This window comes from Salmo salar, chromosome ssa09, assembly GCF_905237065.1.
Source record: "Salmo salar chromosome ssa09, Ssal_v3.1, whole genome shotgun sequence".
NCBI classification, from domain to species: domain Eukaryota; kingdom Metazoa; phylum Chordata; class Actinopteri; order Salmoniformes; family Salmonidae; genus Salmo; species Salmo salar.
Window position 1 is genome coordinate 124770881 of NC_059450.1, and position 60948 is coordinate 124831828.

Here is a 60948-nt window from a genome sequence, read left to right on the forward strand (position 1 = left end):
TTCTATTTCTATGTGTATATCTAGTTTTCTATTTCTATGTTGGGTTTTTGGCAATGACCTCCAATTAGAGGCAGCTGGTTGTCGTTGTCTCTAATTGGAGGCCATATTTAGTTGGGTTTGTTTTCACTTGTGTTTTGTAGGTGGTTATTTTCTGTATAGCCTGTGAGCCTTATGGAACTGTTTTCGTCATCTGTTTATTTTGTTTAAGTGTTTTCTTTAATAAATTAAGAAGATGAGCACTTTACCCGCTGCGCCTTGGTCCAATCCTTACGACGCCTATGACACCACTCTAGAGTTCTTACATAGTTGTATTATTAATGTGCTTGCTGAAGGCTAGACCACTCTAGAGTTCTTACATAGTTGTATTATTAATGTGCTTGCTGATGGCAAGACCACTCTAGAGTTCTTACATAGTCTTATTATTAATTGATTTCTTTAGCCCGCTCTAAACCTTAAACAATTTAACCTATGAATATGAAACCAACTTAAAAACATTCCGATGGTCAAAAACAACAACATTGATAGCATTTCAACTTTTAGAACCAAAATATATTTTTTCATGATCTCCAATGCATTTCAGTGGCAATAAAGGGGGTCATACAGTGCGTTTACACTAGGAAGTGGCATCGCACAGTGAAATATTTTTACTTTTTTTGCACAGTGAAACATCGAAAGCTATTCACGTTTATTGGAAGGAAAGCTAGAGAAGCAGAGTGGGCGGGGGGACCATTGAGCGAGGCGAGCATGGGTGAGTGAGCTGAACAAGGTGGGACTAAAGTTGGGGAAAGCTCAACTTGATTTAAATCCTCTGCAATATCGTGACGCGAGTAGCCAATCAAAGCTCACGATAGCTTCCAATCCTTACTGGATTGGCTGACAATTGCTGTTAAATAGTAGCACTACCTAGCTTGCTTGATTGTTTGTTAGCGCCCACATGAAAGTAAAGCTAGCGTGGCTAGGCAAGTGCCAATTCTATAGGGAAATGCTCTAACAGACTACAATGGTAAATAAAATCTCTTTCACCGTTTACGCTATCAACTCCAAATCAATGTTGAGATGTTCAGATTCACACAGCTTTTGATACTATATATGCTTTTAGAAATATAACAATTTTAAAACGGGTTTGAATGAGACCCAACTAAAATAAAATCACATTTTATTTGTCACATGCGCCGTGAAATGCTTGCTTTACTGTGAAATGCTTGCTTACGAGCCCTTCCCAACAATGAAGAGTTAAAAAAATATATACAATAACACAAGAGGAATAAAATAAAATACACAAGAATGGAGGTACAGTATATACACAGTGTACCAGTACCAGATCAATGTGCAGAGGTACGAGGTATTTGAGGTAGATACAGTATGTACATGAAGGCAGGGTAAAGTGACTAGGCATCAGGATAGATAATAATAAGATCGTAGGAATAAAGTAGTAGCTATTCAAAATGGTCTTGCTCCTTAGCCAATTAAGCTACAAGACCAATTTAAAAACATTCAGGCTATCCTAAATTCTCTAAAACCTTTATAAACTATTACATTTTTGTTGTTGCATAAATTAGCATAAAATGTACTGGATTAAATGCCAGCCATAAGAACACAGTGGTAGACACTTTGAATGTTACTGCTCTTTTACCATTTCAGCTACAAACATTAAAATAACTTTAACATTTTAGAAACTTTATAATTTATGTTTGTTTAAATATGCACAAATTAGCATAAAATAACGCACCAACAGTAATAGTAACTCACGAGCCGTTCTAGCTAGAGGCACCAAATCAACTTTCACATGTTCAGGCTATCCTATCATAGCAATCAATCAATCAAACAAACATTCCATCTATCTATAGTTTTCAACAATAACCATTATAAAGAGCATTTAAAATTCACATACCCCCAGGTGGTAAGGGTAGGCAACATCACATCTGCCACGCTGATCCTCAACACGGTGACCCTTAGGGGTGTGTGCTTAGTCCTACCCTGCACTCCCTGTTCACCCACGACTGCGTGGCCACGTACACCATCATTAAGTTTGCCGACGACACAATGGTGGTAGGCCTGATCACCAACATTGATGAGACAGCGTATAGGTAGGAGGTCAGAGACCTGGCAGTGTGGTGCCAGGACAACAACCTCTCCCTCAACGTGAGCAAGACAAAGGAGCTGATCGTGGACTAAAGGAAAAGGAAGGCCGAACACGCCCCCATTCATATTGACGGGACTGTAGTGGAGCGGGTCGAGAGCTTTAAGTCCCTTGGTGTTCACATTACTAAGAAACTATCATGGTCCAAACACACCAAGACAGTCATGAAGAAGGCACGACAACGCCTATTCCCCCTCAGAAGTCTGAAAAGATTTGGCATGGGTCCTCAGATCCACAAAAAGTTCTACAGGTGCACCATCAAGAGCATCCTGACTGGTTTCATCACTGTTTGGATTGGCAACTGCTCGGGCTCTGACCGCAAGGCGTTACAGAGGGTAATGCGTAGGGCCCAGTACATCATTGGGGCCAAGCTTCCTGCCATCCAGGACCTCTATACCAGGTGGTGTCAGAGGAAGGACCTAAAAATTGTCAAAGACCCCAGCCACCCAAGTCATATACTGTTCTCTCTGCTACCGCACGGCAAACAGTACCGGAGAGCCAAGTCTAGGTCCAAAAGGCTCCTTAACAGCTTCTACCAACAAGCCATAAGACTGCTAAACAGTTAATCAAATGGCTACCTGGACTAATGACATTGACCCCATTTTTTATGTTGCTGTTACTCTCTTTTTATTATCTATGCATAGTCACTTTACCAGTGGCGGTCAGTGCCGTTTATGGTGAGGGAAGATACTTTTTTTATCATGGGCATGGCCTTATTTCTATTACAGCATGTTGGATGACTGTCATTCATATTCCATTCATCCAGTTCAATGTAACATTGATAGGTTTAGGCTACTACATGATACAAAAAATGTCCTTATACCCATCATGAGCTTGCTACAACCTAGCCTATAAATGAAGGTTTACAACGTAGGTGCACACAGGTCGAGAGAAATATTTGTGTCACGATCGTTGTAATGGACAGACCAAGGCGCAGCGTGAGTTGAGTTCCACATCTTTTATTTAAAGTGAAACATCAAAAAACAATAAACAGACAACGAACGTGATAGAAATATAAATCTAGAATACCCCCAAATCATGCCCTGACCTAAAGGACCATAGAGAACCCGAGGGCTCTCCATGGTCAGGGTATGACAGTACCCCCCCCCCCCCCAAAGGTGCGGTCTCTGGCCGCAAAACCTGAAACCAAATGGGGAGGGTTGGGGGGGGATGACTAGCATTGGTGGCGGCTCCGGTGCGGGTCTTAGCACCCGCCCAGACCACGGATCCGGCCATGGAGCGGGACTGAACGCCGCGCCTAGGCACCGGCGCAGAGGAAGGCTCCGGCCATGGAGCGGGACTGAACGCCGCGCCTGGACTAGGCACCGGCGCAGAGGAAGGCTCCGGCCATGGAGCGGACCTGGACGTGGACCATCGCTGGAAGCTCCGGACTGTGAACCATCGCTGGAAGCGCTGGACTGTGAACCGTCGCTGGAGTTTCCGGGCTGTAGAGGCGCACTGCAGGTCTAGTGCGTGGAGCCGGCACAGGACGTACCGGGCTGTGGAGGTGCACTGGAGGCCTGGTGCGTGGAGCCGGCACAGGTGGCACCGGACTGGTGACACGCACTTCAGGGTGAGTGTGGGGAGCAGGCACAGGATGTACAGGACTGGGGAGGCGCACTGGAGGCCTGATGCGTGGTGCCGGCACAGGTGGCACCAGACTGGTGATACGCACTTCAGGGAGGGTGCAGGGAGCTAGCCCAGGACTCACCAGACTGCTGACAGGATTCTCAGGTCGAATGCCGTGCAGAACACACTTACATATCATTTCTCTCCTCTCTCTCTCTCTCCCAACTTCTCCATCGCCTCCCTGACGGTCTCTGGCTCTTCAGAGCGAGTGCGGGGAGCTAGCACAGATGGCACCGGACTGGTGTCACACTCTTCAGCACACCTGCGCTGGGAAATGGGCCGATAAACCGGGGGTAGAGTTTGCGGGATTCCACCTGGAGGGGCAGATCCTGCCCGAGTAACTGGAGGTGGTCTTGAGGAGGGCCGACCGGGCACTCCTCCAGGTACGACGACAGTGGCGGGCAAACATCTGGGCAGAAGGTACGCCGACCTCTTCCTCCTGCTCGTGGAAGAGCGGGGGCTGATACCCCAGGGAACAATCAAACGGACATAGTCCCGTGGCAGAGCAGGGAAGGGTGTTGCAGGCGTATTCGATCCAGACCAGCTGCTGGCTACAGGAGGTGGGGTTGGCAGAGACCAGGCAGCGCAGACTAGTCTCAAGATCCTGGTTGGCTCGCTCTGACTGGCCATTGGACTGGGGGTGGAAACCAGAAGACAGGCTGGCCGACGACCCACTGAGGGCGCAGAATGCCTTCCAGAACCAGGACTAGAACTGAGGCCCCGGTCAGGGACCATGTCCACGGGCAGTACATGGATCCGGAAGACGTGCTACACCATGAGCTGGGCCGTCTCCTTGGCAGAGGGTAGTTTGAGGAGAGGAATGAAGTGAGCGGCCTTGGAAAACCGGTCGACCACCGTAAGGATGGCAGTGTTGCCCTCAGACAGGGGGGAGACCCATGATGAAATCCAGGGATATGTGGGACCAGGGACGGTGTGGGACAGGCAGTGGTTGCCGAAGACCAGCCGGAGCTTGCCAAGGAGTCTTATTCTGAGCACAGACCGTGCAGGCGGAGACAAACGCGGCGACAGCCGGAACCATCGTAGGCCATCAAAAGTGTTGTTGCACGAAGGCCAGGGTCCAACGGGAGCCCGGGTGGCAGGCAAGCCTAAAGAAATGGGCCCACTCCAGGACCGCAGAGCGGACAGCATCAGGCACAAACTTCTGATTATCAGGGCCCTCCCAGGGTTCGGGTGGGACCACTGCGCCTCCTGGACCTGTTTCCCTATACACCAGTTGAGTGCCGTCACCAGGCACGAGGTGGGAAGGATGGTCTCGGGCTCCGGGGTGGTACCCATGGGGCTATAGTGGCGGGACAGTGCATCCAGCTTGACATTCTTGGATCCTGGCCAGTACGAGAGGGAAGTTGAACCATGTGAAGAGTAGGGCCCATCTGGCTTGCCTGGAGTTGAGGCGCTTGGCGGTGTGGAGATACTCCAGGTTCTTGTGGTCGGTCCACACCATGGATGGATGTTCCGCCCCCTCCAGCCAGTGCCTCCATTCCTCCAACGCCATCTTTACAGCGAGAAGCTCACAATTCCCCACATCGTAGTTATTTTCCGTGGCGTTGAGGTGGTGAGAGAAGAAGGCGCAGAGATGTAGCTTGAGGTCCGGGGGAGAACACTGGGACAGCACCGCCCCCACTCCAACATCCGAAGCATCTGCCTCCACCATGAGCTGACGGGAAGGGACAGGATGAACAAAGATGGGAGCTGTGGTGAAACGATGTTTGAGGTCCCGGAACACCCGGTCAGCAGCTGGAGACCACATGAACGGAACCTTGAGCGAGGTGAGTGCGGACAGGGTGGAAGCCAGGGTGCTGTAACCCCGGATAAAGCAGCGATAGAAGTTGGCAAACCCCAGGAAGCGTTTTAGCTGCAGCCTGGAAGTAGGCTGGGGCCAATCCACCACCGCTTTCACCTTCCCTGGATCCATTTGCACACTCCCTGCGGCGATGAGGAAACCCAGAAAAGGGATGGTGGAATGATGGAACTCACACTTCTCTGCTTTTACAAACAGCTGGTTCTCCAGGAGGCATTGGAGAAACTGTCAGACGTGGAGCACATGTTATTGGGTGGACTCGGAGAAGATGAGGATGTCATCTAGGTAGACAAAGACGAACCGGTTCAACATGTCGCGGAAACATCATTGACCAGAGCCTGGAAAACAGCAGGGGTAAGGCCAAATGGCATGACCAGATACTCGTAGTGACCACTGGCCGTGTTGAAGGCGGTCTTCCACTTGTCCCCTTCCCGTATCCGCACCTGGTGGTAGGCATTCCATAGATCCAGCTTGGAAAACATGGTGGCGTCCTGGAGCGGCTTGAAGGCTGAGGAGATGAGTGGTAGTGGGTAGAGGTCTTTCACCATTATGTCGTTGAGAACCCGGTAGCCAATGCACGGGCACAGGGTCTTGTCCTTCTTCTCCACAAAGAAGAACATTGCACCGGCAGGAGAAGAAGAATGACGGATGAATCCTGCAGCAAGGGAGTCCCCAATGTAGGTCTCCATCGCCTTGATCTCTGGTCCTGACAGAGAATACAGTCACCCCCCTGGTGGAGTTGTGCTAGGGAAAAGGTCAATCCCGCAGTCATAAATTCAGTGCGGCGGAAGTGGCCCGGGCCTTGCTGAACACCTCCTGGAGGTCCAGGTACTCCGCAGGAAGGGCGGAGAGGTCCGTGGCACACTCCCGAGCCCCCAGGAAGACGTTCCGGGGCAGGTTGTGCTGACTTCAGGCAATGGGCGTGGCAGAATGGGCTCCAGCCCATGATAGCACCAGTAGACTAGTTAATGAGGGGATTGTGTCATTGGAGCCTGGAGAATCCCAATACCATGGGAATCTGAGGGGACTTGATGAGCAGGAACTGGATAGCCTCGCTGTGGTTCCCTGACACACATAGGTTGATGGGAGTGGTGTTGTGGGTGACTCGGCCTATAGAGCGCCCGCCCAGCAATCTAACGTCCATGTGAATGGAGAGGGGATGAGTGGGGATGTTCAGCTTGGACGCAAGGGTAGGGTCCAAAAAGCTCTCGTCGGCCACAGAGTCAAAGAGAACCCAGAGAGATTTGGGCTGGTCTCCCCACAACAGAATGGCATGAAAAGGGGTGTGAGCAAGGGAAGCAGGAACGTTCTCCATATGGCCCACCAGAGTACTCGCTCCTAACAGTGAGCCTGTTTTTTTTTAAAGGACAAGAGGACACGAAATGACCAAGAGTCCCACAATACAGACAACTCTTCGTGTCGATCCTGTATTGCCTTTCCGCTAGCGACAGCTCAGCTCTGCCTACTGGCATAGGCTCAGGAAGCGGTGACGCGGCTGTATTCGACAGCCCTCGGGGCAGGTCGGGAAGCCTTGGGTTCTCTCAGAAATTAAATTCTATCGAGCTCCATAGGTAACTCCCGGGCTGCAAGTTCGTCCTTGACCTCCTCCGAGACGCCGTGCAGGAACATCTCTACCCTGCCAACATGCAAAAATCCACTGCATAATCAGCTACACTGTGGGAGTCCTGCCGAAGCTGGATTAGCTTCCCAGAGAATGGGGCATCAAAAACCTTCCTCACTTCTCCCACAAACCCCTCCAGACTTGCGCATATGGCCGGCTGTTGTTCCCACATGGCAGTAGCCCAGGCGAGAGCCCTCCCGGCCATCAGCGTGATGAGGTAGGCTATCTTGGAGTGATCCAAGGGGAAGGAGGGCTGAAGCTCGAAGACGAGGGCACACTGACCTAGGAACACCCGACAGGTGTTCCGGAGGAGGTAAGCGAGGCTCCCGAGAAGTTGGATTGACCGATGAGATGGTGCTGCTAGCAGCTGTGGGGTTACCACATTGGTAGGCGGCCTCCCAGACAACCCGTGGAATTGCTCCTGCAAACTGTCCAACGCCGGGTCATGGCGTTCAGCCAACGTTTGGACCCCCTCCACAAAGCCACGAAGCAATGCTTATCGATGGTGGTTCCTTGGGTGGAGATGGCGTTGCACAGCTGGCCCGGGTCTGCTGGGTCAGTCATGGCCAGTTCATACTATCCGGAATCAAGGTAAGACCCAGATGCAGACTGTCGAAGTAACAATGTATATTATAGCAACAGGGGCCGGCAACAACAGGTCAAGGCAGGCAGGCAGGGGTCAATAATCCAGAGTATACGGGCAAAGGTACAGGACGGCAGGCAGGCTCAGGGTCAGGTCAGGTTGAGGTCGATAATCCAGAGGTGGAGCAAAGGTACAGGACGGCAGGCGAGCTCAGGGTCAGGACAGGCAGAGTAGTCGGCAGGCGGACTCAGAGACAGGACAGGCAAGGGTCAAAACCGGAGGGGCGAGAAAAGGAGAGACTGGGAAAAAGCAGAAGCTGAGAAAAAATGCTGGTTGACTCAACAACCAAGATGAACTGGCAACAGACAAAAAGAGAACACAGGTATAAATACACAGGGGATAATGGGGAAGATGGGTGGCACCTGGAGGGGGGTGGAGACAATCACAAGGACAGGTGAAACAGATCAGGGTGTGACAGGGTATGATGCTACAAGCTTGGCACACCTGTATTTGGGGAGTTTCTCCCATTCTTCTCAACAGATCCTCTCAAGCTATGTCTCGTTGGATGGGGAGCATTGCTGGACAGCTATTTTCAGGTCTCTCCAGAGATGTTCGATTGAGTTCAAGTCCTGGCTCTGGCTGGGCCACTCAAAGCTACTCCTGCGTTGTGCCTCGACACAATCCTGTCTCGAAGCTCTGCGGACAATTCCTTCAACCTGGTTTTTGCTCTGACGTGCACTGTCAACTGTGGGACACCTGTCGACCTTATATCGACAGGTGTATGCCTTTCCAAATCATGTCCAATCAATTGAATTTACCACAGGTGAACCCAATCAAGGATGATCAATGGAAACAGGATGCACCTGAGCTCAATTTCGAGTCTCATCCCAAAGGGACTGAATACTTATTTAAGTAAGGAATTTTCTTTTTAATAAAACAATCTAAAAAACAGTTTTTGCTTTGTCATTATGGGGTATTGTGTGTAGATTGATGAGGATTTGTTTTTATTTAATCTATTTTAGAATAAGGCTGTAACGTAACATAATGTCAAGGGGTCTGAATACTTTCCGAATGCACCTTATGTTCTCAAATAAGCAGGTATTGTGGGTGGGAAGCGGGGGGGGGGGGGATAAGTGTGTATCTGTGTAATGTCTGTTGATTTGTGTTTTTCTATCCTGTCAACCCAGAAATGATAAAAACTTGATTAAAAAAATGTCTTCTTCATAAATCATTAATATCCCAGCAAACAACAATAGCAACTCTTGAACCATTCAAGTTAAAGACACCAAACTAACTTTCACAAGTTCAGGCTATCCTATCAATCAATCAATCAATCAATTGTCCCATCTATCTACTTTTTCAACTATAACCAGTCACTACCATAAAATCCTCTTAGGCCTCACTCCCCACTGTCTGAGATATCTACTGCAGCCGTCATCCTTCACATACAACACCCGTTCTGCCAGTCACATTCTGTTAAAGGTCCCCAAAGCACACACATCATTGGGTTGCTCGTCTTTTCAGTTCGCTGCAGCTAGCGACTGGAATGAGCTGCAACAACTACTCAAACTGGACAGTTTTATCGCAATCACTTCATTCAAAGACTCAATCATGGACACTCTTACTGACAGTTGTGGCTGCTTTGCGTGATGTATTGTTGTCTCTACCTTCTTGCCCTTTGTGCTGTTGTCTGTGCCCAATAATGTTTGTACCCTGTTTTGTGCTGCTGCCATGTTGTGCTGCTGCCATGTTTAATTATATATATTTTTTTATCCCAGCCCCCGTCCCCACAGGAGGTCTTTTGGTAGGCCGTCATTGTAAATAAGAATTTGTTCTTAACTGACTTGCCTAGTTAAATAAAGGTTAAATAAATAAATAAAATAAAAAGAAATACCATCCCTATTGCAGTGACTATCACTGATATAACTTATGTCACAACCATAAATACTTTAAGACAACCTAGCAAGCACAAACATTTTCTGTAGGTTTCTATACTGAACAAAAATATAAACGCAACATGCAACAATTTCAACTATTTTACTCAGTTACAGCTCATATAAGGAAATCAGTCAATTGAAATAAATTAATTAAGCTCTAATCTATGGATTTCACGTGACTGAGCAGGGGCGGGCCAAGCAAATCAGGACAAGTTTTTCCCCACAAAAGAGATTTTTTACAGACAGATATACTCCTCAGTTTCATCAGCTGTGTGGGTGGCTGGTCTCAGATGATCCCGCAGGTTAAGAAGTCGGATGTGGAGGTCCTGAGCTGGCGTTGTTACACGTGGTCTGCGGTTGTGAGGCCAGTTGGACGTACTGACAAAGTTCTCTAAAGCAACGTTGGAAGCAGCTTATGGTAGAGAAATTAACATAAAATTCTCTGGGATCAGTTCTGGTTGACATTGCTGCAGTCAGCATGCCAATTGCACGCTCCCTCAAAACTTGGGACATCTGTGGCATTTTACTGTGTGACAAAACTGCACATTTTAGAGTGGCCTTTTATTGTCACCAGCACAGTATTGATCATGCTGTTTAATCAGCTTCTTGATATGCCACACATGTCAGGTGGAAGGATTATCTTGGCAAGGGATAAATATTCACTAACCGAGATGTAAACAAATTTGTGCACAAAATTGGAGAGAAATAAGCTTTTTGTGTGTATGGAACATTTCTGGGATATTTTATTTCAGCTCATGAAACATGGGGCCAACACTTTACATGTTGCGTTTATATTTTTGTTCAGTATAGTTATTATGATTTGCCTTCTGCTGGAACCTCTAGCGCAAAAAAAAGCTAATGCTACCGAGGCTAAAGCAACTTTAAAAGGTGCAGACTGTCTTCAAGTTGCTTGAAAAAAACGTTTTGATACTACTTATACTTTTCACACTACAAATACATTTGCATGAATCCCAATGCATTTCAATGGCCATAAACTTCAATGGGAAATGTTTTGATCACAACTAGTCTTCCACCTTTTAAGATAGAAATGCCATTCAAACTTTAAAATGTGCAGACCGGTCTGGAATAGGTTGATTGTATACAGCTTTTTGATACCATTTTTGATACCATTGCACACCCTTTAGTTTGTCCATTTTCATCTCACTTGATTTTACATTCATTTTTCAAAATGTAAAACTTCAATAGTTCCTTGGTCATGTGACCTACTGGACTCAAACAAACTTTAGAATGTCCACGGACCAGCATTATATATTGCACACTCTTATTTGTGTACTGTAAAATCACGCGGTGTACCATACATTTTTCATATTTTTACATTTCAATAGCTCCTTGGTCATGTCAATTACACACCTAAGAAGCTTGCAGTGGATATACACCCATATTGCATGACCTCTAGTCATGTATCTTCTATATTGTTGTTCATTAATATTAGTTTGACATTTAGTGGGTTCAGTCCAGTATTGTGTTTACCCTTTTCTTTAATATTCATCTATAATAATTGGTAATTCTAAGTACTTATTTTCCCTGTTTTTATTTCTCCACAGTATTTAACAGCTGTACACAATAGGAGAGCGACAGATAATATCTCCTTTCATCATTAATATCAACCATAAAGGAAAAGGGTAAAGTACGAGAGTCATGTTATTAATTGTCCAAAGCAGAGATGGAGAGTGAGCTAGTGAGGTAGGCTGCAGTGGGTTTGCTGGTTAATACATATACTGAACATGTAACCACAGTAATGGTGGCCAGAAAATCTATGAATAAAAATGGAATATTGGCAAATTAAACAGAAATTGTAGACCTTTAATATTTCCAACATGTCAACAGACACTTTTCTTCAAATAAGTCCAAAACATTTCACAGTGTTAACTTTCTCTTTATCCCTGGTTGATGTACATCTCAGAGCCTCTTCAGTGTGGATTTTCAACAACAAAGACAGCACTTCCAGTTTGTGAATGCTGTTTTCCTTTTCCCTACAATCTAGTAGAGGTCATTTCCTTTATGCCCCATTCTACACACAGCCTAAATTATAGGCACTGAACCATTTACAGGACAATAATAAAAGTAGCATATAGGATCCAACCCTATCACAGAGTGAATAAATGTAGAGAGTTTGTAGACTTTAAGAAAAAAATATTATGTGACAGTTTTATCAGTATGTGCTTAAAGAAAGTCATATCACAAAGATCACAGATGACAGTGCCCACCAAGTCTATGACAATAGAGAATGAATTGTAAGCACCAAAGTGTCTTAAGGTGTGTTTGTCTTAATAATATCTGAAAATGTCAGTTGTTGAACATAATACTTCTATTTGCAATAGCAATTCATGATATATGCAGTTGAGGAATATTCCATGTACCAACACTACATGTAGGACGGACATTCCCACATACAGTATACACATACATAGAGGCATTTTTTAGCTATGATTTTACCACTCAGAATCCAGAATGGATATGACAATGGTGCCAGCACAGGATGTAATACACGCTTACAACAATCTACTTTTTGATCCGCTTGACTTCTTAGCTGGTAAACTGCTACTGTGTGTCAAGAAAAGAGCCCAAATTAGAGGTTAGTGTACTCCAGTAAAAAAGGGCTGGTTTAGATTAAAAACTATTGCCCTGTGTCCCCGTTCATAGGGGCATGAGAGACTAGTCAGTGGTAGAATTGAGTTGGCACTTTATTGACCCAAACACCCACAAGGTTGAGGTTACTCATAGACAGTAATTAGTCATTTTTTAGTTTTTTTTATTGAAGCATTGTGTCATCTAACTGTGAAAGAATAGGATCCAAAGTGTTAGGAAATATTTGTTCCCATAAATACAAAGGAGGATGTCTCTCCTCATACCTCCGCACTTTAGTCAGACTGCCAGACTGTGTAAAAACTTGATGATGGGGCCGGCAACAGAGTTCCCATTGACTAAGCACCACAGAGCCAATCAGGAGAGAATACATACAGGTCAAGGGTGGCAATTGAAAGTCAAGGGGTGTGTCTGTGCCTTTTGGATTACTCTCTCTTTACAGAGAACCCCTGTGGTTCAAGTCAAGAGCTACCCTTCCCCTTTCAGTCTGCTCTGCGCATGTCTGAAAGTGACAGAGCCAGCAGCCAAGAGAGTTTTTCACAGTATGTCATAAAAAAATATTACCCTTATGAATGTACAGTTGAAGTCAGAAGTTTACATACACTTAGGTTGCAGTCATTAAAACTCGTTTTTCAACCACTCCACAATGTCTTGTTAACAAACTATAGTTTTGGCAAGTCGGTTAGGACATCTACTTTGTGCACGACACAAGTAATTTTTCCAACAATTGTTTACAGACAAATTATTTCACTTATAATTCACTGTATCATAATTCCAGTGGATCAGAAGTTTACATACACTAAGTTGACTGTGCCTTTAAACAGCTTGGAAAATTCCAGAAAATTATGTTATTGCTTTAGAAGCTTCTGATAGGCTAATTGACATAATTTGAGTCAATTGGGGGCAAACTACCTGCCCTCCAGGACACCTATACCACCCGATGTCACAGGAAGGCCAAAAAGATAATCAAGGACAACAACCACCCGAGCCACTGCCTGTTCACCCCACTATCATCCAGAAGGCGAGGTCAGTACAGGTGCATCAAAGCTGGGACCGAGAGACTGAAAAATAGTTTATATCTCAAGGCCATCAGACTGTTAAACAGCCATCACTAACTGCTGCTAGCTGCTGCCAACATACTGACTCAAATCTCTAGCCACTTTAATAATTAAAAATTGGATGTAATGATGTATCACTAGTCACTTTAAACAATGCCACTTTCTATAATGTTTACATACCCTACATTACTCATCTCATATGTATATACTGTACTCTATACCATCTACTGCATCTTGCCAATACCGTTCGGCCATCGCTCATCCATATATTTATATGTACATATTCTTATTCATTCCTTTACACTTGTGTGTAAAAGGTAGTTGTTGTGAAATTGTTAGATTACTTGTTAGATATTACTGCATGGACGGAACTAGAAGCACAAGCATTTCGCTACACTCGCATTAACATCTGCTAACCACGTGTATGTGACCAATAACATTTGATTTGATTTGAAGGTGTAGCTGTGGATGTATTTCAAGGCCTACCTTTAAACTCAGTGCCCATTTGCTTGACATCATGGCGAAAACAAAAGAAAGACCTCAGAAAAAAAACTGTAGACCTCCACAAGTCTGGTTCATCCTTAGAAGCAATTTCCAAACGCCTGAAGGTACCACGTTCATCTGTACAAACAATAGCACGCAAGTATAAACACCATGGGACCACGCAGCCGTCATACTGCTCAGGAGGGAGACGCGTTCTGTCTCTTAGAGATGAACATACTTTGGTGCGAAAAGTGAAAATCAACCCAGAACAACAGCAAAGGACCTTGTGAAGATGCTGGAGGAAACAGGCACAAAAGTATCTATATCCACAGTAAAACGAGTCCTATATCGACATAACCTGAAAGGCTGCTCAGCAAGGAAGAAGCCACTGCTCCAAAACCGCCATAAAAAAGACAGACTACGGTTTGCAATTGCACATGGGGACAAAGATCATACTTTTTGGAGAAATGTCCTCTGGTCTGATGAAACAAAAATATTGTTTTTGTTTCAATATTTTCAAAAATGTTGCCAACTGTTTGGCCATAATGACCATCATTATATTTGGAGGAAAAAGGGGGAGGCTTGCAAGCTGAAGAACACCATCCCAACCATGAAGCACGGGGTGGCAGCATCATGTTGTGGGGGTGCTTTGCTGCAGGAGGGACTGGTGCACTAAACAAAATAGATGGCATCATGAGGAAGAACAATTATGTGGATATATTGAAGCAACATCTCAAGACATCAGTCAGGAAGTTAAAGCTTGGTCGCAAATGGGTCTTCCAAATGGACAATGACCCCAAGCATACTTCCAAAGTTGTGGCAAAATGGCTTACGGACAACAAAGTCAAGGTATTGGAGTGGCCATCCCAAAGCCCTGACCTCCATCCTATAGAAAACGTGTGGGCAGAACTGAAAAAGTGTGTGTGAGCAAGGAGACCTACAAACCTGATTCAGTTACACAGGAGGAATGGGCCAAAATTCACCCAACTTATTGTGGGAATCTTGTGGAAGGTTACCTGAAACGTTTGACCCAAGTTAAACAATTTAAAGGCAATGCTACCAAATACTAATTGAATGTATGTAAACTTCTGACCCACTGGGAATGTGATGAAAGAAATAAAAGCTGAAATAAATCATTCTCTCAACGATTATTCTGACATTTCACATTCTTAAAAAAAAGTGGTGATCCTAACTGTCCTAAGACAGGGAATTTTTACTAGGATTAAATGTCAGTAATTGTGAAAAACGGAATTTAAATGTATTTGGCTAAGGTGTATGCAAACTTCTGACTTCAACTGTATGTAAAATGCTAAAATGTATTAGATCCAGTACAATGGAATAATTAAGACCTGAATTTGAATGCAGCATGTTCCGATTCCTCGTTCTCTTTCTTTCCAGCAGGGTCAACCAAAAACACTTGGCCTGATGGTTCATGCAGATACTGGGGAAGCAATATAGAAATGTATTGATCCCTTAAATGATTTTACTATTAAATCACCCATATCACAACCCTCATACCGCTTCACAAAAATGTACCTAAATCAATTTTGGGAAAAGGATTGTTACTCACAATGAACTTCCAGTGTTTCTGGTTCACATTCAAGAAACTTTTGACAGCATTGTAGTTAAAAAAGTTCACCTGAAATAAATAATTTCACATGCTTGCCACTAAGCCCAACATTTTTTATCAATAGTTAATCCTTTAAAATTCCACTAACAGATTGTATTAGTACCTTGGGCAGACTTTGCTTGCGCACTAAACTTCTTTCTCCATTTAGAATGACTTGGACTGAGTAGTGATTTGGGGTGTAAATCTTTGTCCCGTGACCACAGCTTTTTGTGGTTGCTTGAAAGTACCATTTGATTGTCTGTATAAGAAGAGAAAGTAAAACCACAAATGCTTTGAATGTGAAGAACATTATACAAATAATTAAGCATAAACTAAAATACATAGACATTTCAGAGAATATCAGTTAGTTAGAAGGATTGTTTATCGAGATTTAAAACAAACGTAATTACATTTGCATTTGTTTTTATTTGTCTAATATATTCTGGCTAGATGCAATTTAATGGGTCATTGTCACATAAGTCAGCAACAACAACAAAAAACGTCCTCTCACTGTCAACTGAGTTTATTTTCAGCAAACTTAACATGTGTAAATATTTGTATGAACATAACAAGATTCAACAACTAAGACATAAACTGATCAAGTTCCACAGACATGTGACTAACAGAAATTGAATATTGTGTCCCTGAACAAAGGGGGGGGGGGGTCAAAATCAAAAGTAACAGTCAGTATCTGGTGTGGCCACCAGCTGCATTAAGTACTGCAGTGCATCTCCTCCTCATGGACTGCACCAGATTTGCCAGTTCTTGCTGTGAGATGTTACCCCACTCTTCCACCAAGGCACCTGCAAGTTCCCGGACATTTCTGGGGGAATGGCCCCAGCCCTTACCCTCCGATCCAACAGGTCCCAGACGTGCTCAATGGGATTGAGATCCGGGCTCTTCACTGGCCATGGCAGAACACTGACATTCCTGTCTTGCAGGAAATCACGCACAGAACGAGCAGTATGGCTGGTGGCATTGTCATGCTGGAGGGTCATGTCAGGATGAGCCTGCAGGAAGGCTACCACATGAGGGAGGAGGATGTCTTCCCTGTAACGCACAGCGTTGAGATTGCCTGCAATGAAAACAAGCTCAGTCCGATGATGCTGTGACACACCGCCCCAGACCATAATGGACCCTCCACCTCCAAATCGATCCCACTCCAGAGTACAGGCCTCGGTGTAACGCTCATTCCTTCGACGATAAACGCGAATCCAACCATCACCCCTGGTGGGACAGAACCGCGACTCGTCAGTGAAGAGCACTTTTTGCCAGTCCTGTCTGGTCCAGCAACGGTGGGTTTGTGTCCATAGGCGATGTTGTTGCCGGTGATGTCTGGTGAGGACCTGCTTTACAACAGGCCTACAAGCCCTCAGTCCAGCCTCTCTCAGCCTATTGCGGACAGTCTGAGCACTGATGGAGGGATTGTGCGTTCCTGGTGTAACTCAGGCAGTTGTTGTTGCCATCCTGTACCTGTCCCGCAGGTGTGATGTTCGGATGTACCGATCCTGTGCTGGTGTTGTTACACGTGGTCTGCCACTGCGAGGACGATCAGCTGTCTGTCCTGTCTCCCTGTAGCGCTGTCTTAGTGTTATGAGAATTTTGTTCCCAATGTTCATAAACTGAACTTCAATTAAACTACTCAGTCTGCACCCCAGAGTTTGTAAGGTTCTGGTTAAATGACACAGACGGAGGCCCAGCCTACAATAGTCAACCAAGTTTATTCACGAGAGCTCTGAATATCATACAATGTACACAGCCTTTTATACCTAACATTTGGTCATATCATATGTCATACCCCTTACAGATGCCTCCTCCTCTTCTTTAACACTGTCAATGCTTATTTACAAGTCTTCTCCATCACATAAATTGCTTATCATATCCTGCCCCATGTTACATAATCTACTGCAAGCCTAAAGTTTTCTCCCCTCTCTGGGTGGGGAGACCTTCTTCCTGTTATCAGTTTCACTGTGGTCACAAGTTGTCTTCTGTCTGGTAACAGTTCCCCTTTTCCCTTGAATGTCTTGCCTATATTGCTAAATCATTAGGCTTAAACTTTTCCAATACACACACATTAGTACATTCATCTTATAATCACTCGGTTATACCTTTTCAGGGTGAAATAATTTAGTCAAACCATTAATCATATAATTTCCATTACACTTAGGTGTCTCACAGTACGGACATTGCAATTTATTGCCCTGGACACATCTGCAGTCCTTATGCCTCCTTGCAGCATGCCTAAGGCACATTCACGCAGATGAGCAGGGACCCTGGGCATCTTTCATTTGGTGTTTTTCAGAGTCAGTAGAAAGGCCTCTTTTGTGTCCTAAGTTTTCATAACTGTGACCTTAATTGCCTACCGTCTGTAAACTGTTAGTGCCTTAACGACTGTTCCACAGGTGCATGTTCATTAATTGTTTATGGTTCATTGAACAAGCATGGTAAACAGTGTTTAAACACTTTACAATGAAGATCTGTGAAGTTATTTGGATTTTTATGAATGATCTTTGAAAGACAGGGTCCTGAAAAAGGGACGTTATTTTTTTGCTGAGTTTATATGCCTTGTTAGGGAGATTAAGTATCATACATAAGGTGTTATGTAGTGAAAAAAGTGTGTTATTGCTGACAATACTGTGTTTACGTGATGACATATCTTCACTATTTACTTTAAAGTGACAGAATAAGGGCCATAAATATTCAAGTGTACGTCATCAGAAACATTCAACTCCAATTCCACTTAACTACATAATGATATTACATGTCCTTAGACTTGGTTAGGTGCACATCTTATGTATTTCTATGTTCATCCTTCATACTGTATGAATTTTTTTTCTTCACGATATGTTTAGAATTGTGATTGAAAAAAATGCTTATTGTCATGTTACGACTAGTATTTATTACCTCATCCACAAGCCATTTGTGGGGCTGCAGAGTTTTAAACTCTGAATGATGGAGAAGGAAAGAGGAATTTTTGTCTGTAGACCTCACAACAGCAACCACCACCTCGCAATTGTTTCTTCGCCACAGAGCTGTGACCTGAAATATGCAAATGGCACACATTTAGAAGAGTTATTGTCCTCTTAAACATGAACTGAAAACAAACTATCACAATCCTTTAACATTTGAAAAAAACATACCTGGCCTGCAGCCTCATTGTCTTGAAGTGGACATTCTGAACCTTGTTTGAAGTCAGTAGGTAACATGACCAAGGAGCTATTGAAATTTGAAAGTTTGAAAAATTCATGTTAGAACGTGTGAGATGAAAATGGACAAACTAAAGGGTGTGCAATATAGAAGGGTAGTCAGTGGACGTTCTGAAACTTGTTTGAGTCAAGTAGGTCACATGACCAAGGAGCTATTTAAATTTGAATGAGAAAAATGTTTAGTACTTTGTTTACGCTCCCTAACTAATTCCAATACCAAATGCTGCTCACATTTCCACATGTTTATTAGCTTTGGAATGCGAATGAATGCCCAAATCGTGAAAATAATGTTGTTCGCATTTTTTCCAACATCATGCCACTTATTTGGAGTCTGTGGGTCAAGTGGTTTGAAAGCGCGAATATCCAACTTGAAACTTGATGGAATGCCCATATGCAGGAACTCCCGAATTTTGGACTGCAGTTAGTTGCACACTATTAGGGAAAAATAGCTTGAGGTATTTAGGTGTCATTCTGACCATCCCATTTCTCGCGGGCTGTGACTGTTTGAGAACTTCTTCAGAATTGGGAGGAAACGGGAAGTGGCTGCGGTGTGCTAAACGATTTGTAAGGGAGTGACACAAGAGGGTGCATTTGGGTATAAACAGCACCGTTTGTGCAACTTTCCTGACCATCTGGACGAGGGAAGGGAGCATTTCGAAGTGCGGATCGAAGTGCGGAGGATGTGTACCACGGTTATGGCCATGGCTCTCAACTTACTTTGCCTTGTATTTATCACATCGGTGATTTTACCAACTGCGACATCAAGCACCTTCAATGAATCGTAAGTACGCTACAAAACATTTAATGTACAGTAGTAGGCAGTAGAAGCACGTAGTATTTTCGTAATTTAATTGAGGGATTAAACTCACAACAAGCAATTGTTGTTTACTTGTTTGGCTGCATACCACAGTCTATAATCAAATTGAGGAATTCATTATTCTCCGTATTCTCCAGGCTATGCTCTAGGGTAGGTCACCTGAGCAATATAATTATTTGAGTTATAAACATAATATTACATAACAACAAAATCGTGTATATGCTTACTGCACTGATATAGCTGAATATCTGCTTGTAATTGTCTCCATTTGTGAATAACAATATATAAAAAAGTTGGAAGTGGGAAGGCCACAGGACAGGAAAAGTACCATTCTCTCTCTTTCTTGCACGTGAGAGGCATTTAATATCTTATGAGACATGCTGGCAAACAGGCCTGTACATTTTTGGGTTACAAATCCGACTTGTGATAGTCCTTGATAGTCCATATTAGTGTGCTTTCCTCCAATGTCCCTCTGTGCAATCATCCCCAACAGGGGCTTCATGCACCTTCAAAATCAGAGGGGCACAAAGTATGTAAGGATGGCTGGGGGGTGGTCCATAGGGGGCTTAGGCCCCTGGCCTGAAGTTAGAGAATGTTGAATGTTGCTTTTCTAAAGTCTCCCAACTTGCCAACAGGCATGCCGGCTAAGAGTAGCTTGCTTGTCTATCTTGATTGATAGCCTGAAATGGCTTCTTGGTAGCTTTATAAGGTTAGGAGACTGGGAACATATCTGTGCTAGCTAAAGCCAACTAATACTTCTGTAAATGTGTTATTTCAGTTTAAATTTGTAATAAATGTGAACATTTCTATGAACCTATTTTTGCTTTGTCATTATGGGGTATTGTGTGTAGATTTGAGGGGGGGAACAAAATGTGGAAAAAGTCAAGGGGTCTGAATACTTAACAAATGCATTGTGTGTGTGTGTGTGTGTGTGTGTGTGTGTGTGTGTGTGTGTGTGTGTGTGTGTGTGTACACACTACCGTTCAAAAGTTTGGAGTTACTTAGAAATGTCCTTGTTTTTGAAAGAAAAGCACATTTTTGGTCCATTAACATCAAATTGATCAGAAATACAGTGTAGACATTGTAAATGACTATTGTAGCTGGAAACGGCAGATTTCTTTAATGGAATTGTACACCTATTTAGATGAGGCCCATTATCAGCAACCATGACTCCAGTGTTCCAATGGCACGTTGTGTTAGCTAATCCAAGTTTATCATTTTAAAAGGCTAATTGATCATTAGAAAAACCTTTTGCAATTATGTTAGCACAGCTGAAAACTGTTGTGCAGATTAAAGAAGCAATACAACTGGCCTTCTTTAGACTAGTTGAGTATCTGGAGCATCAGCATTTGTGTGTTCGATTACAGGCTCAAAATGGCCAGAAACAAAGACCTTTCTTCTGATACTCGTCAGTCTATTCTTGTTCTGAGAAATGAAGGCTATTCAATGTGAGAAATTGCCAAGAAACTGAAGATCTCGTACAAAGCTATGTACTACTCCCATCACAGAACAGCGCAAACTGGCCCTAACCAGAATAGAAAGAGGAGCGGGGGGCCCCGGTGCACAACTGAGCAAGAGGACAAGTACATTAGAGTGTCTAGTTTGAGAAACGGACGCCTCACAAGTCCTCAACTGGCAGCTTCATTAAATAGTACCCGCGAAACACCAGTCTCAACGTCAACAGTAAAGAGGCAACTCTGGGATGCTGGCCTTCTAGGCAGAGTTCCTTTGTCCAGTGTCTGCTCTTTTGACCATCTTAATCTTTTATTTTTATTGGCCAGTCTGAGATATGGCTTTTTCGTTGCAACTCTGCCTAGAAGGCCAGCATCTAAGTGACCCCAAAGTTTTGAAATTCATTAGGCCCTAATCTATGGATTTCACATGACTGTTCAGAGGCGCAGCCATGGGTGTGCCTGGGAGGGCATAGGCCCACCCACTGGGGAACCAGGCCCAGCCAATCAGAATGAGCTTTTCCTCACAAAGGGGCTTCATTACAGACAAGTACTCCTCAGTTTCATCAGCTTTATGGGTGGCTGGTCTCGTGATGATCCCACAGGTGAAGTAGCCCGATATGGAGGTCCTGGGCTGGCGTGGTTACATGTGGTCTGCGGTTGTGAGGCCGGTTGGACGTACTGCAAAATTCTCTAAAATGACATTGGAGGCGGCTTATGGTAGAGAAATTAACATTACATTCTCTGGCATCAGCTCTGGTGGACATTCCTGCAGTCATCATGCCAATTACACGCTCCCTCAACTTGAGACATCTGTGGCATTGTGGTGTGACAAAACTGCACATTTTAGAGTGGCCTTTTACAAGGTGCACCTGTATAATGATTATGCTGTTTAATCAGCTTCTTAATATGCCACATCTGTCTGGTGGAGAAAGGAGAAATGCTCACTAACAGGGATGTAAACAAATTTGTGCACAAAATTTGACAGAAATAAGCTTTTTGTGAGTATGGAACATTTCTGGGATGTTTTATTTCAGCTTATGAAACATGGGACCAACACTTTACATGTGTTTTATATGTTTGTCCAGTGTGTATATGTATATCTATTTTAAACAGTACAAATGAGTGGGCATGACGCCTTTGTTCCCCAATACATGGTTTACAGACCATCAAAAAACGAATTGGTATTCCCTCCAACACTGTCTGAAACAGAATCAATTGTGCCCTCAATTTCTCATTGTTTGGACTCTGACTGGGGCACATAGCCAGAGACAATTAAGGTCACTTTGTCCCCAACTTTAAAAAGTCAGTAGACTACAAAGGAACTAAAGAGCTGTTTGAGTACACTGCCACTTAAGTATTATTACCACAGCTGCATTCATGCTGACTCTTTCCCTTTTAGGATTTACCTGGTGACAGTCAGCTCGGAGCTGGTAGGAGGGACCACAGAGAAACTTTGTGCTCAGGTCCACCAAGCCACAGAGCCTCTGTCGTTGAAGGTGTCACTGGAGATGGAGGGTGGCAGCAGCACCATTCTACTGGAGGAAGACGTAACACAGGACTTCTATCGCTGCATCTCCTTCCAGGTCAGCTGCAACTGGGCTGCGTTCAGCAGGCTACAACGTTGTGGAACGCTCTGATATAAATATTTAATGTAGAACCAACATGCCTCTCTGACTTGTAGGTTAAGGAATCATGCCAGCCCTATGTATGACATTTCTAACTGCAAAGTTCCACAACGATGTGAGCCACTGAATGTGGCCCTATTCTATCGTCTCTCATGCAAAAGCATCCCGACCACAGTCAACAAGCCAATGGGTTAAATGTTGACGTCATTTCTTTACTTAACTAACACTGACCGGATTCATCAGCTTTAATAGTAGCTGACAGTTTCAATTGGGTCTCTTTCCCGTCAATGTTATGGTGTTACACAACCTGTGTCTCGCTTCATATTGATTTTAGCTGAACAGTTACCCTCATCAGTTGTACATACACTGAGTATACCAAACATTATGAACACCTTCCCAATTTTGAGTTTTGACCTTAACAGCCTACATTTATCGGGGCATGGGCTCTACAAGGTGTCAAGCGTTCCACAGAGATGCTGGCCCAAGTTGGTTGGATGTCCTTTGGGTGGTGGACCATTCTTGACACATCACACACAGGAAACTGTTGAGTGTGAAAAACCCAGAAGCGTTGCAGTTCTTGACACTAACTGGTGCACCTACTATCATAGCCTGTTCAAAGGCACTTATCTTTCAATCTTTTGTCTTGCCAATTCACCCCGAATGGGGCACATACACGATCCATGTCTCAATTGTCTCAAGGCTTAAAAGCTCTTTAACCCGTCTCCTCCCCGTCATCTACACAGATTTTTGAAGTGGATTTAACAAGTAACCTCAATAAGGGATCATAGCTTTCACCTGGATTCACCTGGTCTGTCTATGTTATGGAAAGACCAGGATGTTCTTAATGTTTTGTGCACTCAGTGTATGTCAGATTACAGTTGATAGAATCTCCTGACTCTTCTTCTGTGGTCATTTTGTCATCTAAATAAAGTTCTATTCTTACTAGCTTTTAAGTTACCTATGCGCATTCATTCAACAAAACACATTCATTTCAGTCTTTTATTTTGAGTAGTTTGGTTGTAACTCCGTCATGTTGTGTGGAACTCAACTTGGATTCCAGGCTGGGTGTTGTATGCAAAATGATCCAATCTATTAAAGGCAATAGCAGTTATTTGAAATCGTACTTTGCTATGCTGAGGTTATCTACCATTTAACAAAAAGCCCCCTGTTCTCAAGCTACTTGGAGAGCCAAGCTTTGGTTAGGAGCTAGAGGATTGTAGAAGTTCTAACAAGCTTCCATTCTTCTGTTTTTCATGTTGTAGGTACCCCCAGTGAAAGCTGACAGTGTGGCCACTGTCAATGTCAGCATCAAGGGGAGGAAGGATGAGATGAGTAAAAAGACCAAGATCCTTATCAAGCCTAAAAGATTCCTCACCATTTTCCAGACAGACAAACCAGTCTACAAACCTGGACAGACAGGTAGTTAGATATCATCTTTGATGAATACTGAAACTGACCCTTCCTGAGTTATTACTTGTAAATGTACTAAACTGACCCTTTTGTCTAGGCCTACTGTTAATTTTGATTGCTGATTATGCATACTTTACAGTATATTTGTGAGGCCATTAGAAATGTCCTTCCTGAAATGGATGATGGATATACTGTACATAGACAGATACTATATAGACAAATGTTTCTACCACTTTTCCAGTCAAGTTCCGAATCGTCTCGCTGGATGCCAGTTTCTTGTCATTCAATCAGATGGTAAGTTACTCTTTCAATGTTGTTCAATATAAATAAAGTTACTCTTTCAAAGCATTTAAGTTGGGTTGAACAGGACAGCCGAGTGTTAGTCAGCTTTGGAACATTCTAGGGAGGTGTGGTTTGGGAGTGGTTTACTGTAGTTGAGTAAGGAAGGCAAGTGATGGAGCAATGATTTCATCCTCTTGCGGTCCAATTTTGTCTACTATTATTTTATTTGTTTAATGGGTCAGTGTGTGTGTGTGTGTGTGTGTGGGTGGGTCAGAAAACATGTGGTCAGAGTTCATTTGGCCTGGTTGTTTGAGCAGAGCATCTGAGTCAACATGAGCTCAAGGCCTGCTCTGTACTGTAACTCTGTAGATAAAGATGCCTGTACTGTAGAAACTGTTTTGGAAAGTTATGAAATGTTTGTTTTAAACCCATTTCCTGACACGATAGTATTTCCCTTTAGGCCTACTATGAAAATAATTTTGGAAAATAATAAAGTTTTAAAATGTATTTTTTGGGCCAAATGCTGAATATTTTGTTTCTCTTTTCTAGTATCTAACAGTGGAGCTTCAGGTGAGACTCATTCAAATCCATTGCAACTAAAAACCAAAGCTGTATATAATAATGACATGATCTCCCTTCAAAAATATTACCTGCCAATATGTTCTGTGGCATGAATTTATACAATGCCTGTCTCTATAACAAAAATACCTACCTTCAACCTATTATGAATCTGTATACAGGACCCAAACTCCAACCGCATTGCTCAGTGGTTGAACCAGTCAACAGTGAGTGGAATTCTGGACCTGTCCCACCCCATGTCCGCAGAGGCAACGCAAGGAAGTTACATCATCACTGCATGGAATGAGAAGGGAGAGCAAACCTCCCAAAACTTTGACATCAAAGAATATGGTGAGGAAATTGGCATGGGATAAAAAGAGAAAAGCATGGGATAAAACAATCTGATGATTACATTGTGGTTATATTGTTTTTACATGGTGATTTAATTGTGGTCTGTGATTTGTTTTTGGTGTAGTTCAACAGACCATGAGGATGTAATATCTGTATGTATTTTTTAGTGTTGCCCAAATATGAGGTGAAAGTCTATCTTCCCCAAACAATCACTATTCTGGACAAGCAAGCAACACTGAGAGTTTGTGGAAAGTAAGTGCATAAGATGATCGAGCATGATAGACAGTAAGATGATAATGACAAACAAGCTTTTAAACTGGGACATTTTATGGGAAGAATATTAAGTCAGACTTAATTTGTGTGTTGCATAGACTATACTTGATATGTACTGTCCCATGTTTGATACTTGCTCATGTTCATAGCTGTTTCTATTTTTACAACACATAATTGCCATTGTTGAATTGTTTTTCTTCTGTTGACTTTGTTTCTAGATACACTTATGGAAAACCAGTGCTGGGGTCTGTCACGGCGAAAGTTTGCAGAAATGTCATTCAATATCGCTGGTTATATGAATCTAGTAATATCTGCGAGTTGTATCTTATGAAAGTAAGTATTTTTTATTCTTGTTATGCCAAATTCTTTGACAAAGAACACTCACTGTGGGGAAAATGTTGAGGTTTATAGACGTTTTCGTAGCGGATTTAAGCTGAGCTACAACTGTACTCATTCTGCCTAGACAGACGCAACTGGTTGTGCAACCCAAATTATTGACGTGACCCGGTTCGGTCTAAATGAATCAAAGTTTGATGACTTCGAAGTGGAGACTGAGATGGAAGAATATGGAACTGGTAGGAGAGAACCTTATCTTGAACGTAGAGGTGTTTACATGCTGAACTGTTAACCTCTGACCATTGCCTGTGTTCTCTCCAGGGGTCATCCTTAAAGGTAGTGGCAAGGCAAGCTTCACCAATGTCATCATAACTGTTCGTTTTGAGGACGTGCCCCAAGCATATAAACCAGGAATTGCATACGAGGGGAAGGTGAGGACAAACTATGTTAACAAATGCCTTTTTAATAACACTGCAGAACATGTATTACTCAGAAAAATCGATTTGACCATGAAGTGGTGATAAATGTTAACATGTAATTTGGAGCATCTAAACTAGGCTCTTGATATCTTGTATGCAATGGGAGTGTACATTTAGTATATTGGATGTCTGCAGTCATCCTCTCCTGTGTTTTCAGATCAAGGTGACCGGTCCAGACTCTACTCCCGTTCCCAATGAGCCTGTGTATCTCTTCCTACAAAACGGTGGCCAATCTGAGAACTGGACTCTCACCACAGACAGCAAGGGCATTGCTTCTTTCTCTCTAGACACTTCTCTATGGACTTCTGATTCTGTCTCTCTGTCGGTCAGTGGTCACTCGCTCATGGTTTCCTCTATTAAATATTTAATGGTATTATTTACTGTGAATATTCAGTTTGTTCTGAGTGAGATCATTCATTTCTCCTGGTGTATTCTCCAAGGTTATTACAGCTTCTTATTTTTCATACATTTTCTGTGTTTCTTGAACCAGGCTCGTTATCAAAAGGTTATGGAGGATTATCCGTACGTGCGGGGTGTGCGTAGACCAGAATATTCATCCGATTACCAATTCACAAGAAAATTTCATTCCAAGAGCAAGAGCTTTGTGAAGATAATGCAGGGCGAAGGGAAGTTCTCCTGTGAGAAGGACGGTATTGTTCTTGCTCGCTACATCATCCACGGGGTGGAGCTGAAAAGGGGACAGACGACCCTGGACTTTTTCTATCTGGTAAGGTTAAAGGGATGTTTCACTCAAAATACCACCTAACATGATTTTTACACTTTGTCTGTGGTTTTGGGATATATATTTTACTTGCTTCGGTATTTGATTGTCATATTGTGTTGGGTCTGGAAATATTTTAAGAATGGCTCGGGCAAACCATACAGTTTACATGTACATTTACATCATTTAGCAGACGCTCTTATCCAGAGTGACTTACAGTAGTGAATGCATACATTTCATACATTTTTTTTTTTTTTTTTTTTCTGTGCTGGCCCCCCGTGGGAATCGAACCCACAACCCTGGTGTTGCAAACACCATGCTCTACCAACTGAGCTACAGGGAAGGCTGTAGGCAGTTCTTTACATGCAGTTGAAAAGTTAATCATTGGTGATATTCAGTAATTTAACACTTTAATAATGCAGAACTTCAAGATATTTGCTAGCAGATCTCCCGGTTTTAGGCAATGTTCCAGTCTCCCTGGGTCACTCTCTGGTTATTAATGTTGATGCTGCCACCTGGCTGTCTCTTATGTCCCAGATTATATCTAGAGGCAGCATTCAGCAGCACGGCCGTCTTCCGGTGACTGTTACAGAAGGAAAAGGTAAATACATTGGACTTGGATTCTCCCGAATGTTTCTTGCCATTTTTCATTAGGACTTCTCAGAACCCCACTTGATTAGAGAACATTCCTCCTGGAAAAGGCCTAATGGCATTAAACTGGCATGGGATAAAAAGCTGTCACGACAGGATTCAATCATCCAGATTACATCTTCAATACAAGTTCTTACTGCACAGTGTACAGTATATTTCAAGTTCATACGCTAATCAGAGAACACAATGTCCGTATTGGATGATTGGTGGTTTACGGTGACTTAATGGCAATCCCATTGTCCATCTCTTATTTTAGTAAACCAAGGGGAACTGATGCTCTCGCTGCAGCGGATGCCTGAGCTGACCCCTTTTGCCCAGGTGGTGGTGTACACCGTGTTGCCTGATGGGGAGGCAGTAGCAGACAGCCGAGACTTCCCCATTCAACTCTGCCTAAAAAACAAGGTAGGCAACTCGGTGTCTTTTGCCAGCCACATGAGATGTCAAAATGTCTCATCAGAGAGCCTGAGCCATGTAGATAAATTGGGTCAACATGTGCACTACAATCGCTTTCCAAAATGACTTTGCATCAGACTATGATATGAAATGCTTCAACTGCTCCTCTTTGATCATCACGTTCGTCGGGTCTGTTTCTATCCCTCTAGCATTTATGTTGTGTGGGCTCTATTCCAATTCCAGTACTTGAAATGAACCAATGTGTTGGACATGTATGCTAGTATACAGTGCCTTCAGAAAGTGTTCACACCCCTTTATTTTCCCCACATTTTGTTGGGTTAGCCTGAATTTAAAATGTATTTAATTTAGATTTTGTCCACTGATCTACAGACAGTACCCCGTAATGTCAAAGTGGAATTTTGTTTGTAGAACATCTTAGAAATGAATAAAAAATGAAAAGCTGATGTCTTAAGTCAACAAGTATTCAACCCCTTTGTTATGGCAAGTCTAAATAAGTTCATGAGTAAAAATGTGCTTAACAAATCGCTTAACAAGTTGCATGGACTCATTCCGTGTTCAATAATATTGTTTAACATGATTTTTGAATGACTACCCCATCTCTGTTCTCCACATACAATTATCTGTAAGGTCCCTCAGTTGAGCAGTGAATTTTAAACACAGATTCAACCACAAAGACCAGGGAGGTTTTCCAGTGCCTCTCAAAGAAGGGCACCAATTAGTAACAGATGCTGACAATCCCTATGAGCATGGTGAAGTTATTAATTAGGCTTTACTACAATGATACAGGCGTCTTTCCTAACTCAGTTGCCGGAGAGGAAAGAACTGCCCAGAGACTCTACAATACTAACCTAAATGACAGAGTGAAAAGAAGGATGCCTGAGCAGAATAAAAGTATTCCAAAACCTGCATCCTGTTTACAAGAAGGCACTTAAGTACTACTGCAAAAAATAAGGCAAAGAATATGAAGCGTTATGTTTGGGGCAAACCAATACAATGCTTGTCATCGGCAAGGGCTAAGAAACAGAATACAGCTATAAGCACAGGCAAAATCCTAGAGAAAAACCTGGTTCAGTCTGCTTTACAACAGACACTGGGAGACAAATTCACCTTTCAGCAGGACAATAACTTAAAACACAAGGCTATTTCTTACCAAGACGACATTGAATGTTCCTGAGGTTTGGTTATTATTATAATTTTTTTAAATATATATATCTTTTGAAGTCGGAAGTTTACATACACTTAGGTTGGAGTCATTAAAACTCACACATTTCTTGTTAACAAACTATAGTTTTGGCAAGTCGGTTAGGACATCTACTTTGTGCATGACACAAGTACATTTTCCAACAATTGTTTACAGACAGACAATTGCACTTGTAATTCACTGTATCACAATTCCAGTGGGTCAGAAGCTTACAGACACTTAGTTGACTGTGCCTTTAAACAGCTTGGAAATTTCCAGAAAATGATGTCATGGCTTTAGAAGCTTCTGATAGGCTAATTGACATTATTTGAGTCAATTGGAGGTGTACCTGTGGATGTATTTCACGGCCTAGCTTCAAACTTTGCTTGACATCGTGGGAAAATCAAAAGAAATCAGTCAAGACCTTTCACATACACCTTAGCCAAATACATTTAAACTCAGTTTTTCTCAATTCCTGACATTTAATCCTAGTAAAAATTCCCTGTCTTAGGTCAGTTAGGATTACCACTTTATTTTAAGTATGTGAAATGTCAGAATAATAGTAGAGTGACTAATTTCAGCTTTTATTTCTTTCATCACATTCCCAGTGGGTCAAAAGTTTACATACACTCAATTAGTATTTGGTAGCCTTCCCTGTAGCTCAGTTGGTAGAGCATGGTGTTTGCAACGCCAGGGTTGTGGGTTTGATTCCCACGGGGGGCCAGCAAAAAAAAAATGTATGAAATGTATGCATTCACTACTGTAAGTCGCTCTGGATAAGAGCGTCTGCTAAATGACTTAAATGTAAATGTAAAATGGTAGCACTGCCTTTTAACTTGGGTCAAATGTTTCAGGTAGCCTTCCACAAGCTTCCCACAATAAGTTGGTAGAATTTTGGCCCATTCCTCCTGACAGAGGCTGGTGTTACTGAGTCAGGTGTGTAGGCTTCCTTGCTCGTACATGCTTTTTCAGTTTTGCCCACAAATTTTCTATGGGATTGAGGTCAGGGCTTTGGGATGGCCACTCCAATACCTTGACTTTGTTGTCCTTAAGCCATTTTGCCACAACTTTGGAAGTATGCTTGGGGTCATTGTCCATTTGGAAGACCCATTTGCGACCAAGCTTGAACTTCCTGACTGATGTCTTGAGATGTTGCTTCAATATATCTACGTAATTTTCCTTCCTCATGATGCCATCTATTTTGTGAAGTGCACCAGTCCCTCCTGTAGCAAAGCACCCACACAACATGATGCTGCCACCCCCGAGCTTCACTGTTGGGATGGTGTTCTTCGGCTTGCAAGCCTTCCCCTTTTTCCTCCAAACATAACGATGGTCATTATGGCCAAACAGTTCTATTTTTGTTTCATCAGACCAGAGAACATTTCTCCAAAAAGTACGATCTTTGTCCCCATGTGCAGTTGCAAAATGTAGTCTGGCTTTTTTTTATGGTGGTTTTGGAGCAGTGGCTTCTTCCTTGCTGAGCGGCCTTTCAGGTTATGTCGATATAGGACTCGTTTTACTGTGGATATAGATACTTTTGTACCTGTTTCCTCCAGCATCTTCACAAGGTCCTTTGCTGTTGTTCTGGGATTGATTTGCACTTTTCGCACCAAAGTACGTTCATCTCTAGGTGACAGAATGCGTCTCCTTCCTGAGCGGTATGACGGCTGCGTGGTCCCATGGTGTTTATACTTGCGTACTATTGTTTGTACGGATGAACGTGGTACCTTCAGGCTTTTGGAAATTGCTCCCAAGGATGAACCAGACTTGTGGAGGTCTACAATTTATTTTTCTGAGGTCTTAGCTGATTTCTTTTGATTTTCCCATGATGTCAAGCAAAGAGGCACTGAGTTTGAAGGTAGGCCTTGAAATACATCCACAGCTACACCTCCAATTGACTCAAATGATGTCAATTAGCCTATCAGAAGCTTCTAAAGCCATGACATCATTTTCTGGAATTTTCCAAGCTGTTTAAAGGCACAGTCACCTTAGTGTATGTAAACTTCTGACCCACTGGAATTGTGATACAGATTATTTCACTTCTAATTCACTGTATGTAAACAATTGTTGGAAAAATTACTTGTCATGCACAAAGTAGATGTCCTAACCGACTTGCCAAAACTATAGTTTGTTAACAAGACATTTTTGGAGTGGTTGAAAAACGAGTTTTAATGACTGCAACCTAAGTGCATGTAAACTTCCGACTTCAACTGTACAATGACACCTTGATTTCTAAACCCTTGATTATTGGATCTGATTTTAATAGCTTACATTTCGATGGCCATAATTAATAGATATGCCGATTGTGGACTACCTTGTTTTACTTCTCTTGACAGTTTAATACTTTCTGAGAAGTAGACATTATTTACAGTTGTACACCTAGGGTTATTATACATAACTTTAAACCCATTTTATGAGATTCTCCAAAATGGAAATATTCCAGGCATTTAAATATAAATTCCAGTCATACTTTATCTAAAGCCTTTTCAAATTCAGCTATGAATGTTACTGTTTTGACTTAAATCGGCTTGAAAATCTTTGGCAAGACTTGAAAATGGCTGTCTAGCAATGATCAACAATCAACTTGACAGAGCTTGAAGAATTTAAAAAAGATTAATGGGCAAATATTGTACAATTCAGCTGTGTATTGGGCTGTTGCGGTGACCGTATTACCGACGCTCCATCGGTCATGAAGGCAGTCAAATTCCACGTGACCATTTAGTCACGTTAATTAGGCTTCTCCAAGTTCTGATGCTGCTGATGGTCATTAGTAGCCTACCAAACTTGCTAACTGCCTGGTACGCGGCACTCTATTGTCCCTCTAATCACTCTGACATCAATGCAAATGTGTTGCAAATCTAATCAAACACTTAATGAGAGCCCATGAGCTCGTTGCAAAACATTTCTATAGGCTGTGCAATTGCACGAGAAAACAACAGTGATTTCCTCTACTAAAAAGAGGAGGATTCCATCAGCTTTCTATAGACTAGGCCTACTATATTTATTTCTCAACTTTCCTAATATTAAGCACATTGTTTATCTTTAGAACAGGAGTATAGCCTACCCAGCTGTCATGGAAATGAACCACGGGAAAAGTGTCCTCCATTTGCTATTTAACCTCTTACATCTAGACGTTCCGCTAGCGGAACACCTGCTCCAATATCCAATGATAGGCGTGGCGCGAATGACAAATTCCTCAAAAATACAAAAACTTCAATTTCTCAAACATATGACTATTTTACACCATTTTAAAGACAAGACTCTCATTAATCTAACCACACTGTCCGATTTCAAAAAGGCTTTACAACGAAAGCAAAACATTAGATTATGTCAGCAGAGTACCCAGACAGAAATAATCAGACACCCATTTTTCAAGCTAGCATATAATGTCACAAAAAACAAAACCACAGCTAAATGCAGCACTAACCTTTGATGATCTTCATCAGATGACACACCTAGGACATTGTTATACAATACATGCATGTTTTGTTCAATCAAGTTCATATTTATATCAAAAACCAGCTTTTTACATTAGCATGTGACGTTCAGAACTAGCATACCCCCCGCAAACCTCCGGTGAATTTACTAAATTACTCACGATAAACGTTCACAAAAAACATAACAATTATTTTAAGAATTATAGATACAGAACTCCTTTGTGCAATCGAGGTGTCCGATTTTAAAATAGCTTTTCGGTGAAAGCACATTTTGCAATATTCTGAGTAGATAGCCCAGCCATCACGGCTAGCTATTTAGACACCCACCAAGTTTAGCCCTGACCAAACTCCGATTTACTATTACAAAAGTTTGATTACCTTTGGTGTTCTTCGTCAGAATGCACTCCCAGGACTTCTACTTCAATAACAAATGTTGGTTTGGTTCAAAATAATCCATTGTTATATCCAAATAGCGGCGTTTTGTTTGTGCGTTCAAGACAGTATCCGAAGTGTAAATAAGGGTCACGAGCACGACGCATTTCGTGACAAAAGATTTCTAAATATTCCATTGCCGTACTTCGAAGCATGTCAACCGCTGTTTAAAATCAATTTTTATGCCATTTTTCTCGTAAAAAAACGATAATATTCCGACCGGGAAAGCGTGTATACGTACAAAGAGAGAGAAAATAAAAGCATGGGATCCCCTCGTGCACGAGCCTGAGTCTCACAGTACTGTGACCAGCCACTATCCAAACGCGCTACTTTTTTTCAGCCAGAGCCTGCAAAGCCACGATTCAGCTTTTTGCCGCCTTCTGAGAGCCCATGGGAGCCGTAGGAAGTGTCACGTAACAGTAGAGATCCCCTGTAATGGATAGAGATAATCAAGAAGGGCAAGAAATGGTCAGACGGGGCACTTCCTGTAAGGAATCTTCTCAGGTTTTGGCCTGCCAAATGAGTTCTGTTATACTCAGACACCATTCAAACAGTTTTAGAAACTTTGGAGTGTTTTCTATCCAAAGCTAATAATTATATGCATATTCTAGTTTCTGGGCAGGAGTAATAATCAGATTAAATCGGGTACGTTTTTTTATCCGGCCGTGAAAATACTGCCCCCTAGCCATAACAGGTTAAGTGCATAGATTACATTTTTCTTTTCCTGCTGCCCCTGTTTCGAGACTGAACCACCATTATCATGTACCTTTCTAAATCCAAACAAATTTCTTACACACATTATTTAGTATGTAAAGTCAAGATTAAATCAAGAATAGTCTGATGGGTGACAATATTAGCCCATCAATTGTGAATTATATATTATCACTTGTGAATGATGCCCAGCATAATAACTGCCTTTTTTTGCGACTTTTTGGAATCAGTCGCACACCTCATGTAGCCTAGTCCATAGGCCTATATGTTTTGATAAGGTTTGTATCACAACTAAAGTGGCCAAATAACTTCTTAAAATTAAGTACTTTAATTCGCTTTACAAAGGGTTTAGAGCCTAACTGGTATACATAAGCAGCGTGTGAGTTTGGGGAAGAAAATGTTAACTATAAAAATGCACCTTTTTAATAAAAGCATTACATGCATAATCTCATTTGCGGTCAATTTTGATAATGGTGTTTTCCCGCTAGTGGAACATTCGCGCTTATAGCCTACTGCCATGTGCACTTTGCTGCGCTTATAATTTGAAGAGAGAGCCTAATAGTTTATCAACATTTTAAGCTGAACGTTCTGATTTGTTGCGTTAGCCACAATGCGTGAAACATTTTTTTTTTTTATGCTAGTGGTTGTATTAATTAGGAATTTATTGCACCCCACAACTTTCCCAGACTATGTTTGGAATATTTATTTATTGCACAGAATAGAATAGGTTGACTTTTGTACTATAGGGGATAGAAGATTGACCTAAGTTAGTGCTTTTGCTGTTCGTTAGGCCTACTCATCTTGTTGGCTGACAAAAAGTAAATGTGGACAGTTCTTCCATTATCTTCAATATGCACCTCGGAATTGGATAAGGATGAGCGCAGTTGCGTCCCCGATGTGTCTGTCTTCACTTGTAGCCTGTGAGAAAGACCTGATCACGTGACGTCGAGCCATGTGAGTGAGAGGCGCAGTCGAAGGGCACAATGCAGCACTCCGGGCCGCAAAAGGCATGGATTTTTTTTAGGGTGCATTACAGCCACAAAGGGGATGCCGCCGTAAAATGCGAAGCATTATCAAGTGCTTGTCAAATTGTGAATGAGAGGCTATTGGAGTGTGTACAGCCTGCGTGATAAATAATGCAGAGCTTAGGCCTTTCAAACTACTTTTCAAATCATCATTAGTCATCATGCAGCCTTACAATGTATTAAAAATCAAAACATATAGCCCACCGGTTGTAGAACAACTAAAGTTAAATTAATAACTCTAAATTAAGCATATAGGAGTACCTGTTTCTTTGTTCACCGCTCACCACAGAATAGCCACATGCGCACTCCCTCAAATCTATATTTTATTCAGCTTTGTTTAATTGTATTGTTCATACTATAAAATAATATCAAATAATGCCATGGAATTATAAGCAAATCATGTCTGCTAATTAACTAGTGTAACTCATAGCCACATCAGGACCTAACATGAGGACAACTCAGAGTATGCTGTTCTGTTCTTCTGAAATAGACTACATTTTCTTCATATCATGCTTCTTTAGACCTGCCTAAAATAAATAATGGGTTTATTGTGAAGGTGTAGGATATATTACATGGATTTATTAGACTTTTTAAAATGGATGTAGGCTATGTGTGGAAGCCAGGTGATGCTAAATGTTTGTTATTTGCTTGACAATCACTGGCTGACAACATTTTGTGACTGCCACAGCCCTAGGTGCGCAAAACTCAAAAAGACTCACAGCTGTAATCGCCACCAAAGGTGCTTATACAAAGTATTAACTTGGGGGAAAAATACTTATGTAAATTAGATTTCTGTATTTCATTTTAAATACATTTGCGATCATTTTCTAAAAATGTGTTTTCACTTTGTCATTATGGGGTTGTGTGGATGGGTGAGGGAAAAAAATACATATTTAATCAATTTTGAATTCAGGCTGTAACACAACAAAATGTGGATTAAGTCAAGGGGTATGAATACTTTCTGAAGGCACTGTAGATATGTTTAAACATATTCTGTGATGTCTCCCACTTTTCTCCTCTCCAGGTGTCCCTGAAGTTCTCGTCCCTCCAGGAGTTGCCAGGGGAGAAGACCTCTCTGAGCCTCCAGGCCCACCCAGGGTCTCTGTGTTCTCTCAGGGCCATCGACCAGAGTGTGCTGCTGCTGCAGCCTGAACAGGAGCTCAGCCTGGACTCTGTACGTTCTCCATGGGCCGCGTCCCAAATGGCTCCCTATACCCTATGTAGTGCACTACTTTTGACCAGGGCCATTGACTCACCACACTAAGCTGAAGCCTAACCATGATCACATCTCCTTTGGCATTATTTTTGTGCACCCATGTTTTTCAAGATGGGATTTGGCTCACTTTCAGCTTCCTCTAACCATGTATTAACCACTGTCTGATACTTAAAGTTTAGAAGTTTTAACTTGTGGGACTATTTTGTTGGTTGTCTTGTACCACTCAAGCTAAATCGAGTACAGATCAAGTATTTGCCATATGTATTTAACCCAGGTGTTATCCTATGCACTGACCTTGTCCTAACTATGTACTGACCCTGTAACCTCTGACCACACTCTGACCATGCACCGACCACGCTCTGACCATGCACCGACCACGCTCTGACCATGCACCGACCACACTCTGACCGTGTCAAGATGCTGCGGATTATAAAGTCAGTATTACTAGAGGTATATTACTTCTCTCTCCGCAGGTCTTCAGTCAGCTGCCTGTTCAGAAGTTGTCTGGATATTCATACAGAGTAGAAGACTTTGACCCCTACCCATGCCGACCATTTCCTCCAATCATTAAAGCGGAGATGGAAGTACCCCCTTCACCTGTCCCTAAACTGGCCGAGGAGTTAGAAGCACCAACCGTACCTGACAGGAAAAAACGCTCATTCTGGTTTGGCCCCAACAATGACAAAAACGATGTTTACAACATCTTTAAAGTAAGATAATCAAATACGTTTAATGTTATTGTTTTTGTCTGTTTGAAATATGGAAAATGTATAATTAAATACTTTATATTTATTTAAGTAAGAAAGTAGACACTAAATTAATTAAAATGGAATGCAGTCTGAAGACGTATACACAGTATCTATATAAAAAAATGGGTTTTTAAACCAATACCCACATAATTTAGCAAAACTGAAATCCAGGTATAATATGTACTTTACTGTTTTACCACTGTTTTATAATTTTATGTACTTTTCATTTTAGGAAGTTGGAATCAAGATCCTGACCAACTCTGACGTGAAAAAACCTTACAACTGTATTATACCCTTTTCAATGGAATATGACAGTATGGTAGAAGAGGGTATGATATATTCTAATGTGTGAACCTTTCTAGTCTTAACCTAATAATAAAGGATTAGTTTGTATTTACAGCTATCCAATTTAAATCACTAGAAGAATTTGATGCTCCAGTGTCAATGGCCAACATGATGCCAGAGACCTCAGCCGCTAGAGCCTCCGACGGGCCTAAAGAGACCGTCCGCACGTACTTCCCTGAGACCTGGATCTGGGACCTGGTTCCTGTGGGGTAAGCATTGTGACAGACGCACATCCCTTTTCATGGGGTGCTTAGCTGACACTGCCTTGTAATAGGGTTATACTGAAACTACAAGAACGTTTTTGTCCAAGGGGTAGGTTTATTTATTGAAATGACCATGTTATGTGTTCTAATGTTAATATACATTTTGTTTTTATTGCACCCCTTTCACCACCTCCAGGCATACAGGAAAAGTGAATGTTGACAAGACTGTCCCAGACACCATCACTAAGTGGGCTGCAGGGGCGTTCTGTACTTCCCCAGTGGGTTTTGGCCTGGCTCCCAACACTGGCCTCACTGCCTTCCAACCCTTCTTTGTGAGCCTGACGCTGCCCTACTCTGTCATCCGGGGGGAGGTGTTCACACTCAAGGCCACAGTGTTCAACTACCTCTCCAAGTGTATCATGGTAAGTCCCCCCCCAGTGTTGTCTCTTTCTTTACCTCTCCAGTCCCACTTCATTTGGATAGTCCCTGTAGACAACCTACAGACGCTCTGACGTTTTAAGTACGAGAGAAGAGAGAAACGCATGGAATCTAGTATAGACTTGCGATTGACCCATGTGTTTCTCCTAGGTGAAGGTGACTCTAGCTGAGTCGAACCAGTTCACAGCCAGGCCATGTGAAGGCTGCCAGTACACCCTGTGTCTGTGTGCTGAAGAGAGCAGGACCTTCAAGTGGATCCTCACCCCAACTGCTTTAGGTGAGCCATGCAGTACTCTGTCAATCTCTCACAAGGCTCTTGCAGTAGACTCCACATTTACTCCCTACACCTAGGCCCTTGCCCCCTAACCCTTCGCTGCTTGCAGATCTGTAAGGTGTTAGAAATATGGTAGAAGCTCCACTACACTGCTTATACCCATCCACACCTTTCAAATATGCAAATAGTGAAGGGTAGGGAGTGATTTGGAAGCAGTGCATTAAGACAGGGTTGTTGACTTCACACAGCTCTCATTAGACTGAAATTTCCATAAATGAAATGATTTATCTGATGCACAAATTCCTCGAATATGACATGCTCAAAGATCTACCTCAGCCACTGATAACCCCTATCAGAGAAATGGAGGGAGGGACCAAGGAGGAGAGGGGAAACGAGGGATGGCACAAAGGAGGGAACAGTTGAGCCAGGGTACATGAGTGACTGAGAGGCTGGAGGTGGAGTGGGTAAAAGGGAGCAAGCTGATGGGTGACTGGTCTAGACTAGAATGTTAATGTTTCCCTGGACTGAACTATAGGGGAGGTGAGTGTGAAAGTGAGCGCCGAGGCGTTGAAAACTGAGGACCTCTGCGGCAACGAGGTGGCCACGGTGCCAGAGAAAGGACGCATTGACACCGTTGTGCAAACACTGCTGGTAGAGGTGAGTGTCTGTCCTGTATAGCAAGTCCACTGTTTTTCTCCCACATTTAATTAGAGATCTGGGTTTTCAGTAACACTAGGTCAAGGGTGAATACAGTAGAATTTATATTTTGATGAGAGGAGACCAACATGGTTTGGTGTTTAACTGCATTTGGGCTTGAGACTCCAGCCCATGCCTAATAAATTGAAAGCGTGTGTATATATATTTTTAATAAAGAATTACTTGGTGCATATCTTTTACATTCATTTTAGATTAAGCTGTATAGCTGGACCTACACAACAGATGGTCTGGGATGTAGACTTATCTTAACATTGGTCTACGTTTCAGGTTTTAAATGTTTGATTTTGGAGTGAAATGTACCTTTAAGTGGTTACCATATAAATTCTATGGTAGAATTAACTTGAGTTGTCGTCATTACTGTTTTTTAAAAATGTATTTTGGTGCTGTTTCACTTTCCCTCTATCAGGCCGAGGGAACCCAGGAGACGGTCAGCCACAATGCTCTGCTCTGCCCTGCAGGTAATCTACTGACGTCTATCAGTCATACTTTCTCATAATTAAGTTGAAGTGCATTTGTTTTGGTTTAGATGACAGATACTTTTTAATTGGTTATCAAGTCACTCTCTGGTTTCTGTCTCGCGTCACCAGAGGGCCCGGTGGAGAAGGACATCTCTCTGAAGCTGCCTGAGGTGTTTGTGGAGGGCTCTGCCAAGGCGTCCCTCTCAGTACTGGGTGAGAATGAATGAATGAATGAATATATGAATGTGTATATATATATATATATATACGTTTTTGGTGCAGATGATTTTTCATCCCTCTATTCATGACGAAGGAAGTGGATATTCAACCTGCAGATCTATGATCGGGATAAGCGAAGGTTCATTTTAGGGTTAGGGTAAGAAACCGGGATCTGCCGGTCGCATATACACTGCCATTGACTAGAGACCTATGTTTGATTGTCTCAATGGTTGGTCTCTTTCACCAGGCGACCTGATGGGTCGGGCCATGAAGAACCTGGACAGCCTGTTGCAGATGCCCTATGGCTGTGGAGAGCAGAACATGGTGCTGTTTGCTCCCAATATCTACATCCTCAACTACCTGCAAAGCACCAGGCAGCTCACCATGGAGATCCAGACCAGGGCCACAGGCTTCCTAGACAGTGGTGAGTGAGCTGGGTCCAGTTCAGTAAGGCACAACATGTTGCAATGAAAATCAAGCAATTATTATCAGACATGTTTAGTTACAGCCTGCACTCCCCGTTTTACTCAGTAAATATGTTATTCTCCCTACTGGACATAACCCTGGTGAAATAGACCGCTATCTATTCTGAAGACTATTGCTTAACTTAATGCATAGAGTGGGATATGACAAGAGAATTTGCAGTAAGCCTTGTACTTTTTAAATAATGAGCTGTGATTGAACAGGACTCTGCAAAGATCAACACTGTCTGACAGTTTGTGCTGTCTGATCCTGTGTTAATCTCTCCTCGGACTAGCAACAACCTGTTGTATATATTTGGTGCTGAACCAGTTAACGTCACCTTCCACATACAGTACAAGTCCCTAGAAGGAGAGTTTTTATTCATTTGGCCATTTGTGTTGCAGGCTACCAGAGGGAGCTCAACTACAAGCATGACGATGGCTCCTACAGTGCCTTTGGGAAGAGCGATGAGTCTGGAAACACGTGGTCCGTTCAATTGAAGTCCACACAGTCATAATGCCTTCTCTTAGATTATTCCTCAATTTACCTTTTTTTTAAGTCATGAAAATGACATTAGCTTAAAGGGGGTTGCAGTATGTAATCAAGGTAGGAATGTGATGGTCTCAAATCCATACTAGTATGTGCTATGGCAAATATAGTTGGCTTCAGCACATACAGTATGGCTACTGTTATCTAGAGTCTATGATCCATAGTTTAGGCAAGGCTCACCACATCTAGTCTGTGTAACTCCAGTGACATCTGACCTGTGTCCTCTCAGGCTCACCTCCTTTGTGCTGAAGTCCTTTGGAGGGGCCAAGCCTTACATCTTTGTGGACCCCGCCCACATTGCCCAGGCCAAGGCCTGGTTGGCCAGTCACCAGCAGACGGATGGCTGCATCGCGTCAGTGGGGAAACTCTTCCATAACGGCATGAAGGTAAAGGAGTCAGAGCTCAGTGGGTAATAAGAGGAGTATTATACTGCTGCCACCAAATGTGAAAAGGTAACGTTTAGGGCAGAGATTCAGCAGGAGGTTCTGGTGCAAGTTTCCCGTTCTATTTAGAGTGCAATGGTGGAGTCTGCATAAAATCCTAGATAACTAACAAACAATAGACTTGATAATAATACATAGTCTAACATCAAATATGAGTAGAGTCGTGGTCAACATTTTTGAGAATGACACAAATAATAATTTTCACAAAGTCTGCTGCTTCAGTGTCTTTAGATATTTTTGTCAGATGTTACTATGGAATACTGAAGTATAATTACAAGCATTTCATAAGTGTCAAAGGCTTTTATTGACAATTACATGAAGTTGATGCAGAGTCAATATTTGCAGTGTTGACCCTTCTTTTTCGAGACCTCTGCAATCTGTCCTGGCATGCTGTCAATTAACTTCTGGGCCACATCCTGACTGATGGCAGCCCATTCTTGCATAACCAATGCTTGGAGTTGGTCAGAATTTACATTTACATTTACATTTTAGTCATTTAGCAGACGCTCTTATCCAGAGCGACTTACAGTAGTGAATGCATACATTTCATACAATTTCATACATTTTTCTTTTTTTTCTGTGCTGGCCCCCCGTGGGAATCGAACCCACAACCCTGGCGTTGCAAACACCATGCTCAATTTGTGGGTTTTTGTTTGTCCACCCACCTCTTGAGGGTTGACCAGAAGTTCTCTGTGAGATTAAGGTCTGGGGAGTTTCCTGGCCATGGACCCAAAATATCAATGTTTTGTTCCCTGAGCCACTTTTGCATTATGGCAAGGTGCTCCATCATGCTGGAAAAGGCATTGATCGTCACCAAACTGTTCCTGGATGTGTTGGTACCATTCTTTATTCATGGCTGTGTTCTTAGGCAAATTGTGAGTGAGCCCACTCCCTTGGCTGAGAAGCAACCCCACACATGAATGGTCTCAGGATGCTTTACTGTTGGCATGACACAGGACTGACGGTAGCGCTCACCTTCTCCAGACAAGCTTTTTCCGGATGCCCCAAACAGTCAATCCCTGTACCTTTTGAAGAATATCAGTCTGTCCCTGATGTTTTTCCTGGAGAGAAGTGGCTTCTTTGCTGCCTTTCTTGACACCAGGCAATCCTACAAAAATCTTCGCCTCACTGTGCGTGCAGATGCACTCACACCTGCCTGCTGCCATTCCTGAGCAAGCTCTGTACTGGTGATGCCCCGATCCCGCAGCTGAATCAACTTTAGGAGACGGTCCTGGCGCTTGCTGGACTTTCTTGGGTGCCCTGAAGCCTTCTTCACAACAATTGAACCGCTCTCCTTGAAGTTATTGATGATCCGATAAATGGATGATTTAGGTGCAATCTTACTGGCAGCAATATCCTTGCCTGTGAAGCCCTTTTTGTGCAAAGCAATGATGACGGCACGTGTTTCCTTGCAGGTAACCATGGTTGACAGAGGAAGAACAATGATTCCAAGCACCACCCTCCTTTGGAAGCTTCCAGTCTGTTATTCGAACTCAATCAGCATGACAGAGTAATCTCCAGCCTTGCCCTCATCAACATTCACACCTGTGTTAACGAGAGAATCACTGACATGATGTCAGCTGGTCCTTTTGTGGCAGGGTTGAAATGCAGTGGAAATGTTTTTGGGGATTCAGTTCATTTGCATGGCAAAGAGGGACTTTGCAATTCATCTGATCTCGCTTCATAACATTCTGGAGTATATGCAAATTGCCATCATACAAACTGAGGTAGCAGACTGAAAATTAATATTTGTGTCGTTCTCAAAACTTTTGGCCACGACTGTACTTTACATACTTCATATTGCACTGACTTGTAGGAAAATGTACTGTTCAGGAGGACCTTAGGACCCCACGTGTGCCCCGAAGGAGCACATACTGAGCACAACAAGACTCCCAAGCATGTTTTTGCTGGTCCTGAGAACACACCACCTCCCGACAGCTTTTATGCATCTCCTAAACAGTACTCTTAGTTATTTCCCCCCTGTTCTTTATCTTTGTGCACCATTATCATGTGAATGTTGTTTTAAACACTGCAATGTTTTTACCTGATATCAGTGTGACTTTGAAACTCTGTAACACCTTGGAGTACTGTATGATGTTGGATGACGTTTACTGGCATCCTTTGTTGTCATAGGGAGGGGTCGGGGATGAAGTGTCGCTCACTGCCTACATCACCGCTGCACTGCTGGAGCTGGATGGCAACACTTCTGTGAGTTATCACCTCTTTCCATATCCAAGTATTTTTAAAATCTTATTGATAAACAAGAAGGCCACATTTGGTGATTTTAAAATATCACCCACAGACGATATCACCCAAGACGATATCACCCACAGAACGCCTCACTTGCCATGTATTCTAATAAACAACATCCCAATATACAGTTCCTTCTGGGAAACTATTCAGACCCCTTGACTTTTTCCATATTTTGTTAGATTACAGCCTTATTCTAAAAAATTTTTAATCCTCAGCGATCTACACACAATGCACCATAATGACAAAGCGAAACAGGTTTTTAGAAATGTTTGCAAATGTATTAAATAAAAACAGATTCCTTATTTACGTAAGTATTCAGATCTTCTGCAATAAGGCTTGAAATTGAGCTCAGGTGCATCCTGTTTCCGTTGATCATCCTTGAGGTGTTTATACAACTTGATTGGAGTCCACTTGTAGTAAATTCAATTGATTGGACTTGATTTGGAAAGGCGCGTGTGTGTGTATATATAAGGTCCCACAGTTGACAGTGCATGCCAGAGCAAAAACCAAGCCATGAGGTTGAAGGAATTGTCCGTTGAGCTCCGAGACAGATTGTGTCGAGGCACAGATCTGGGGAAGGGTACAAACACATTTCTGCAGCATTGAAGGTCCCCAGAACAGTGGCCGCAATCATTCTTAAATGGAAAAAGTTTGTAACCACCAAGACTCTTCCTAGAGCTGACCGCCTAGCCAAACTGAGAAATCGGGGGAGAAGGGCCTTGGTCAGAGGTGACCAAGAACCTTACAGTCAGTCTGACAGAGTTCTGGAGTTCCTCTCTGGAGATGGGAGAACCTTCCAGAAGGACAACCATCTCTGCAGCTCTCCACCAATCAGGCCTTTATGGTAGAGTGCCAGACAGAAGCCATTCCTCAGTAAAAGGCAGATAACAGCCCACTTGAGGTTTGCCAAAAGGCACCTAAAGACTCCCAGACCATGAGAAACAAGATTCGCTGATCTGATGAAACCAAGATTGAACTCTTTTGCCTGAATGCCAAGTGTCATGTCGGGAGGAAACCTGGCAACAACCCTACGGTGACGCATGGTGATGGCAGCATCATGTTTTGGGGGTGTTTTTCAGTAGCAGGGACTGGGAGACTAGTCAGGATCAAGGCAAAGATGAACGGAACAGAGTACAGAGGTCCTTGATGAAAACCTGCTCCAGAGCGCTCAGGACCTCAGACTGTTTTTCCTCTGGAGAGGCCTGAAAATAGCTGTGCAGCAACGCTCCCCATCCAAGCTGACAGAGCTTGAGAGGATCTGCAGAGAAGAATGGGAGAAAATCCTTAATATATTATTTTATTCACTGCTCAAAAAAATAAAGGGAAAACTAAAATAACACATCTTAGATCTGAATTAATGAAATAATCTTATTAAATACTTTTTTCTTTACATAGTTGATGTGCTGACAACAAAATCACACAAAAATAATCAATGGAAATCCAATTTATTTAGCATCAATGCCTTCCTCTTGCAGGAACTGCTGACACACTCCAGCCACATGAGGTCTAGCATTGTCTTGCATTAGGAGGAACCCAGGGCCAACCGCACCAGCATATGGTCTCACAAGGGGTCTGAGGATCTCATCTCGGTACCTAATGGCAGTCAGGCTACCTCTGGCGAGCACATGGAGGGCTGTGCGGCCCCCCAAAGAAATGCCACCCCACACCATGACTGACCCACCGCCAAACCGGTCATGCTGGAGGATGTTGCAGGCAGCAGAGCGTTCTCCACGGCGTCTCCAGACTCTGTCACGTCTGTCACGTGCTCAGTGTGAACCTGCTTTCATCTGTGAAGAGCACAGGGTGCCAGTGGCGAATTTGCCAATCTTGGTGTTCTTTCGCAAATGCCAAACGTCCTGCACGGTGTTGGGCTGTAAGCACAACCCCCACCTGTGGACGTCGGGCCCTCATACCACCCTCATGGAGTCTGTTTCTGACCGTTTGAGCAGACACATGCACATTTGTGGCCTGCTGGAGGTCATTTTGCAGTGCTCTGGCAGTGCTCCTCCTGCTCCTCCTTGCACAAAGGCGGAGGTAGCGGTCCTGCTGCTGGGTTGTTGCCCTCCTACGGCTTCCTCCACGTCTTCTGATGTACTGGCCTGTCTCCTGGTAGCGCCTCCATGCTCTGGACACTACGCTGACAGACACAGCAAACCTTCTTGCCACAGCTCGCATTGATGTGCCATCCTGGATGAGCTGCACTACCTGAGCCACTTGTGTGGGTTGTAGACTCCGTCTCATGCTACCACTAGAGTGAAAGCACCGCCAGCATTCAAAAGTGACCAAAACATCAGCCAGGAAGCATAGGAACTGAGAAGTGGTCTGTGGTCCCCACCTGCAGAACCACTCCTTTATTGGGGGTGTCTTGCTAATTGCCTATAATTTCCACCTGTTGTCTATTCCATTTGCACAACAGCATGTGAAATTTATTGTCAATCAGTGTTGCTTCCTAAGTGGACAGTTTGATTTCACAGAAGTGTGATTGACTTGGAGTTACATTGTGTTGTTTAAGTGTTCCCTTTATTTTTTTGAGCAGTGTTTAACCTCTCTGGGCTAGGCGGGACGTAATCGTCCCACCTACGCAACAGCCAGTGTAATCCCGTGGCGCGATTTTCAAATACCTTAGAAATGCTATTACTTTAATTTCTCAAACATATGACTATTTTACACCATTTTAAAGACAAGACTCTTGTTAATCTAACCACACTGTCCGATTTCAAAAAGGCTTTACAACGAAAGCAAAACATTAGATTACGTCAGCAGAGTACCCAGCCAGAAATAATCAGACACCCATTTTTCAAGCTAGCATATAATGTCTCAAAAACCCAGAAGACAGCTAAATGCAGCACTAACCTTTGATCTTCATCAGATGACACACCTAGGACATTATGTTATACAATACATGCATGTTTTGTTCAATCAAGTTCATATTTATATCAAAAACCAGCTTTTTACATTAGCATGTGACGTTCAGAACTAGCATACCCCCCGCAAACCTCCGGTGAATTTACTAAATTACTCACGATAAACGTTCACAAAAAACATAACAATTATTTTAAGAATTATAGATACAGAACTCCTTTGTGCAATCGAGGTGTCCGATTTTAAAATAGCTTTTCGGTGAAAGCACATTTTGCAATATTCTGAGTAGATAGCCCAGCCATCACGGCTAGCTATTTAGACACCCACCAAGTTTAGCCCTGACCAAACTCCGATTTACTATTACAAAAGTTTGATTACCTTTGGTGTTCTTCGTCAGAATGCACTCCCAGGACTTCTACTTCAATAACAAATGTTGGTTTGGTTCAAAATAATCCATTGTTATATCCAAATAGCGGCGTTTTGTTTGTGCGTTCAAGACAGTATCCGAAGTGTAAATAAGGGTCACGAGCACGACGCATTTCGTGACAAAAGATTTCTAAATATTCCATTGCCGTACTTCGAAACATGTCAACCGCTGTTTAAAATCAATTTTTATGCCATTTTTCACGTAAAAAAGCGATAATATTCCGACCGGGAATCTGCGTTTAGGTAAACAGAGGAAAGAAAACAAAGCATTCGGTCGACGCGGGCACGCGCCTGAGTCTCACAGTACTGTAACCAGCCACTACCCAAACGCGCTACTTTTTTTCAACCAGAGCCTGCAAAGCCACGATTCAGCTTTTTGCCGCCTTCTGAGAGCCCATGGGAGCCGTAGGAAGTGTCACGTTATAGCAGAGATCCTCAGTCTTCAATAAACAGAGGCAAGAAGAACAACACCTCATCAGACAGGCCACTTCCTGCATGAAATCTTCTCAGGTTTTTGCCTACCATATGAGTTCTGTTATACTCACAGACACCATTCAAACAGTTTTAGAAACTTTAGGGTGTTTTCTATCCAAAGCCAATAATTATATGCATATTCTATTTACTGGGCAGGAGTAGTAACCAGATTAAATCGGGTACGTTTTTTATCCAGCCGTGTCAATACTGCCCCCTAGCCCTAACAGGATATATTAGGGATTTTGTCCAATTCTTCTCTGCAGATCCTCTCAAGCTCTGTCACTGTACACAGTATATACACTAGTTAATTTCTTTATATTGCTAATGTTATTCGGTACTCATACCCGTATTAAAAACCTGATAAAAGGTCTGGGTTGTATTCATTAGGGAGTGCAATGGAAAACCCATGAACATTTTGCAACTTAAAAAGTGCATGTTTCTTATTGGTCCAGGTATTCCCTCCCAGTTTCAATCAGTGTTCCTCTGTTTGGTGCATAATAAACACAATCCTGTTGTATGTGGGTGTGTCAGGACCCCATGGTGGAGAAGAGTCTGGTGTGTCTGAAGGCAGCAGTGTCTGACCAGCTGGACAACACCTACACCATGGCCCTGCTGTCCTACACCTTCACCCTGGCGCAAAACCAGGACATGAGGGCCAAGCTCATCACCCACCTGGACAAGATAGCTGCTACCTCAGGTATGTCTTGTCTCTCGGTGAAAATGTCTGTCTCTACCGTTCTGTCTGACTGCTGGGAAACTGACAATTACCACAGGTGGCAATCGTCACTGGGAGAGAGCAGAGGCTTCTGGGACAAAGACGGACTCTCTGGAGGTGGAGATGACATCCTATGTGCTGCTGGCGCTGCTTTCCGGTCCCACCATGCCAGGCTTTGGGCTGGACTACTCCACTGGCATTGTCCGCTGGCTGGCCCAGCAGCAGAACCCCTACGGAGGCTTTGCCTCAACACAGGTACTTTATTGGTCTGGTAGACATTCATTCACTCTAGCAACTCATCTGCCAATCGCTCCTACTGTTAGTACATGGATCACACCAAATCCTTATTTGTATATGAAATGTAGTAAATTGGACATTGTATTAAAGCCTTACAATCATTTCATAACACATGGATTTCCTTGAATTGTTGTGCTTCATTTTACAATCTTCATATGTATTGCTTTATGATGTTGATTCTCTCCATCCATACCCAAACTATAGTCGACCCGGATTTGTTTTTGCAACAGTACTTTTCTCTTCCCCCCCTGTCACCAGGACACAGTGGTAGCACTGCAGGCCCTGGCCAAGTACGGTGCTGCCACCTTCAGTCCAGAGGGCGCCAGTACAGTCAGTGTGAGCTCGGCCGGAGGCCTGAAGATGGAGTTTACTGTGAATCAGAACAACAGGCTGCTCTATCAGGAGGAGCAGCTGAGGGAGGTCCCTGGGGACTACAACATCAAGGCACAGGGCAAGAGCTGCGTCTTTGTGCAGGTCAGGCTCCAGTCGTTTTTCCCCTTTGCTGCCTCTCAGTACTGCATGTACTGAGTATCTGGTTTGTGTTCAGTAGAGCACACTGTTGCACAAAACTAACGTTTCAACCATAGAATTTTAGCATTAATGGAAATGCATGTGTGCTACTGTACATTGAAATGTGTATGTTTTGATTTCATGCATCTCAATAGTATCGTCTGTCTTTTCAGATCGCCATGCACTACAATATTCCCCCTCCTCCTGACTTCTCTGCTTTCAACATCTCAACACAGACGCTTGGGAAATGTGACGGCACCAAGAAATCTCTGATAGTGTCTGTGGATGTCAGGTACAGTGGTATTCCTTTTACCCTTGAAATAGCAGCTGAAAAAAATGACTGCACCACCAGTGTGCATTTTAAAAGTATCTTTAAAGCTGCACTATGTAACTTTTTGGGCGACCTGACCAAATTCATGTGGAAATATGAGATATAGATCTGTCATCCTCATTGACAGCAAGTCTAAGAAGTGTTAGATCTATTCTATGTGCGCTATTTTTATGCTTCCCATTCTTAAGTATCGTTTTTGCGTCTTTTACTTTTAGTTTTGAGCAGCATAATATAAAATATGTTTGGTTACTGAAAAGATTTCAAAGCGGTTTAGATGGTATGATGATTTTCTTGCTTGTTTTGTCACAATCTTAAATTAAGCTAACTAGTAGAATTTTAGGAAATGGCGGAGCGATTTCTGCATATTTGCACCTTTTTAAGATAATATCCATCCTTCATCTGACTCTGTGTGACTGGCAGGTACAATGGTCGGCGAGAGGAGACCAACATGGTGATCATCAATGTCAAGCTTCTCTCCGGCTTTGTCCTGGACAAGTCCTCCCTCAGGCCTGTGAGTCAATAAGAGAACCTCAGGGCCAGGAGTTTTACCAGTTTGAGGAACACTCCTGTCACTAAGTATAATCCCCTTGAGGATTAATGTATAAAAAAATTATGGCGTCTGTTCTAATTGTAATTATTATCGTTTTGTCAATGCCAGTAGTTGTCCTTTGAACGTATCAGTTGTAGTGTCTATGACACTATCTTATCCTGTGTTCTGTTCTTCCAGTTGAAAAATGACCCCACTGTCAAACGAGTTGACCTGGAGGAAGGACATGTCATCATCTACCTAGATGGGGTAGGAACATGAATAATGAATGTAGCATCTAAACGGGTCTGTCTTTATCGGTTACAGAACCTAGTTGGATGTGGTCTCATTTGCATCTACACACTGGATTTAACTTGAACAGTAACATCAAAGTAAGACTGTAGTGGCTGTTTTATACAGTAACACTATGTGAATCTATAACATTGAACTGCAATGTCAACTGTATTATTCCTTTTCTGACAGCTCAAGCAGAAGGAAACGAAGACGTACAGCCTGGCCATAGAGGAGGATGTGCCTGTGAGGAATCTGAAACCAGCTGTGGTGAAAGTGTATGACTACTACCAGACAAGTAAGAATTCCATCTAACACAGACAGCAAACATGTCATCTCATGCACAGAAAGCCTTGTCTGTTAGTGAAAAAGTTAATTCAGCCTACTTTTACTGCCTTTAAATGAAAAAATACTTGGCTCATATGGCTGACTTGCTTAAACAAATGTGGTTTCTACTGACATTTGAGATGTAGAAACTATGGCATAAGGGGACGACGAGCAGATAAGAGGCAATACATAATGTCGATTAAGACATTAATGAGCGAGCTAGGACGGACGTAGTCAATAAAACTATTTGTTCAGCACTTTTGAAATGTACAACGGCATAATTCAGACATGGGCGTTCTGACAGTATTCTCCCTGTACACCAAGTCAGAACCGTAGGATAAGTAAAAGGGGCATATAAGCAAACAATGAAAGCTCTTACAATATTCAATGATTACATTTCTCTAAACAGCCTATAGGCTACATGTTCACCACCAAGTCAGAACATTAGCCTGAATTATGAGGGGGAAAAGGACCAAATTATTAGGGTGAGGCACATGGGCTACTAACAGCTTACTACAAAACATACACTTAGTATGACTTTCTTAGCTACAGTATATGTATCTCCCTGGCATATTACATCATTTATGCAGCAGCATACAATACATCTTTAGACTTACCTTGTTGTGCTGTGCTCACTTGAGCAGGAAGGTGGTGCGGCGGGCCATCGTGGGGAAATGTTGTCATCAAACTTTGTCATCAAATTCTGGCATTCTATGGCTTTCAAATCACATTTTATTTTTCACATGCGCCGAATACAACAGGTGTAGACCTTACAGCTGAAAACGGTTGTTCTGATTAAAGAAGCAATAAAACTGTCCTTCTTCAGACTAGTTGAGTATCTGGAGCATCAGCAGTTGTGGGTTCGATTACAGGCTCAAAATGGCCAGAAACAAATGCCTTTCTTCTGAAACTCGTCAGTCTATTCTTGTTCTGAGAAATGAGGGCTATTTCATGCGAAAAATTGCCAAGAAACTGAAGATCTCATACAACGCTGTGTACTACTCCCTTCACAGAACCGCACAAACTGGCTTTAACCAGAATAGAAAGGAGAGTGGGAGGCCCCGATGCACAACTGAGCACAAGGACAAGTACATTAGAGTCTCTAGTTTGAGAAACAGACGCCTCATAAGTCCTCAACTGGCAACTTCATTAAATAGTACCCTCAAAACACCAGTATCAAATGTCAACAGTGAAGAGGCAACTCTGGGATGCTGACCTTCTAGGCAGAGTTGCAAAGAAAAAGCCATATCTCAGACTGGCCAATAAAAATAAAAGATTAAGATGGGCAAAAGAACACACAAAAAAAAAATGTAACCCCCTTTTGCTCCCCAATTTCATGATATCCAATTGCAATCTTTTCTTATCGCTGCAACTTCCCAACGGGATCGGGAGAGGTGAAAGTCGAGTCATGTATATCCGAAACATGACCCCCCCCCCCCCCCTTTGAGGATCTGAAGACCAATGCCAAATCTTTTCAGTCTCCTGAGGGGGAATATGCGATGTCATGCCCTCTTCATGTCTTGGTGTGTTTGGACCATGATAGTTTGTTGGTGATGTGGACACCAAGGAACTTCACGCTCTCAACCTGCTCCACTACAGCCCCGTCGATGACAATGGGGGCGTGCTCGGCCCTCCTTTTCCTGTAGTCCACGATCATCTCCTTTGTCTTGACCATGTTGAGGAAGAGGTTGTCCTGGCACCACAGTGCCAGGTCTCTGACCTCTCTATAAGCTTACCACTGTTGTGTCACCAGCAAACTTAATGTTGGAGTTGTGCTTGGCCACGCAGTCATGGGTGAACAGGGAGTACAGGAGGGGACTAAGCACACACACCTGAGTGGCCCCCGTGTTGAGGATCAGCGTGGCAGATGTTATTACCTACCCTGACTACCTGGGGGCGGCCCATCTGGAAGTCCAGGATCCAGTTGCAGAGGGAGGTGTTTAGTCCCAGGGTCCTTAGCTTAGTGATGAGCTTTGAGGACACTATGGTGTTGAATGCTGAACTGTAGCCAATGAATAGTATTCTCACGTAGGTGTTCCTTTTGTCCAGGTGGGCAGAGTGCATTAGAGATTGTGGCGTTATGCAAATTGAAGTGGGTCTAGGGTTTCTGGGATGTTGATATGAGCCATGACCAGCCTTTCAAAGCACTTCTTGGCTACGGACGTGAGTGGTACGGATCGGTAGTCATTTAGGAAGGTTACCTTGGTGTTCCTTGGCACAGGGACTATGGTGGTCTGCTTGAAACATTTTGTTATTACAGACTTGGTCAGGGGCAGGTTGAACATGTCAGTGAAGACACTTGCAAGTTGGTCAGCGCAGGCTAGGAGTACACATTCTGGTAATCCGTCTGGTCCTGTGGCCTTGTGAATGTGGACCTGTTTCAAGGTCTTACTCACATCGGGACGACTGGGATTACGCTCTCCGTAGCCGAACAGCTGGTGCTCTCATGCATGCTTCTTTGTTGCTTGCCTCGAAGCGCGCATTGAAGTCATTTAGCTCGTCTGTAGGCTCGTGCCACTGGGCAGCTCACGCCTGGGCTTCCCTTTGTAGTCTGCAATAATTTGCATGCCCATCCACATCGGATGAGCGTCGGAGCCGGTGAAGTAGATTCAATCTTAGTCCTATATTGATGCATTGCGTGTTTGATGGTTTGTCGGAGGGCATAGCAGGATTTCTTATAGGCGTCCAGGTTGGAAACTCTACCCTTTAGCTCAGTGCGGATGTTCCCTGTGATCCATGGCTTCTGGTTGGGGTGTGTACGTACGGTCACTGTGGGGACGACGTCATCGATGCACTTATTGATGAAGGGCTTTCAAGACAACTGGGGGAAAAAAAAAAAAATCCAATCATGATGTCTGTGATCTTCAGGAAACTGAAGAGCTCTAGAAAGAGGCCTGAGTTACAACCTGGAATTCTGAGTTGGATGACCGTTCAAAATGTATTTTCCCAGTCTGAGCTTGTTTTTTTTCTTCAAAGTTCCCAGTTGTCTTGAGCGCAGCAGAAGTGATGCTCGATTGAAAGCATGGCCAATGTTGAACGGCCAATGTTGACCCTTAAATCCAGACTTGGACCACACATCCACTCCACTGAATAGCAGGCTAGTGATTGCTTTGCAAAGCTTGCAGTTAGACACTGATTCCTTCCAAACCACTTATTGTTGAATTTGCGATTTTCCAACTTGTGTAATATTTATGGCCGATGAGCATCAGTGTTTTATCTATCATTTCTCGTTATAATTTCTCTTCATATGACAATGATGGAAAAGGATTTGCCAGTAGATTGTTGACTTGATTCATGATGATGACTGCTAGCTTGCTAGCTAAGATTCTGAAAGTACGATGTTGACATGATCAGTCCAATTAAAGCTACGGTAGATATAACGTGATTTGACGTCATTTTGTCTCTGTCCAATGACCTTGAGCCTTCTTGGATAGGCACTTCTAATGCAACTCTATTGCAGCATCCAAGGGGCTTGAATTTTCGAGCTCTACCCGTACATTTCGCAGTGACATAGTGTCCCCATGAGTGACAGAACACAGCCAATCACGGCGTAATTGGAGAACATTACCAACCCCTACGCTCTGTATTTCCACTGGCTGCCCCACCACCACAGAAAGCACTGAGCTAGTCTGAAACACCTGCATTACTCAAGAAAGAAAAAAAGAGACCATGTTTGTATACCTCATTGATTAAAAAAAATGTACATTGTTTTCAAACTGATATGTGACATGTATTAATGGCAAAACACGCACAAAAAAAACAGGTGGGGTCTGTATGGGATCAATATCATGCCAAATGTATTCACAAATATAAATCACTTTCCACAAATGTAAATTGCTATCCACAAATGCAATTCACTATCCACAAACAAACACCTTTTGATTTGTATTTGTAAATCGATATATTGCATTTTTTTTTTTATTACTGCAGATCTGCAGTTCATTTCCAAGGGCCTTAAGTAAAATGACTGCCATAAAAATTTGCACATATGCGTAAACATGACAGATATGGCAAACCTGCAACTCCATATTTGGAAGCACTTAGGTCAACTGACTTTTGGCAGGTATTTGACGACAAGAAAAAGACAAAGTTCAAACGTGTAGAAAAACGTTTGTACCCATAGAAAGCGATTTCTATAAATCGCTGGCAGTCTCGTTCGGCCGTGTTGATGCCTGCCTTTCAAGGCTGCAGAAATTATACTATGGTAACCATAATATGTTAACCATATGTGTAATCACAGAATGTCCAACGTAAATAATCGAAACCCTAGATTACTCTATATTTGCAACGCTATTACAGTGTACACCCGTTCATCACCCAAATAGTTGAATTAACTGGCCAGTGTGATAGCACCACTAAATGTGAAGGATATGTCATACATTGTAAGTGATTATAATCCATTCGCTGTCTCATGTTGCACAGACGATGAGCATTAAGGAGACATAGGTATTCCTGAAGCCTCTAAATGTTTCTCCAGGAGAGGCATGCAAAGGGGAGGTGTAGGATATGGGATCAGACTTTGTAACAGTATTGCTTCTGTCCCTCTTCTCGCCCCAACCTGGTTTGAACCAGGGACCCTCTGCACACATCGACAATAGTCACCCTCGAAGCATCGCTACCCATCGCTCCACAAAAGCCGCAGCCCTTGCAGAGCAAGGGAAACAACTTCAAGGTCTCAGAGCGAGTGACGTCTCCGATTGAAACGCTATTAGCGTGCACCGCTAACTAGCTAGCCATTTCACACCGGTTACACTCGCCTCCTTTTCCACAGCAACCAGTGATCCAAGTCAACAGCATCAATGGGATCAACTTTTTTTTCTATGACTACAAATCGCTTTCTATGCCTGAACTTTTTGTCTTCACGGCAGTCATTTTACTTAAGACCCTTGGAAATGATCTGCAGTTCTAAAAAAATTCTAATGCAATATATTGATTTACAAATCAAAAGGTGTTTGTTTGTGGATAGTGAATTGCATTTGTGGAAAGTGAATTGCATTTGCGGATAGCGATTTACATTTGTGGAAAGGTGATTGACATTTGTGGATTGGTGATTTACGTTTGTGAATACATTTGACATGATATTGATCTCATAGGTCTGCCCCACCTTCCCTGAACCTCCACTGCCCATAGGGTATATTAGTCCTACATATATTAGTCCTTTTGAAAGAAAGTGTCAAAATAATTTTAATAGAAGATCACCATGAATTGAGTTTGGATGTTGCTTTTTTTTGTCTATTAATGAGAGACTACCAGTTTCTATTAACCAGTTTCCAAACCACCCCTTTCTCTCTGAAATATTTATACTAAACAAAAATATAAATGGCTGGGCCTGGCTCCCCAGTGGGTGGGCCTGGCTGCCAATTGGGTGGGCCTATGCCCTCCAAGCCCCACCCATGGTTGCACCCCTGCCCAGTCATGTGAAATCCATAGATTAGGGCCTAATTAATTTATTTGAATTTACTGATTTCCGTATATGAACTGTAACTCAGTCAAATCTTTGAAATTGTTGCATCTTGTATTTATATATTTGCTCAGTGTTTGGTGGCACTGCCATACCTGTCTGGGATACAGTACCAGTCAAAAGTGTGGACACACCTACTCATTCAAGGGTTTTTTCTTTATTTTTACTATTTTCTTCAGTGTAGAATAATAGTGAAGACATATAAAACTATGAAATAACACATATGGAGTCATAGTAGTAACCAAAAAATTGTTAAACAAATCAAAATATATTTTAGATTCTTCAAAGTATCCACCCTTTGCCTTGATGACAGCTTTGCACAGTCTTGGTATTCTCTCAACCAGCTTCACCTGGAATGCTTTTCCAACAGTCTTGAAGGAGTTCCCACATATGCTGAGCACATGTTGGCTGCTTTTCCTTCACTCTGCGGTCCAAACCATTTTAATTGGGTTGAGGTTGGGTGATTGTGGAGGCCAGGTCATCTGATGCAGCACTCCATCACTCTCCTTCTTGGTCAAATAGCCCTTATACAGCCTGGAGGTGTGTTGGGTCATTCATGTTGAAAAACAAATGATAGTCCCACTAAGCACAAACTATATGGGATGGCGTATCACTGCAGAATGCTGTGGTAGCCATGCTGGTTAAGTGTGCCAAGAATTCTAAATAAATCACCAACAGTGTCACCAGCAAAGCACCCCCACACCATCACATCTCTTCCTCCATGCTTCACAGTGAGAACCACACATGCGGAGATCATCAGTTCACCTATTCTGCATCTCACAAAGACACAGCAGTTGGAACCAAAAATCTAATTTGGACTCATCAGACCAAAGGACAGATTTCCACCAATCTAATGGCCTTTGCTTGTGTTTCTTGGCCCAAGCAAGTATCTTCTTATTGGTGTCCTTTAGTAGTGGTTTATTTGCAGCAATTTGACTATGAAGGCCTCACTCAAGCAGTCTCCTCTGAACAGTTGATGTTGAGATGTGTCTGTTACTTGAACTCTGTGAAGCATTTATTTGGGCTGCAATCTGAGGCTGGTAACTCTAATAAACTTATCCTCTGCAGCAGAGGTAACTCTGGGTCTTCCTTTCCTGTGGCGGTCCTGATGGGAGCCAGTTTCATCATTTTGCGACTGCACTTGAAGAAACTTTGAAAGTTCTTTACATTTTCCACATTGACTGACCTTCATGCCTTAAAGTAATGATGGACTGTCGTTTCTCTTTGTTTATTTGAGCTGTTCTTGCCATAATATGGACATAGCCGTATTTGGTAAAAGACCATCTTCTGTATACCAATCCTACCTTGTCACAACACAACTAATTTGCTCAAATGCATTAAGAAGGAAAGAAATTCCCCCCCAAAACTTTTTAACAAGGCACATCTATTAATTGAAATACATTCCAGGTGACTACCTCATGAAGCTGGTTGAGAGAATGCCAGGCGTGTGCAAAGCTGTCATCAAGGCAAAGGGTGGCTACTTTGAAGAATCTCAAATATAACATTTTGTTTAACACTTCGTTTTGTTTACTAAATGATTCCATATGTGTTATTTCATAGTTTTGATGTCTTCACTATTATTCTGCAATGTAAAAAATAAAGAAACCCTTGAATGAGTAGGTGTGCCCAAACTTTTGACTGGTACTGTCCATAACTCTAGTTCCCTGAAGATGGAAACGAGACATCACCAGTATGGGCCCATTGGTTCACCCCTGCAGTGGGAGTTTAATGATGTTGACTGACAGGGAAGTAGTTATCATTAGAATGGAACTGACCTCTACATTCTCCTCTTTTCTGTTCTCAGGTGATGAAGCTGTGAGTGAATACAGCTCCCCGTGTGCAGAGAGTAAGTATATAACAACCTTTCTATAACCAAACCTACATTTCTCATACTCATGCTTAAATGACAGGAATGAAGATGCAGGGCCGGCCCTAGCGTTTTGAGTGCCCTAAGTGAGATTTGCACCTCCCAGGAAAAACATTTAGTGGCCCCCCTCTTGACGGTGGAGATAAATCTTTTTGTTGTAAAGCTAATTTTCTGCAATTCTATACATTTGTCATGGGGAGTAAAGAAAATGTTACATTTCTAAAGCAAGCTTTCGGCAATTCTACAGATTTTGCCATGGTTCGGAGAGAAATTTAGCAACTTTATAACAAATTCCATGCAATTCTACAAATGTTGCCATGGGGCAGAGAGGATACAATTTGTAGTTTTACAGTTAATTTCCTACAATTCTTCCCATTTTGTCATGGGGTTGAGAGAAGTTTTATGTTTTTAAAGCTAATGTCCTGCAATTGTACACATTTTGTCAAGACTTATGCCATGTTAATGATATGAGAGTGACTAACAAAATCAGCGTGGCGGCAGATAGCCTGTGGTTAAGATCGTTGGGCTAAGGGGCCTCCCGAGTGGCGCAGTGGTGTAAGGCACTGCATCACAGTGCTTGAGGCATCACTACAGATCGGGGTTCAATCCTGTGACCGGGAGGCCCATGACAATTGGCCTAGCGTCATCCGAGTTAGGGGAGGGTTTGGCCGGCCGGGATTTCCTTGTCCAGTCGCGCTCACGTGACTCCTTGTGGTGGACCGGGCACCTGCAAGCTGACCTCGGGCACCTGCAAGCTGACCTCGGGCACCTGCAAGCTGACCTCGGGCACCAGCAAGCTGACCTCGGGCACCTGCAAGCTGACCTCGGGCACCTGCAAGCTGACCTCGGTCGCCAGCTGGATGGTGTTTCCTCTGACACATTGGTGCGGCTGGCTTCCGGGTTAAGCGAGCAGTGTGGCTTGGCAGGGTTGTGTTTTGGAGGACGCATGGCTCTTACATTTACATTTAAGTCATTTAGCAGATGCTCTTATCTAGAGCGACTTACAAATTGGTGCATTCACCTTATGATATCCAGTGGAACAATAGTGCATCTAAATCATCACCTGCAAGCTGACCTCGGGCACCTGCAAGCTGACCTCGGGCACCTGCAAGCTGACCTCGGGCACCTGCAAGCTGACCTCGGGCACCTGCAAGCTGACCTCGGTCGCCAGCTGGATGGTGTTTCCTCTGACACATTGGTGCGGCTGGCTTCCGGGTTAAGCGAGCAGTGTGGCTTGGCAGGGTTGTGTTTCGGAGGACGCATGGCTCTTACATTTACATTTAAGTCATTTAGCAGATGCTCTTATCCAGAGCGACTTACAAATTGGTGCATTCACCTTATGATATCCAGTGGAACAATAGTGCATCTAAATCATTTTGGGGGGGGGGGGATTACTTTATCCTATCCTAGGTATTCCTTAGAGGTGGGGTTTCAGGTGTCTCTGGAAGGTGGTGATTGACTCCGCTGTCCTGGCGCCGTGAGGGAGCTTGTTCCACCATAGGGGTGCCAGAGCAGCGAACAGTTTTGACTGGGATGAGCGGGAGCTGTGCTTCCTCAGAGGTAGGGGGGCCAGCAGGCCAGAGGTGGATGAACGCAGTGGCCTTGTTTGGGTGTAGGGCCTGATCAGAGCCTGAAGGTACGGAGGTGCCGTTCCCCTCACAGCTCCGTAGGCAAGCACCATGGTCTTGTAGCGGATGCGAGCTTCAACTGGAAGCCAGTGGAGAGAGCGGAGGAGCGGGGTGACGTGAGAGAACTTGGGAAGGTTGAACACCAGACGGGCTGCGGCATTCTGGATGAGTTGTAGGGGTTTAATGGCACAGGCAGGGAGCCCATCCAACAGCGAGTTGCAGTAGTCCAGACGGGAGATGACGAGTGCCTGGATTAGGACCTGCGCCGCCTCCTGTGTGAGGCAGGGTTGTAATCTGCGAATGTTGTAGAGCATGAACCTACAGGATCGGGTCACCGCCTTGATGTTAGTGGAGAACGACAGGGTGTTGTCCAGGGTCACGCCAAGGTTCTTAGCACTCTGGGAGGAGGACACGATGGAGTTGTCAACCGTGATGGCGAGATCATGACCTTCACCTCTCCCGAGTCTGGAGGGGAGTTGCAGCGATGGGTCAAGACTGTAACTACCAATTGGATATCATGAAATTGGGGAGAAAAACTTGTAAACGTACTACAAAAAAATAAATAAAAGGATAGTTAGGCCAGTAACTAAAAGGTTGCTGGTTCGAGTCCCCGAGCCGACTAGGTGAAAAATCTGTTGGTGCCCTTGATCAAGACACTTAACCCTAAAAATGCTCCTGTATGTCGCTCTGGGCACATCCAGGGGCCCAATCTAAGAATTGTGAGCTGACATGGCTGATTGAGTGACGGACATAACAAGAGAAACTGCTGATCCACAACAACATTTCGAAACTGCACCTTGTGTATTCTACAATTATAACACACAACACATGGGAAACTGAAAAAAAGCATTAAAAAAATATGTAAAAAATTTGTGAAAAACCCAGCAGCGTTGCGATTCTTGACACACACCGGTGTGCCTGGCACCCATTACCATACCCCGTTCCAAGGCACTTAAATGTTTTTGTCTTGTCCATTAACCTTCTGAATGGCACACATACACAATCCATGTCTCAAGGCTTAAAAATACATTTTTTACCTGTCTCCCCTTCATTTGAAGTGGATTTAACAAGTGACATCAATAAGGGATCATAGCTTTCACCTGGTCAGTCTGTCATGGAAAGAGCAGGTGTTCTTAATGTTTTAAATACTCAGTATATATTAATATTATTTGGTCGGGGGCCGGCCCTGTGAAGATTTATATGTTCATTGTTTTATATGGAGTAAAATCCTAGGCCAAGCAGGGAATGTTCTATTGATGATTGACATTTTCACAGGTGACGAAGTAAATGAAGTGTGACAGACACTGGACCTGGACCCGACCAAGTGCTTTCATGTGTAGGAAGTCATGTTTTTTTTCTTTTAGGCAGAGCTCATAGAACCTCTCCATTTATTTGGTTTGATGCTTGTAGTTCCTGGTAACACATTGACTAACTCGTGATCTGTTTTTAATATTGTAAGTAAAAAAACAACATTTTAATAGATGGGCCATAGGATTTGACCTTTAATTCCTTTTTTAATTTTGTTAATTTGATTTGTGCTAACATGTCACAACCTGCTGTTTTAACCCTAAACCTGCTATTAAAGATATGTGAGATCGTTATTTCAAAAGTTACATTTCAGTGTTTCTACTGCAACGATGAAAATGCATACGACTGCATCTACTAAAAATTAAATGTTTAATGAAACTATGGCCATGTTGCTATGGATTCAAACCACAGAAGACTCAACATTTATTATTTTTAATAGATCTGACAAAATCGATATAATCCATACATTAAACACTCAGGTTTACATGTTCAAAATCACAGCATAGCTTCTCTAAAACGATCTTCAGATGGTGATTTATAAATGTTGTTTTGATTGTGTAGCCTGTCTGAATCCTTTGCAATGATGATGTCAAGGTTCCAGATCATTTGACGTTCTATTAAAGCTGAAATGTACCCTGAATCCGAAAGTGCATAGGATGTAGTGGGGGGGCTGGAACTTGATTTGAAATTCAGGGGAGGTTACTGTTCACATGCACTTGTGTATTGCTGTTAACAGTATGAGAATTCAACA

The 60948-nt window shown here is 43.0% G+C and overlaps 1 protein-coding gene and 1 long non-coding RNA gene across 3 annotated transcripts; one reads left to right on the forward strand and one right to left on the reverse strand.

Moving 5' to 3' along the window:
* Positions 1 to 15616: 15616 nt before the first annotated feature.
* Positions 15617 to 18855, reverse strand: LOC123744729 (uncharacterized). Its single transcript, XR_006771160.1, has 3 exons — positions 18627 to 18855; positions 18391 to 18525; positions 15617 to 15745 (listed from the first exon to the last, which is right to left on the reverse strand). It is a non-coding gene; the product is annotated as an uncharacterized lncRNA (long non-coding RNA).
* Positions 18856 to 19172: 317 nt separating this feature from the next.
* LOC106612540 (alpha-2-macroglobulin) lies at positions 19173 to 60490 on the forward strand. Of its 2 annotated transcripts, none has more exons than XM_045724496.1 (36): positions 19173 to 19473; positions 22363 to 22546; positions 23851 to 24007; positions 24240 to 24292; positions 24830 to 24850; positions 25021 to 25189; positions 25357 to 25441; positions 25681 to 25795; positions 25926 to 26037; positions 26120 to 26229; positions 26435 to 26602; positions 26768 to 27004; positions 27536 to 27599; positions 27906 to 28051; positions 35873 to 36022; positions 36538 to 36774; positions 37046 to 37142; positions 37214 to 37367; positions 37558 to 37783; positions 37950 to 38076; positions 38609 to 38730; positions 39197 to 39248; positions 39378 to 39461; positions 39715 to 39891; positions 40334 to 40415; positions 40708 to 40864; positions 43055 to 43129; positions 47468 to 47633; positions 47710 to 47906; positions 48207 to 48422; positions 48632 to 48750; positions 49210 to 49300; positions 49517 to 49585; positions 49799 to 49904; positions 57199 to 57240; positions 60165 to 60490. In XM_045724496.1, exons 1-36 carry the CDS (start codon positions 19373 to 19375, stop codon positions 60185 to 60187), a joined length of 4491 nt encoding a protein of 1496 aa, XP_045580452.1. In that variant the 5' UTR covers positions 19173 to 19372; the 3' UTR covers positions 60188 to 60490. The 2 variants fall into 2 exon arrangements, with proteins under 2 accessions (XP_045580452.1, XP_045580453.1); XM_045724497.1 differs by having other exon boundaries at positions 37235 to 37367.
* Positions 60491 to 60948: the final 458 nt, after the last annotated feature.

What these genes read in the sequence shown, in the direction of transcription:
- LOC106612540 (XM_045724496.1), top strand. Translation starts at nt 19,373, where the DNA reads ATGTGTACCACGGTTATGGCCATGGCTCTCAACTTACTTTGCCTTGTA. An exon ending in ACCTCTCCAAGTGTATCATG is followed by an intron (nt 37,784 to 37,949) that starts GTAAGTCCCCCC and finishes TGTTTCTCCTAG; the next exon opens with GTGAAGGTGACTCTAGCTGA. An exon ending in GAGGCTTTGCCTCAACACAG is followed by an intron (nt 47,907 to 48,206) that starts GTACTTTATTGG and finishes CCCTGTCACCAG; the next exon opens with GACACAGTGGTAGCACTGCA.